At 52.8% G+C, this 70,651-nt stretch overlaps 1 protein-coding gene across 1 annotated transcript; it reads right to left on the minus strand.

The window, feature by feature from the left end:
- Positions 1-8,764: 8,764 nt before the first annotated feature.
- Positions 8,765-55,995, minus strand: PTP4A3 (protein tyrosine phosphatase 4A3). The gene is made up of 6 exons (XM_075024040.1): positions 55,856-55,995; positions 20,148-20,938; positions 18,376-18,468; positions 14,853-14,983; positions 14,121-14,195; positions 8,765-13,643 (listed from the first exon to the last, which is right to left on the minus strand). The coding sequence occupies exons 2-6, from the start codon at positions 20,250-20,252 to the stop codon at positions 13,526-13,528; spliced, it is 522 nt and encodes a 173-aa protein (XP_074880141.1). The 5' UTR covers positions 20,253-20,938; positions 55,856-55,995; the 3' UTR covers positions 8,765-13,525.
- Positions 55,996-70,651: the final 14,656 nt, after the last annotated feature.

Raw genomic sequence — 70,651 nt, forward strand, 5'->3', positions numbered from 1 at the left:
CTGAACCCCTCCATGGTCTAACAGGGGAGACTTCATGGTATCTCCATCCACCACCAGCAGGACAGGGAGGTCAGGACAACCTCTGCTTCCCAACAGGAGGGTACAAAGCAAATGCCCCATTTGGTGAGTCCATCAGATGGGGCTGCACACACAGCCATCGAGTTTATTCCCCACCTGGGGGGGGGATGGCTTATTGCCACAGGAGACGATAGGACTGGGCAAGCCTGGCCATGTGTGATAGGAGGAAGAGAACTGAAAGGGCAGGATGCTTGGATTCATCCCACCAGGTTGTCATCTCCCCCCTGGATTTATCACCAGCTGCTAATTAGAGGCAGCCGGTGCTGTCTAATGTGGACAAGCCCCAGCTGTGTGCTTGCAGGCAGGGAGGGTACAGCTTGCCACGTCCAGGCGAAGGGCTCTCAGATGCTCGAGCTCAGCTCATGTCCTCAGGAGTTCGCGAGCTGAGTGGGGGGGTAGCGGGGAAATGTGAAGGGCAGCAAAAGCGAGGCAGGCTCTGCCGGGGCAAGCACAGCCCAGAGCCAAGCTTTTCTTCTGGCAGTTGGCACCAGACATTCGCAGGGGGATAATTTTTTCTTTTTTTCTTTTTTTCTTTTTTTTTTTTCCTCCTGAAGTGGCCTGAATGGGCCCTGGAGGGGAGAACATGATTTAAACCTCATGTGTCCCCTCTGGTCCTTCCAACGTGGTCAACCCCGAAAGGCTGCAGATGCTCTTCCACCTTGGCTCACTGTCCCATCTGCCAGTAACTGCAGATCCCACCCTCCCCTGAGTCTTCCCCCGTAGGACCCCCTCCCCTGGATGGAGGCAGAGGAAGCCGCCCACACCGCACCGAATATCCCCCCATTGTCTTCCTCACTCCTGGGGACACCCGATGACACAGCCGGGGCTACGACCGCGTGAGCCGCGGCAGGGCGGGGAGGAATCTCGGACGAGATGCAAGGAGTGGGAAGGACCCGCGGCGCAGTTTGGTTTGGCAGCCCCTTACAGACAATAAAAGGTCAGGCTGCAGAGGAGCCTGGTTTTTTTTTTTATTTTTTTTATTTTTTTTATTTCCCTGGCTTTTGTTCAAGGCTGCGTCCTTAAGGACGGAGATTCTCAACCCCGGTGGCAGGCTGAGAGCATGGGTGGGCGGCCGGCTGTTTGTGCTGGTGGGTTTTTTAGTGCACAAGTGATTGTGCTCAGCACAGGCTGCGAGAGGAGAAGACCGGGGTGGGTGTGAGCTCGGGGTGAGAAGGTGGTGGAACTGGGCACCAGGATCTGGCTTGGTACCAGGTCCAAAACCTGAAGCATCTTCTCTTTCACACTGAAATTTTAGGGTTTTCCAGGGGACCCGGCGGATCAGGAATTCAAGCACGTATTGTGGAGGAAGATGCACACGTGGAATAAAATGTGGGCAAGACCCTTGCCAAACAGCCCCAAGCAGAGCCTGAGATGAGGCAACAGGAGGGTCCGTAGGGAAATGGTCAAGTAGGGCTTGACGGTGTGGTCCTGGCCGATCAGCTGCTTCACCCCTTGATTTTGGGTAGGGTTTGATGTTTTGGAAATTGTGCTCTTGCTTCCTAAACTTCCCAGGGCAGGGACAGCTTCCTGCTCCCTGCTGTCCCGCAGCCCGAGGGTCAAAGACCACAACACCCTGCTCTCACACAGATGGGGCTTGGCAGGGTCACCGTGGCTGTGCATCTCCAAAAGCTCAGAGAGGTGAGTTAAGCTCTCACCCGGGGTATCTTGCCAGGCTGCACGCAACCGCCTCCTCTCCTTGGCCGCTGTGCAAGGCCACAGGGAAATGCCATGAGGCCCCAGGAGTTGAGATGCTGCCATTATATCTATCTTCTACCCGAGCTTTCCTAAAACCTTCAGGATGCAGTAAGGAAACCGGTTCTTGGACATCGAGCAGCTGTTTCAGGCTCAACCCAAGCAAGACTGGAGCTCGATGCCTTGGAAGATGCAAAGGCTTTGTTGCACGGGCCAGTATCTTCTCCTGGTCTCCAGTACCCGTACTAACATGGTGCTAAGCCTCAGGAGCCTGCTGAGCAGCTCAACTGCCTTTGTGGGACAGACATGTCTAGGAGTGATGTCAGGCTAATAATAACAGACTGATTGTTAATAATAACAGTCTGATCTAGAATCTGATTCATGAAAGCATAAAGAACAGAAATATAGTAAATGCCAGTCAATGTGGTTTTATGGAAAAGGGGTCTTGTTGTACCAACTTGATTTTATTCTTTCAGATTGTAAGGTTGGTTCATAAACATAACTGCATATGCAACATGCTTGTAAAATATTAGATTTGTACAGTGTGGCATTCCAGTGGGGGGAAAAAAGCACCACACATCAGTAAAGCACGTGCTAAATGAGCTAAGTGTTGGCTAACTGACAGATCTCAAAAAGCGGTGATCGACGGGGAATCACTAGTGACTGGATCTGTTTCTTCAGTGGAAAATCCTAGGCCCAAAGCCATGCAGCCTTCTCTACCAGTGAGCTGGAAATAAAGGCAAAATCACTCCTGAAGAAGCTGGGACGGGAGAAAAATGAGGTGGATGAGGACAGATAGCCACAGGGACTGGTCAGTCCCTCTTGGTACGAAGCTGTTTCCATGCAGACTTTAGCCCGGCCAGCTGGAAAAGGACCCCAGTGGTGGGCTGAGGGATTGAAGCGCGATGGGCTACGGCTCAAGCTCTTCACGGCATGACGGATTGCGTGGTGACAGCTGATGGAGCCAGAGACATCTCTTTGAAAGGCTTTGCATTTGGTAAATCTGCAATCCATGATAGAAACACTCTCAATAGAAAACAGATGACAGGTTGAGTAAGGGGTGCCTGTAGGGAAGTGATTTAACTGCTTTAGATGGAGTTTGAAATTGCGTACAACATATAGTTCTGGTGTCCATACTTCAGAGAGGATACTGAATTGTTTATGTGGGGAGCATGCAGTCTGGACATAATTCCCTTTACAGCGATGGACACCTTAACGTTAGCAGAAGAAGCTGGAGGAGACAGTTGCAATGTCAGGAGAAGGTGCGTGCCCCAAGGGGAGTATCTCTCCGGAGTCTCTTTCAATGACCCAGTTTTGCATCCTATGAGCTATAAGATATTCTTTTCTTCTCTGGGATCATCACAGGACTACGGGATAATTCAGGCTGGAAGGGACCTCAGGAGGTCTCCTGCTCAAAGCGGGGTCAGCTATGGGGGTCAGCCCAGTCGCTTATGGCTTTATCCTGATACCCTCCCAGGATGGAGACTGCAGATATAACAAGTAGAGGAGCTGCAACCAGAAGGACTCAACGTCACTTCCCAGTCGTGCCACTTGGCTACGGCTGGGGTAGTTACAGACACGTGTCTCTCCACACTACTGAGCTGTGTTGTCTCCCTCAACCTAGGAGATTTGCAACCCAAAAAGAGCCCCAAGATGCTTGGCCCTGGTATTTGGCAGCAGCAGGTGAGTTTTCAGGACGGCCCTTTATCACAGCCCTTGTTTCGAGTGCTGAGCATCCATCCTCCGAAAACAAGTGCCTTGAACTTAGGCACCCCGAAACATCTGGCCATCCTTCTCCATCTGGCCATCCTTCTCCGTCACCCACAGCTGCCCGAGTGCTGCAAAAACAAGCCGGTGCCGTTTGCCTTAAAGATCAAAGCTCATTCGAATGCATGGCTTCTCCCTGTCTCCACCTGATATCCAGACGAGATGCCCTGGCTTAGGTGAGTCAGTCCCCGGCTGAAGTCAGCAGCGCTGCCAGCCTCACGGTTATCTCTGCGAGGCAGAGGCAGCTCTTGCGTCGTGCTTCTCCCAGCACCAAGCCATCAGGTCTCTAATCATCTCCCGCCCCCAGTCCTTGGATGGAGGCCCGGCTTGGCCGTGACACGTCCCTGGAGGCTGCCCGGTTGCTGTGGGAGAGCCGCGCAACCTCCTCTGCTCTGCGAGCCCCAAGGGAGATGTTGCAACAGAAACCAGCACCTGCAGCCAGGGATGGGCATTTTCCACAGCCATTGCTTTTGCAGGGAACTCCCTGGCTTCGTGCAGCACACGTACCTCTCCGGCAGGATGCGGGAGAGGCTGTCAGTTGAGGGTTTTTTTTCCTTTTTCCTTTTTTTTTTTTTTTTTTTTAAGGATGCGCTGACAAAGCTCCAGGTGGCTGTTTGGCAGCCGCGCTTTCTCCTTGGCTGCTGATGCCAACAGCGAGTGACTCAGTCCTTTCCAGGCTCTGTGCGAGCCTCTTCCCCTCCTGCCACTCAAATGTTTGCTCTCTCCGATGGTTAAAACAAATTCTGCCCCGAGGTCCTGCTCAGTGAGCGGCTCAGGCAGGGCAGCACAGCTCCTTGCTGTGGTCACGGCGTGGAGCGGCGAGTCGTAGAACCCCCTTTTCTGAACCGTGGGGGTGGTCGTGTAAGTCTGCGCAAAGAGTTTCTCCTTCCCCTCCTTGCTCTGTTTGCAGGGAAAGCTCCCAGGGCAAAACCCACCCCTGGCGCTCCGCGTTACTGTACCTTTGCCAAGCAGTGCCTAATTCCCCACTTGACTTTTCAGCTACATTTGTTGTGAACGTTTTAATTTTCTTCCCAACCCAAGCTCTGCCCTACATTTTCATACCTACGAGCATGGGAGTTTCCAGATACCGCAGTGCAAGCAGGGCAGCACCTCCCACCCTCCTGTGACTCGTGCCCAGACCCACAGGGTCCCCCAAATCCTGGGGGGAGGTGAGACCTTCGCCCCTGCAGCCTCCAGTCGCTGCACGGTCTCTCCCCGATGGCGCACGTCTCCCCGGGCACAGAGGGAACCTGGAAGACCCCTTTCAGACAGCACGATGTCCTCAGGTGGAGATGTTGCAAAAGGGCTGATCCCAAGCGGGTTGACGGGAGCAGGGATGAGAGCCACGCTGTGCCCCAGAAGAGCCAGTGTTGGCTGCGACAGCCAGCAGTGGTCCAAAACAAGCAAGGAAAAGTTTCATCATGGCTCAGCACGTAGCAAACAGGGAGCGAGGCGGCACGCACAAAGCATTTTTTATCCAGTCTTGTGAGCCTGGACCATGACTGGTCTAGAGTTTACTGAAGATCCCGCAACCTCTGTGGCTCTGCAGGGAGCTGACTTTCTGAGATGGGTTAGTAACATTGACAGGGTGAGCTCTGAGCCATGGGTCATCTCCCAAGGCTTTGGGTGTCTCCAGCATGCGGGTGTCTATGTGAGCCGAGCATCTGGGGTCCCTCTGTAGTGGTGGAGCTCTGAAAGAAGTGTCCATGCCAGGATGAGATTGGTCCCTCCTGAATCTCTAGTATTGACTCTTTGCTTGATCTCTGCTGTCTGAAAGGGAGCCAGGCATGAGACTACGCTGTGGACACCCACCTAGAGCTGGGTGGATCTCACGGCTTTTTGGTGTTGGCAGGACTGAAGGCACCGCAATACGTGGCTGTGATGGGGCTTGTAGGTACCCACCTCCTTGAGAGTGGGCTAAAGCACTGCAGACCATGGCACGAGTTGGGAAGAGATCCCACGACCTGTGAGTGACCAACTTAGACCTCTCCAGAAAAATCCCAATTTGATGGAGTTTCATCGTCCTCTTCTTAGGGAAGGCAGGAAGCCGTGCATGCAACAGCCTAGCACAGAGAGTCGGGGTCTGGCCTGCAAAGGGGTGCACATTTTTCGGTGACGGAGAGCCAGGAGGAATGCAGGCAGGTAGGAGACAGCGTGTACAGGCAGGAGCGCGGGCGGGTGTTGCTCCAGCACACGCGCCCATGTTCAGAAGTCCCCCTGGCCCTCCTGGTTGGGAGGCGAGGCAGCAATTAGGCTGATTGAAGGCCCAGTTGCTCATTGCACAACCGCGGAGGCAGTGCCCCTCGCAGCTGTGTGGTTCAAAGCCTGCGAGGAGATAAGGATCTGCCTTGCAGAGCACTTGCGGAGGGCTGGGGCAATCCAAGGATAGCTCTGGCCATGCCACCCTGCTGCAGACCTCCTCTCTTCCAAGCTGGAATCTCACTGAAAAGCCTTCCTGAGCCTACAGCAGCAAGAGGGGAGTTTCCACCCCCCTTCCCCACTTACCCCACCCAACCCCTTGTAATTACTCCGGAGCTCACACAATTAGCGTCAGCTTTCCTTGCTTACCAGCCTGTTCATGCAAGCTCCTGCTCCTCAGCCACCATGGAGACTCTGGTCTTTGCCTTCCTGCCTTGGTCATGGGGGCCAGAGTTAAAAACCCAACTGGTTTCGTGAGCAAAACCTGTTTTCTTGTCCGATGGGTGGTCTCTGCCAGTGGTGAAGCACTGAGCACATCTCCAGTGGGTGGGATGCGTGTAATGTCTCCTCTGGGTGGACTTTTGGGTATCTAACCAATGTTAGGCCATGTTCTACTGGACTTACCACTTATGTCTTTCCTTTATCTGCTATTTTCATTGGTGTTGTAGGAACATAGCGTTGTTGGGAGCTCTCATGCTCTGTGGGGTTAAACCAGTCATTGGGTTCAAATCCTTGGGGTAGAGATATGGACAAACAGGCCTTACAAGCCCCGTTGCAAATAGTTTAATCATCGAGACTAATACTGAACCATCAGTCTGGCAGTGGAAGTGTAAGGAAACCTGATCACACTCCTGAAGTTGAAGCAGTAATGTCAGTGCCCACCTTGCAGCAGCCTTGAAGCAGCTTCTCATGCAGCGACCCGCTGGCCCGTGCCCCCCTGCCCTAACCCAGGGCTGAGCTGGTTGAATGTTTTCCCCTGGAAGAGCTTTGCTATGGACAACACTCACTGGAGAGGGTCAAAAGCTCCCCAGGATCTGCTGGATTTGTTGAGCTGTGGTGATTCCCAAGAGCCCACCTCCTCAGCAGCCTGGCTGGTGCATTATAGTGCCTGGTTCCTCCAGGAGTCCCAGCTATGGGGCAGGACTGAGGGGTCTGGAGTTGGAACTGGATGGTGAGAGTGGGTGAGTAAAACCCATCTCACATCTTCCAAATCAGACCTCTTCTCCTAGCAGGCCCTTCCTGCAGAAAACATTGAGTCCGGGTCATTTCAGCCTTCCCCCTCTCCCAGGGAAGGGATGATATTTTCCCATAGATGACATGTGTCAGTTCCTGCAGAAATGCTGAGATACCTGCCACGTCTCTGAGTGTCCCATGTCCTGCCTAGGTCAGTTGCCTCTGCAGTTTTAACTTGCTCAGTTGGTTCTGAGCCTGAAGAAGAGCTAGGCTGGAGCACAGCTGACGATAAAACATTAGTGGGGTTAGGGATAAAAATTACAGAGGTCATTCTCCCATCCTGACCTTGGATGGAACAAAACGTGTGTCCTGTTCTTAGAAGTCCTCCAAGGGCTTGAACACCATGTCCTCCCTCCAAAAGCCCATTTCGCCAGCAAAAAGTCCACCCTAATATTCAACGCGGCTCCTCCTTGCCGGTATGCTGACCAGTCCACCCAGTCTACCTTCCTGGGTGGACTGAGGGCAACATGTCTTGTGTTGCTCAACTGGGAGATGCTGCCCCAAGACCTCAGTCACTGAGCAGCTACTCTCCACCCAGTAGATTTAGCTGTTAAACTGGTCTATAATAGGAGAAGCAGCAAGGGAGGAAGAAGCAGCCATCAGATCTCCAGCTACAAGATCTTCCTAACCCAGGTGACCTTGGCAGGTGTGTTTGTACTGGCAGACAATGCATATTTATGAGCTGGTTCCTCCCATTGCTGCTTCATGCCAGAGCCCAGAGAGGCTGGTCACAGTCGATCCGGGTATTTGGTGTGTTTCTGGTACAAGGGCAGCCCATTGCATAAGTAACCTCAAGTGGTCAGGCTCTTGCATGCTATGATTTATTAGCCACGGCCCCTTGGGGGCCCAACAGGGGCCCTCAGTTGGGTAGCTTGTCCAACAGCACCCTCCAACCTTGCTATGGGGTCAGCTCTTTCCATGCGGGATAAAAGGTGTCTCTGAGCCTTACAACATCTTTTCTCCAACTACAACAGTTGAGACATGCTAGACACAGGATCGGGGTGTGTGTGTGTGGGCTCTGCTTATGCCAATTATTTGATGATGAGGTGGCTACTTAAAAACCATGACACACTTGGTAAGTGAGCAACGCAATTAGCTCGCTCAGCCAAGTCCGCTGTTGCAGACCAGCTCCGGGGTCTCCCCACTGCCAGACCCTCCACTGGAGAAGACCTTGCTTGGACTGGAAGTCAATGCCGTGATGGCTGGTCTCTCTCCGGCAAGCTGCTGGCTCCTGATCCTGCTGTGATCATGGTGGCGATGTTGGGGTCCTGCTGGAAGTGGGGGCTGCCTGGCCTGGCAGTCGCTGCTGAAGACCTACGTGACGTTTTGCTAAGGAAGGGCTGGAGAATGACCGTGCAGTGACTCTGGTGGATGGGACAGAGAGCAGCCCATGAGGAAAAGGGCTTTACGTGAACACCTGGAGCCCTGGGTGCACCCCTAAGCACCTGCCTTGGCACTGGGCAAATCACTTCTCCGTCCTGGGCTCAACTTTATCTAATCTGGCTGAAGCCCATCATCTAATTGCAGTAGGTTCAATCCTTTCCCAGCCACTTCTGTTGCCTGTCCCAGGAGCTCCCAGGAGAGGGGAATGGGATGAGAGGAGGAAAATAACCCAGGGAACGTCTGGGACACATTTGGGATGGGACAGGAATGGGCTGAGGTCTCCAGCCAAGGACCCTGACACCCCCACCCCGCCATGCACCACTCCACCATCCCTTGGCCAGAGTTTGGCTCTGCCTTTGCCTCCCCCATGTTAATAACTCCCCCGTTAGCAGCACCGCAGCACACAGGGATGTACAAAACAGTGAACGCTTTTTATTTCGCTGCTGGAGTGTAACCACTGTAATTTCATAAAACTCAAAAAAAAAAAAAAAGAAAAAAGTGATTACTAAAAGCCATACATTTTTTTTCCTTTTTACACAGGACATAAGTAAACAGACAAGTTTCTTTTTAAAAAGGTTATAAAGTGTCAAGATCCTATACCTCATCTGCATATTCAAAGTGATGCCATCTGATACAAAAAGCATTGGGTATAATAATTTAGCTATGGCTCAGACCAAAAAAAAAAAAGTCATCTGGGCTTAATCTACATACTACTACGATTGCCCATGGAGTTAAAAAGGAAAATATGCAGTTCTTTGTTGCACAGAAAGAAACAGCAGGGAAGTCGAGAGTTCATTGGGAGATCATCGTCTAAAGGAAAGCCGAGCGTGGTGAAACACCCCCCCTCCCCGGGAATGTCTGCTAGAGCCTGCGAGCGGGACCACAGCTGGCCCGTGACCCCCCTGCTGCGTAAAGAAACCAGCCACATTTTTCTCCCACCAGACAGTATCCCATCCAAATCCACCCGCCAAACTGCACCTACCCAGCCCACTGGAAGCAAGTAAGATGTAAGACCCTGGAAACTGCATGGAAGTCATGAATCTCCCTGTGCGCTTTCCCACTGGGACTAATAAAAAGCAAACAAACCCAATGAAAAAAAACCCACAAACCCGACTCATTCTATTGTAGATAGAGCAAGACTCTGCTTCCTCGGGAAATCTGTTACTCATAAACCTGCTCATCCAAAGCTCTCAGCCCAAGCGCCACAGTGTCAGCCTTATTGCAAGACTCGTAATACACATTTACAAATGCAAAGTCTTTAAATAAGCATCCCCAGACCTTTCTTAAACAAAGAGCTGGCCATTTGCGGCAGCTGCATTGCCTTCCTTCCCACCGCTGCCCCCACCATGCGCTTCATCCAACTGGAAACCATGGAGAACAGAAGGGACACATGAGCCTCTTAACTGAAACGCAGGTAAGGGCACACGTGTGCCACCGGTGTGAGGACACAGCTATGGATTCCTGCTCAGATTTATTCCCCCATGTGAGGTTCAGCCATGACTGATTCCTGGGCAAAGCCTACAAGCTCTTGGTTTGATGGTTAGAGCATTTCTGCTTTGCCATCCCTTGGGTCTCCAAAGCTCTTGCTACCAGTTTGGAGCCCTGTCCCTGCAAACTATGGAAAGATGGAGGGTTTCCATGGAGGAGGTGAGAGTTGGATAGGGGTGAAGAGGTATAAAACGCAGTTTGTGCCTTTGCTTCTGCATAAAAGGGCAGGATAAGGTGGTTGGTTTGTAGTCAAAGCCATGGGGATGTCTGTTCCCTATAACATCTGCCAAGACTCAGTGGAGACAACTGGAGCAATAACAGAACTGGCAAATACATCAGAATTTTAAGGCTCTCCTTTCAACATCTTGGCATCTGAGGTGAAACAAGGATTAGCGTACAAGGAGAGACCTGAAAACCAGACCAAACTATGAGCCCTTGGCCGCTTACTCCTCACTCTGCTGCTACATGTCTATTGAGCTCCAACTTTCCCTCTTCCCCAACTATCCCAAGATTTTTGTAAGGGAACTGGGGTCTTTTGAGATTTCTAAGCCAAAACCCAGTTGGAAGATCCCTCAATTTCTCCAGCCTGTTATGTTTCTGTAACCCTCTCTAGGCTGAAACACTGAGGAGCTGGTACCTCAGAGGTAGGAGCCCAAGTCCATATCAAAAAAATTTCAAATATTTGGCAGTCCAACCCAGAGAAACCTTGGAGCAGGTTCAAGCTCTCCATGCAAGGACAGCAGCTCCTCGGCTGCTGTGATGTCCTGTGCATGGAGCAGCACATGGGAGGTGACAGCAAGTTCCAGGACAGGGGTGGAGATACCCACTGAAGCAAGAAAAAAGAAAAAAATTAGGACAATTAAACCAGCATGGTTCTGTTGGTTTTTTTTGTTTTTTGGTTTTTTTTCAGCAACTAATAAAACTGAAGAGTATCAAGATGCCGCACTGCCAGCCAGAGGTGCTCAAGATTTGGCCACATGGATTGTACCAGGTCAAGGACTGCTCTTACACTAGAAGCTCCCTATTTTTAAGGTGTTTGGGTTGATGCTACATAAAGCAAAGGAGCACTGCAAAGCTTGTCCCCCTCGTGTTCCCCCCGAAGAAGCCCACCAAGCCGAGATGTGAGTGCGCTCTCATCAGAGCTCAGCACCCAACACTTCCACCGTCAAACCCTGCATGGAGGAGGTGAAGAGTTCCCATGGCCAAAAGAGGCTGAATTCAAGCCCCTCCGTCCCCATCCTGACCCCAACTCAAGAGCATCATGGCTAAAGCCCTGCACTGCTTGCCCTGGCCAATCCACCATGTGATGCTCCCATGAGCATGGGTGAGGAAGACCCTCTTGCCAGGGCAGAAAACATCTCCAAGCCTGCAAAGCGATGGTTCCCACCGCTTTATCCTAAACTCTTCACAAGTCATGGCACAGCCTATGGTGACCAGAGAGCGCGCATGGGACCGCGAGGTCTCTTGGCTAAGAGGGATTGGGGCTGTTCCCATCGCAAAGCTGAGCAACCTCCTGCTGCCCCTGGGGATGAAGCAGCACCTAATTTTAGCAGCAGGAGGACACAGCCGGGGAGGAAGGGGACTGTGACCTACCCTGTGGGACTGCCGTAATACAGGATCTAGGCCTTCTTATCAGCCCAATTTCTCACCCTTCTCAACCAGCGCAGACCCTTCAACCATTGCCACCTTCCCCACAAGACGTAGGAATCAACAGCCCGGAATGGGGCAGGAACAACTCAAGGGACCAAGGGCTGTCCCACGATGTGGAGGCTTGGACAGGCCAGAGGCGTGCGGTATAACAACCCCGGGGCCACGCACGGAGGGTCCCCATCTCACTCAGGACCACAGCCTGTACCACGGGATGGCCATCCCTGCCGTGCAGTGAGGCTGGCTCCCATCGGGAGGAGTGGAACTGGAAACGGCTCCAAGCTCCTCCTCTGCCCACACGTGGTGGCATTAAGCCGTCCCCTACCTTTCTGCAGGTACCGAAGGCGTCTAACCAGCCTTCCTCACCGCTTATCCCAAGAGATGAACCCTCTGAAGCAAATGTCTCTGGATAGTCTACGTTTCGGAAGGCACATAAACCTTTGGAGATACCCAACGCAGGGCACTGAAGGCATCTCAAGTTGGGCAGCCTAAAACCACAAGACGCTGGATGACTAGCCCTCCTTGCCCCAACAACTGCGAACCTCTGCAGCTGAGCGGGTGAGCAGCTGCGAGCCCAAAGAATACCTGGAGCATCCCTTGGGCCACAGGTATGCCCTAGTGACAGTGGATGGCAGCCAGCTGTGACCTGGTGCTGGAGATCACCTGGGGGGGCCACGGGTCACCTTCTGGGCTCCACTGGGCAGCGATGGGAGAAAGAAAGGCCAGAGGACGTGCGGAAGACAAACAGGTTTGTTTTTTTTTTTTAAAGTTTTTTTTTTTTCCTTTAATTAGCAAATTTCTTCTTATCCTCATCAAAAGAAAAAACACCCCCATGCCCCCTACGTGCCCACCGCTCCAGCTGCTGCAAGCATTCAAAGGCAGAAAGTTGAGAGATGTTTAATGTCCCGGCTCAGGGGCGACTCTGAGTCCACCTCGCCAGGGCACGCGCCGGGGGGGGGTTTGTGGGTGCCAGGCGCCGTGTTACGGATGTGGGAAAGGCAGGTGCAAAATTTGGTGATGTGCTCTTGCCAGGAGCACCCAAAATCCCCCAGGAAAGCTGCAGCCCAGCCCCTCGGCCAGCAAACGCAGCGGTGGAGGACACGGACGTGCCCCGAGATGCACGTTGCATCCCCAGGGCGCTGCAGCCAGAATTGGGGTTTGCGCTACGGCTTAGCGATGGGGACACGACAGGAGAGAACCCACCACCCTGTGCATTGAGTTTGGAAGCTATAAATAAGAGCACCCCACGCTTTGGGGGACCCAGTGCTGACCCTGCACCCCAGCAAAGCTGGGTGCCTCAAAGCCCCGCCACGGTCCCCGAGGTTCCCAGCACCCCTGCCTTGGCTGCAGCGAGCCCCCAGCGAGCCCCAGCTGCAGCATCCCAGCTGGCATCAAGGCAACGGGGAGATGATGAAGTGGGAGAGGAAGCCATAAGAAAAGAAACGGTGCCGGGGAGAATTAGCTCAGCCCTTCCCGTGGCCACAGGCCCCTTCACCTCTCCCTGCTGTCACCGTCTTCCCCCCGTAGAGGCCGTCGCGCCGTTCCCACCTCCGTCCCCGCTGCTGCAGCCCTTATTTTATAGGGAAGAGGTGGGAAAGGGTTTTTCTGGGGGTGCTCCGGCCCTCCTGCTCCCCATCCCTTCTCAGCTGGCACAGCCCTGCCTGCGTTACTCCAAACCAAGCACCCTTCACCCCATCCCTCTCAGTGCAACGGGAGGGGAAAGGGAGGAGGAGGAGGAGGAAGGCGATGAAGAACCGTCACGTGAGCTCATTGCCGGCTAATGCCAAGAGTCAAAGGGCAGCGCTGCCTTCCCTCCTCGGGGCTGTGGCTGGAGAGAGCAACCTTTTTCGGGGGTTCGGCAAGACGACCGTGCTGTGGGTGCTGGAACACGGTGGTGGTGCTCCATGTCCCCCCAGCCCAGCCCTGGCAGTGGGGTGGCGCGTGGGGGGTGCGGGGCTGGGCAAGGAGGTGAGGGGGTGGGATGTGTGCGAGTGCCCGGGTGTCTGTGTGCACGGATTTTGGCAAGAGGTCATTGAGGTTACATGATGCAGCATTTGTTCTTGTGGTTATGAGGGTCCTTAAATCGGAGTCTCTGCTTTGGTCGGTATTTTTCCAAGTACGTCAGCTGCTTGCTGTTGATGGCTCCTCTGCGCTTCCTGCGGGGACAGAGAAGGGTCGGCACAGTCAGCGGTGTGGCAGGAGAAGACCCCCCCCCCTGCACCCCGAACCCAGCTCTGTCAGGGTGCTGAACCCCCCTGCCTGGAACAGAAAGGGATTTTGGCCATGTGCATCCTCCAGGGATGGAGATGAGCACCGACCCCAGCAGCTTTTCTCACTCATCTGCCCTGGGAGTCTCAGGACATGGAGAGCTGGGGAAGAAACACGTGGGTAGCTGGCAGAAGCAGGGTGCCTGCCAAAATCCCCCCAGGGATGCTCCCAGCTGCTGCCCCAGCCTCCTGCAGCCCTGATGGAAAGTCACAGGGTGCTCGATGCCAGCACCTCCCTTTTCCTTTCCCAAAGGCGAGAAAAAGCAACCCCGGCACCCTGAAAAAACTCTGGGGCAGCCCAGATCTCTCCGCTCCCTCGGAGAGGGTCTGCTTTCTCCCCCGACACCAAAACGCCGCTCGACTTACTGTCGGATGAACTGGATGGCGTCCTCGTACTTCATCCCGCTCTCGATCAAGGCCAGCGCGACGAGGACGGGAGCGCTGAAAGGGAACGGCAGTGGCGGTCACTCCCCAGTCGTGTGGCCCAGAGGCTGACGTCCCGTCCTGGGACGGAGGGGACACACCGCAGGGCTGTAATGCTGGCGTTATGGGCAATCGGCAGCACTGGCTTTTAGTTTGTAATTTCTTGCCATTTGGCTGCAAGTGCTGCCCGAAAGAATGGCTGATTTTAGGGGTAAAACCCTCAGGACAGGGCTGGCAGCTGTTTGCTGCTCTTCTAATGAGCACGAGGATTTTGGAGGCAAATCTATCGGAAAAGTGGATGTAAATACACATGCAAAACCTGACCTGCAGTGGGGAGGAGCAGCAAAACACAGCACCTCGTGAAACGCAATGGCTTCCAGTTGTAGTGGGAAGCATATTGCAATATTTCCAAGATGAGCTCTTAGCAAAAGCACTTGTGGGGCACTGGCAGGACAGCACCGAGAAACCTGGGTCCCCCCAAGGTGCCCAGGATTTGGCTGCGAGAAGTGCAAGGAGAAGCTCAGGCAGCAGCTCCCCTGTCAACATCTATTCCCGCTAAGGTCTCCACCGCACGCAAAAACCCTGCTGTAAGGTGGAAGGAGGAGAGCTGGCATGGTTTTCTCTCTTTCCCCTTCATGAGTGGGGTGGCAGCCGGGGTGCCAGGCTCTGACTTACCGCCCCAGGCCGGCCACGCAGTGCACGGCCACGCAGCAGCCGGGGTCTTCGCAGAACTTGGTCTTCAGCAAGTTGAGCCAATCTTCCACTATCTTGCTGGGAGGAGGCGCTCCATCATCGAACGGCCAATCCTGCAAGGTGGGGGCAAGAGAGAAATACTGTCAGACCCTGGGGAAAAAAACCTCAGGGGATTGCTTTTTACTCAGGGCGATGGCGTCTGGGATCTCGGCAGCGGGGAGGCGGATGCGTGTGCCAGGAACTGGGCTCAGAGCGCAGCTCCGCGGGGATGTAGCAGGTTTTGCGGCACCGTCTGGCACGCAGGAATCCCCTGGCTGCTTCAGCTCAGGGTTTGCAGTCATACGAGTCTAGGTCTGGGGTCCTCCCTTCTTCTATGGACAGGTTCAGCCTTCAGGAGCACCTACGGGACCTGCAACACGGTCCCCGTGTCCTGCCTCTGCAGAACCAGGGTGGCCATCGCCTGCCTCCTCCCCATTCGGATGACGGCACTGAGCTTCGGGGAGCTGCAAGTCCCATCCTTCCCTCTGCCAGCTCCTGTCTAAATCCAGCACTTGGAAGCGCAAAGCCACTTTGTTTGAGCCGAGGTTATCTTGGAGATGGCTGAAATCTCAGGGCCTGATGCGGTGCCGAAATTCAGCTTGCTGCAACACGTGGAGGGGAAGGTGAACGCACAAGCCCCAAAAGGATGCCCAAAAGGGCACCCCTTCCACAGCCCTAGGGAGAGCCGAAGGGCTCCATCCTTCCAGAAGGGACACCCCTCCAAATGGGGCCATTTAAATAGCATCCTTCAGGAAAGGATCTTCAGGGGGAAAAAAAAAGTGCCCATCTTCTTCTGAGCTTCATCCTTGAGCTGCACGGACTCAACATTGAGGCTCAGTGATGAAGTGGGTAAACCAGGTGCTGCATTAAGCATCCTCTGTCCCTGGGCTCTGCTATGGGGGAAAAGTGTCCCCCCACTTGCCTGTGACTGCTCCAGCATTTTGGGGAAGGGATGGTCTCTCCCCAGCCAGTTGAGGCTGCATGTCTTTACCCAAATGTGGAATTCTCTCTCAAAATGGATTTGGCAGGTGGAACGTGGCCAAACAGCAGTGGGAAGAAGGGGACAGGCAGGTGAGCAATGCTTGGAGGTGATGTGGCACATTGATCCCCGGTGAGTGGGAAGCATGGGGCTGTAATCCTCATGTTTGAGGAGTGAGTCACTAAGCTGCTGTGCTGGAGTCATCCTTGGCGTAAGACGGCAAAAGAAGCTGCTGAGCTGAGCTGAGCTTCAGTGCATGAACAGGTAACGTGATTTCAGTCGGGCTTTGCTAGGAAAGGAGCATGTTGGGCTTCGGGATATCCTAATGCTTGAGCCAGCCCATCCTGCACAGTCTATACCCACCCAGCAGGACCATCTCCTCCCTGCGGTGCCCAGAAAGCACCGCTTCAGCCATGAGTGCAGGTCACCAGGCTCACACCGGGGAAAACACACCATATCAAAAAAATCACCGAATCATAGAACGGTTTGGGGTGGAAGAGACCTTCAAATATCATCTAGTCCATCCCCGCTGCCACGGGCAGGGACATCTGTCACTAGATCCTATTGCTTAGAGCCCTGTCCAACCTGACTGGGAACACTTCCAATGCTGGGGCACCCACAACTTCTCTGGGCAACCTGTTCCGGTGTCTCACCACCTTCACCATAAAAAATTTCTTACTTACATCCAATTTAAACCTACCTTCTTCAGTTTAAAACCGTTGCCCCTTGTCCTATCGCAACAGGCCCTGGTAAAAAGTCTTTATCTTTCTTATAAGCCTCCTTTCTATACCGAAAGGCTGCAATAAGGTCTCCTTGGAACCTTCTCATCTCCAGGCTGAACAACCCCGACTCTCTCAGCCTTTCTCCACAGCAGACCTGTTCCAACCCTCTGACCGTTTCTGTGGCCCTCGTCTGGACCTGCTCCAACAGGTCCGTGGCTTTCTTATGCTGGGGTCCCCACAGCTGGCCACGGTACTCCAGGTGGGATGTCATGAGAGTGGAGTAGAGGGGGAGAATCACCTCCCTTGACCTGCTGGCCACGCTTCTTTTGGTGCAGCCCAAGAGATGATTGGCTTTCTGGGCTGCAAATGAACATTGCCAGCTCATGTCCAGTCTTTCATCCACCAGTGTCCCCCAGTCCTTCTCCACAGGGCTGCTCTCAATCCACTCACTGCCCAGCCTCTATCCACATTTGGAATTGCCCCGACCCAGGTGCAGGACCTTGCCCTTGGCCTTGTTGAACTTCATGAGGTTTGCAGGGGCCCACTCCTATTTGATATAGGTGTATTCAGAGATATCTCTGTACCTGCATAGATATATCTATCCATAGATACACAGGACACAGATATCTCTCCATATGATATACCTTACATAGTTTCTATATAGTTGTACAAACTTATATATAGAAGCTATACAGTTTCTATACAGTGTCACATAGTTTCTGTATCTAGCATATTGATATCTCCCTACGTAAAACAAATCCTAGATATAGATATCTCTCTATATAAGATAGGTAGAGAGGTATGTACATCCTAGATATATAAACTCAGACTGGAGGGCTCCAGTCAGAAACAGGGTAAAAGGCAGAATTTAGTGTGTAAGCGAGCAGATATGATATCCTAGATACAGATTCTATATGTAGCATACAGCTATCTTCCTCTATAGGATAAGATAAATCCTACAGAGACATAGCATCTCTATCTAGTGAGATCTGCATCTGGAGGATCTGTATCTAGAGACATAGGATCTATTATCTACCTATATCCCAGAGGATCTAGGATATAGCTACTCTCTCTATAGGGTATAGATTATACAGAGCGAGCTACACAGAGAGGACCTACACACAGAGGACCACCCCAGGAGGCACGAGGCACTTCCAAACCCTTTCCTAAATAACAAGCAGAGCTTCACTTTCCAGCTGGAGCTGAACTCCCTGGCAGGGCAATCACGCCTGACATCATCTCCAACTACTTATCAGCCAAGATGCAGTCCAGGCAGCTGCCTGCTCTGCCTCCTCGCCTTTTCCTTCTTGCTGCCTGCTCCCTTTCATCCCCCAGAGCTGCACCAGCCGCCTGCTGGAAGAGCAAAAAAACCCGCACCCCCAGTTTAAGATAACGCCGGGGGTAAAGGGAACCGTGCGCGTCTTCCACGTGGGATCAGGCGCTCCCATCCGCTGGATGCTTTAAAGCCTGAGCGACAGGCAGGGAAGGCAGCTGCCGACTCAACCGGATGAGTCACAGTTTCGGGTGCGTGGGCAGCACTTTCTTTTTTTAAAGCACCAGCCCCATCTCGGCTCGGGGAGCGGGGAGCTCGCCCGCCTCACCCGGAGGATGAAGTTGGGTTTCAAACCCCGCTCCCAGGCAAGTGTGATGTCGCTTTGGTCTATCTGAAACGCAGAGGTTTTAGCGGACCCGAGGGCTGGGGGTATTTAAGCATGGGGGGTGGAAGGGGGCAGCCCCTCTGGTGCCTATCCTGCTGCCCACCTACCATGACAGTGATGCCATCCTTCTCCAGGGGGGTCTTGTCATAGGTCACTTCGCACACTCGCACAACCGTGGTGGCACCGTATTTCTTCAGGTCCTGGGAAGGCAAGGAGAAGGAGGAGTCTGAAAAAGCCCTGCCAGTTGCAACCCAGTTAACCCCAACACATCTGAGCCCTGCTGTGACCACATGGACCACTACGGACCCTAAACCAGTGCCGTGCCCCATCTCTGGACCCTCGAGCAAACCTCCTGTGGTCCATCCAGCCTGGGAAGCACAAGGAAACAAGAAATCCCAGGGCACCAAGCCGTGTGGCCACGGTAGGATTTTTACCCAGCACGTTCATGACTCCTCGGAGTCACGAGCGACGACGGGGCTCTTTATTTTTAAGCCCTGACGGCCACACCAGCAGGGACTTTACACCCCAGGCAAAAAACCAACCCCAACATGGGCGCAAGTCCCCCAAAGGAGAAATTATTTGTGCCCAGCAAGGTCACAACTCCCGCTGCAGAAATGCATAGGCTGGGGGGGGGCAGTCGTAGCACACCCCGCCAACCGCGCTCGCATTTTGCGGATCGCTCAGGGGCTCCTTCTTGACCTCCTCGCCGTATCCCATCATCGTTCCAACGCGCTGCAGGCTTGGGCGTGGGACTTGGGCTGTTTCCAGCGCGGCTTATCACCCGCCGCAAGGATTGCTCCCGGATTACGTGCCAGCGTACCGGCCTCGCCGGGCACCGTGTGAGATCATCCCCTTCAATGATTTATCATCTCCTTCGTTCCCCACATGCGCTTGCCAGACCGCGGCAAACCCCCGCACACTCAGCAGCTTGGCCAAAAAACCTAAGAGGCTGGAGGAAAAGGGGAATTTTTCCCCGTTCCCACTGGTGCCATCCCCATCGCCTTGTGCACAGCGTGCACGGGGTGGCTGTCCCCCAAAATGTCCCCACCTTCCTGCGGCGTTCCGAGCCGGTAGCGCTCACGTGGTTTTTTTTCAGGTGTGCATTTGCGGGGGGATTTCCTCGAGCTTGGAGGATGCCTCTGGTGCCAGCACATCAGACCTCAACGCGGTTTAAGTCTAAGGCAAAAACTCTTCACCAGGCTCACGTGCAGCCCCAGGTTCCCCCCCCACGAATGCAGTCACATCCCCAAATGACTCCTCGTAAGCAGAAGCTGCTTGTGCCAGCTCGGCTGAACCTGCAGGACACGGTGTTTCCCCCAGGCATTGATAAAAGAGCAAGTCGAAGCCTTTCGTCCCGGACCGCAGACATGCATCCATTAATCCCCCCGCTAACTCCCAGCTGCTGCCAGTGCCGGAGGCAGCGCTCCCAGGCAGGGCACTGTCGCTGGCTCATGCAACACCGAACCCTCCAGCACCTTGGGCACTGCCCAAAACACTCTGGGCATTGGAAAGACGCTGGGATATTTGGGATGGAAAGTCCTTATTGAGGTGCTGGGAGATGCATCCATGTGCATCACTGCAAAGCCCCTTGACGTGACGTGCTGGTGGAGCTGGCAAGGGATGCAACAGGAACGGGGAAACTCTGCTCCACCTCCACCGCGCTCAAACATCACGCCTGGGGTCCTCCAAAACACCCAACCCCAAAAAGCCGGCGGTGATCGGACCCACCGCCCTGGGATGCCACCGGGGACTGTGGTACCAAAGGGGATGCTTTGCTGCCTCATCCTACACAGGATCCCTGTTGCATCCCAACATTGGCTTTCAGCCCCAAAACGTGCAGCTGGACCTTGGTCCCCAACTTCCAGCCTCCCCTCCTTACCTCCAAGAAGGTGCTGAGCGTGGCATTGGTAGGGTTGTGGGTGATCAGGAACCTCATGTTTTTGTAGCAGACCTCCACCGGCGCAGGGCGGTTCATCCGGGCCATGGTGGGATGGGAGGAGGGTGAGGCGGTGCTGACGGCAGTGGGGGAAAAACCCAAGAAAAGCGTGGCGTGGAGGGGAAAAAAAAAAAAAAAAAGAAAACAACCACCCCTCTGCGCTTAAAAAATAAAAATAAAACAGGATCGAGAACTCAATATACAGACTTTGTGCAAATAATCCCAGCTCCTGGGAGCGCGCCGGCTTCCTCGACACACTGCAAGCCCCCCGGGGTAAAAAGCCAGATGGGAAAAAATAATATTAATGATAATAATAATAATAATAATAATTAAAAAAAAAAAAAATCCCTTTGCTGTAGTGTCGGTGTCCTCGGCGTGTGCGCGACGGCGAGCCTCCGGTGCCGCGCGCTCCCCGGCGCTCTAGAAAGGCCTCTGCATATGGGGGGGGGTGGCGGGAGGGGGACCCCCGTCACGTTACCCCATCGGGGTATGTGGAGTACTTGGGGGGGGCACGGGGGGCCGGGAGCCTACGGGGCGGTGTCGGCGGCGTCCGGCAGCGGTCCCTCGCTGGGGCGATCCATGCACGGGAGCCTTGAATGGTTGAGTCGGAGGGTCGGGATGCCGGGCGAGATGTGGCGAGGCGGTCGGGCGCTGCTTTATGGGGTGGGTCGACGGGGTCTGCGGGGCTCAGAGCTGCTCCTCAGCACCTCCATAAATCCCAGCAGAGAGCGAGGCTGGAGGGGAAGGAAAGGGAAAGACGGGGGTGAGGGTCTTCCTCCCCAGGCTGGCTCCCGTAAGAGCATCCCTGACCACGCAGGGGACCGTAGGTGAGAAAGCCGGGTGGTATTTAAAGAAATAACTGAAATACCATCTGAAAAGCTGAAATGGCACCGGAAAGCCAGGGGGAAAACTCTCATTTCCCCGCAAAAGGGAAAACCCCACATGGCAGGGAAGGGGCTCGCTCTCACGCCACCCAACGTCAGCACCCGGCTGGTGTATTCGAGCACCCGCGCCATGCAAACTGACCCCCCCCGGCACCCATCCTGTCCCCCCAGGACCTCACCTTTGAGTCCCCGAAACGCCCAGCGAATATTTCTGCCCCAAATACGGCGCTCTGCCCGAAACCGGCCACCGCCGCCCCTAATCGGCCACATGCTCCTGGTGCTGCTCGAGCGGCTGATGTCCACCAAATGCACCTCTAATGCTCTTAGGCAAACTAAGCCGCCCGCAAATGAGCTTTCTTGGGGAGGGGAGGGGGGGGAGCAGAGGAGGGGGTCGCAGCTGCGCCGTTTCGTGACGGATGCGCCTCCCCGCTCGCACATCTGCATCCCCATCGCTGCCAGCACGTCGCTCCCTATAAAGTACGCCGGCCTCGCGACCTGCGGCACCTTTGCCTTCAAGGGTGGCGGCGGGAAAAAAAAAAATTAAAAAACCAGAAAATCAATTCCCGCCGTGGAAATGCCAAAACCCAAGGGAGGATCGGCCCAGCGGGGAAGCGAGGGTGCTGCCAGCCCTGCTGGGAGCAAAGGGAAACCTGGCGCTTCCCCGGGTTGTCACCCACCAGACTCTTGTTTTGAAGCTGGTCCCTTCCCTGGGTCAGCGGCTGCTTAGCGCCACGTGGCTGGAGCCTCAAAATAGACCATAAGCACATAAGTAACCCGAGCCAGGCCAGTATGCACCCACTCGCCTCTTCTCCTAATGCCCCAGCGCCAAGAAACTTTCCCCTCCGGGTTGTTTTATCCTGATGCGACAAGACGAAGTGGGAGCAGGGAGGCGCGCTGAGCACCGACCAGCTCATCACACCACCTGGGTGCTGTCGCCGGGATCCTCCGTGCCCCAGCATCATTTACAACCCACTCGCTGCCTCCTGCTTCACCGGTGGTCCCCAGGGCTGAAAAAAATCAAATCGCAAAAGGAAAAGGCGGCAAGGGGAAGCACGTTGCTCTCCTAAACGTGCCCAGCTTGGCTGCTAAAACAGTGGACTTTGCTGCTGGCAGGGCACCGATTTATTATTGGCAGCACGTGCGAGCCCTGGCACTGTCCCGGCGCACGGCGCATCTCCGTGCCCATGGGTTTGTAGCTGGGATTTTTGGAAAGGAGCTTAGAGGGGGCTAGTTGCTGGGAAAGGGCCAAAACTCAAAGGGATATCAGCACTGAGCCATCCCCAGCTCCCCTGCAGACCCTCGTATGTCCCCATCCTCCTTAATTGCCCCAAACCCCCTTGTCAATCATGTCCCATCACTCCTGACTCTTTTTTTTTGCCCATAAAAAGATGGGGGAAGACGGGACAAAACCAGCTGTGTGGTTTGCGACGGTGACTCATGGCTCAGCAGCGTCGAGCCGTGGGCTCCTTCAGTTGGGGTGTGTTATTTTGTTGTTTTTTTTTTTTAAGGATGCTGAAAAACAGTAACAATCCGCCCTCCAAGGATGCTCTGCGAAGTTCAAACCCTGCCTGGGCTGCAGGGGATGAGTGGGACATCCTGGGGGGGATTTTCCAGTCTCCATTGAGAAAAGCAGATTTTAGCAGCTGATGGAGGCTGGAAGCTCAGCTGAAGGATGGGAGCAAGGCGAGAGCTGCCTCCCAGGAGCATTTTGGGTCTGATTCAGAGCAGCTCAGGCCCCAGGTCATGTTGACCCCCCCAAGGGCAGCTCACCCTCCCCAGCTGAACCACAGCAGCCAGGATCTTTGCTCAAAGCTTGCAAAGCTCCTGCAAGATGAGATGGGAAACCTCCTCTCCCCCCTGGGCTCGATATGCTTTCCCCATCCATCTCTTTGCTTGCGGGGTCTCCTCCCCCCCCCCCCCCAAGATAAGCTTACCATGGTCAGGTAAGAAATGGTATTTCTGGAGGGTAATTTTGGGCTGGTTTTGGCTACGTGGCTCCTAGAGGTCCAGCTGCTGAGCTGCAGGCCAGCACGGCCACGAAAAGAGCCAGCAACCCAGCGAGTGAATGTTTTCCAAGAAAAACACGCTGGCAACCCCCTCAGCAAGCTTCTTCCTTCCTTTTCCATTTGCTTCAAGGAAAAAGAAGAGGTTAAAACCCTCCGAAGGGATGGGAGGCGGAAGGGATGGGTAGCCACAGATGCTTGCTCAAAGGGAAGAGCTGCTGGAACGCAGGTATTGCCCCAAATCATCCCCCTGCAAACCCGATTTCTCGGAAGCAAAGGACCCAGGGATCTTCTGCTTTTAACACCTTTGGCTCTTGGCTCTTTCAGCTTCCACCACATTTAATGACATCTTGCCTTCTGCCCCTTGGGGCTCGATGCACCAGCACGAGAGATGCTTGCAGTGCACAAGGAAAAGCAGCAAACCCCACCTTTTTCCCTACCCCAAACAACCTCATGTCCCGTTTTAACCGGCTGCAGGGTCATGTTGATACAAACCATGTCCCGGATTAAACCCACCCGCCGAGCAACGCTGCGGGACTGGGAGCTGCTGTGAGCCCCAACGCCAGCATCGCACGCCAGGAGCGGTAGCTTGTTCCCCATCGTCATCCAACACGCGGTTCGTGCTCCATCGGCACTCTGGATCCCATATAATTTTTTATTGGCTTGGGTGTGCTTGCTGCCAGTAACGGAGGTTCACTGGGAACCGCCTGCCTACGAGAACAGCGAGTGCTCCTTTCCCACAAGGTCTCCTCTCCAGTGGAAGCGTTTCAAGTATTTTGGCAATTGCATGTCCCGGCAATTCAGCCCCAAAGTCTCTAAATCCCTAATGGATATTCAGTTACAAATCATCCCCAGTGCTACAGGCTGCGATGCTGATCACCATATTAAGCGTGGCAGAATAATGTGGAAAAGGGTTTTTCAGCTAATATTAATAACCTGCCAAGTGAATAAATATCCTTCTGACTTGAGCACTACGGGGGATCTAGATGAAGCACATGAGGACACAGTAAGCAAGACCTGGGTGAGGATGGTCAGCAATGCAGCACTGGCCTTTCAGGCTCAAACCCATCAGGGTGAAGCTCAATGAAGGAAATCCAGCACGGATAATCGGAGGAGCCGGGTACCCAGCTGCCACCATCCCCCTGCTGTGCCCAAGGCCAGGGAGGGACGGGGACCACCTCCCCAAAATGTGCCCATCACTGCCACCCCAACATCTGCAAGCTCATCTCAAAGCTTCGCCGGCAACACTTGCCTTTGCATTTCCACAAGTATTAATGCGACATGGCGGGCTTCTTCCTTGCAAAGCCCCCAAAAGACACACGTGTGAGCTGCAACGACACGTTGTGCCATGATGGTGGAAGTTTCTGGTTCTTCCACACGAAGTTTTGCGAGGATCCAGGGCGAATGCACCCCACTGTGGCAAGTAGGAGCAATGGGGGATGCTGCTCTGGAGGATGGGGACCACCGAGCCATCACGTCCCTGCCTACACCCCAAAGCGGAGGGGATCACGGGGCTCCCCTAATTATTCTCTCCTAATTATTCCTTTGCAGCGTGGCAGCTCCATTCCGCCTATCTTGGCCTCGTCCCAGCCATCCAGGCACAGAGCCTGCAGCAGCAGGGATGAGGCTGCTCTTCCTCCTGGCACCTTGATGCAAACTAAAGTCCAGGTCTTCTTTGCTGCAGTTAATGAAAGGGCTTGGCTGGAGCCGTGACCCGACGGCGTCGCTGCTGGTGCTCGGGCTAACGGGATGCAGCTGGGGAAGTCAGGTTCTCCTGAACACAGCAACTCCCCGAGCAAAGGAAAAGGAAACTTTGCAGAGCCAAACAGTCGCTCCACGTGGGCTTTAGCAGCGGGACTTGGAACAAAGGCTCTTTCTCACCCAAACAATCTGTATCTTACCCGTGTATAAATATAGCTATCTCCCGAGTGAGCACATCTCACGTTCAAAGTTCACCTTCAGAAAAATCTAATGAAACACCCATCTGTGTTACATTCGCTTGACCTCTCTCCTGCTTTCAACCCACGTAGCAAGACACCGACCAGCCCTTTCCCCTTATGGCTGATCGATTCCTACTCTCCCCCGCTTCCAATCCCAGCTCCGCAACAAGCATTTCCATCCCCCTGAAAACTGAATGCAAGTTTCTGAGCAGTCCCAGTTATTACCACGTAGCGCACATCCACCGCTGCCACGAGTGACCACAGCAAGCAGGTCTACGAGGCTTGGCTGCACACGCGAGGAGACCCACCAGCACCACCACCACTGCCACCAGCACCAGCAGCTCCACCACTGCCACCACCACCAGTAGCAACCACCACTGTCACCACTACGACCAGCACCAGCAGCACCACCACTGTCGTCACCACCACCAGTAGCACCACTGCTGTCACCACTGCCACCAGCACCAGCAGCTCCACCACTGTCACCACCACCAGCAGCTCCACCACTGTCACCACCACCAGTAGCAAGCACCACTGTCACCACCGCCACCACTACAACCAGCACCAGCAGCACCACTACTGTCACCACCACCACCAGTAGCACCACTGCTGTCACCACTGCCACCACCACCAGCAGCACCTCCATCACCACCACCACCACCAGTAGCACCACCACTGCCACCACTGCCATCAGCACCAGCAGCTCCACCACTGTCACCACCACCACCACCAGTAGCAACCACCACTGTCACCTCTGCCACCACTGCCACCACTACGACCACCAGCAGCAGCACCACCACCACCAGTAGCAACCACCACTGTCACCTCTGCCACCACTGCCACCACTACGACCACCACCACCAGCAGCTCCACCACTGTCACCACCACCACCACCAGCAGCAACCACCACTGTCACCTCTGCCACCACTGCCACCACTACCACCACCACCAGCAGGTCCACCACTGTCACCACCAGTAGCAACCACCACTGTCACCTCTGCCACCACTGCCACCACTACCACCACCACCAGCAGGTCCACCACTGTCACCACCAGTAGCAACCACCACTGTCACCTCTGCCACCACTGCCACCACTACGACCACCACCACCAGCAGCTCCACCACTGTCACCACCACCACCACCAGTAGCACCACCGTCACCACTGCCACCACCACCACCACCACCAGTAGCACCACCACTGCCACCACTGCCACCAGCACCAGCAGCTCCACCACTGTCACCACCACCACCACCAGCAGCAACCACCACTGTCACCTCTGCCACCACTGCCACCACTACAACCACCACCAGCAGCTCCACCACTGTCACCACCACCACCACTAGTAGCACCACCGTCACCACTGCCACCACCACCAGCAACCACCACTGTCACCTCTGCCACCACTGCCACCACCACCACCGCCACCAGTAGCACCACCACTGTCACCACTGCCACCAGCACCACCGTGACCACCACCGCCACCAAGGTGAGCAGCACCACCACTGCCACCATTGCCACCAGCACCACCACCAGCACCACCGCCAGGAAGGATAGATCCCAGGACACAGAAAGCCACGGCGCTGTCCCCAGCCTACGACCGCAGCTGGGAGCCAGCCAGAAGAAAGCCAACGTGCTGAGGTTTCCTCTGGCCGCATCCGCGCGGAAGGAAACAGGGAAGATCCGGGAGGAGAGCAACGGAAACAAAACACCCCGCAGGAGCCGGCATCGGAGGGCAGAGGTGCAAGTGGCCGCTGGCACGTTCTGTTCCAGGTGCAGAACTGGAAGGAGCAGATGGGGATGTCCTGGAAAAGCCATGCCGGGCACCGTGGGGAGGCAGCGGCGGCTGCGGGGTATCTGCTGCTGGGAGCGGAGCAGCGCCTGGCACCATCTGCCCGGGAAGCGTCGTGGGTTTTTTCCTCCGAGGGGTTATTTTTTCGTTTGTTTCTTTCGCCACAGGGGATGTTTCCTCAGCAAAAACAGCAAGGAGGATTAAAATTGCACGGGTGCAGGGGGAGCGGGACGGGGAGCTCTCGGCAGCCCACCAAAACACACCTGCAAGATAAACTAGGTCATGCATCTTCCTCCACATCCTTTTTGGCATGCGGTAAACGCGGACTAACATGTAAATTTGCAGAAAAGAGCCGTATGGCCTCTGATTTTATAGCTCCTGTCAGATTTAAAGGAGTTTGGTGGTATTTAGGCAGCGGGGAAAAATGCCGGCATGATGTCGGTATGGAGGTTCACAAGCAGGAGGCACTTAGGAGACTGGGAAAGAGGGAGGAATGGGGAAGATGAGACAGTGAGCCAGCCAGACAGATAAAAAGAAGAGCAGAGTCTTCCCAGCACTCTGCAAGCTGGGAATGCACCGGAGGCCCTGGTAACATAATCGACCCCTTTTTATCTTTTATTTGCACCTTTTTTCTTTGAAGAGAGGCTGAGGCAGTGTGGAAAGTGCCTAAACCAGCCCTTTGGAAGTTGTTTTTCCCTCTCGCCTGCTTTGGTGCTGGTCCACAACCCTGATGGGACGTGGACCCCGTGCTGACGTAAGGATGCCTGTGATGGCCACTGGTGCTGGGGTCCCCTCTCCTGTCCAGTGCCCGTGGGGCAATGCCCCGGAGGAAACGCAAGACACTCCAGGCACCCCTTGAACAGCCCTTTAGCTGCAATTCCATGTTTTCTCCCCACACGCAACCCCCAAGCAGCTCGAATTTGAGGTGTATGAACGGATGGCATTTTTCAACCTCACTCCTTCTTGCACGGTAAGAGATTCAGCCACCAGAAGCAGCTCGGAAAAACCACAAAAAGGTACCAAATGTTCAGAACTGGGAGGGAAAAGGACCCTTCCCCAGCCAAAAGCAGTCCCCTGCCCATCCCTCCCATCCCGTCCCCTGTGGACGACTCACAGGCAGCCCGCGGCGGCCCTGCTCGCAGCAAAACCCTGGTTTTATGATCCGGGATATCCCCTCCGCCACCTTCCCCCAGCAGCCACGAGGAGCTCGCAGCCGCGGTGCCGACGTCAGAGGCTTTTCCTGGCTTGGATTTGAAGGGAAAGGAGGAAAAAAAAATAAAAAAAAGGGGGCGGAAGAGAGGCCAACTCCACGGGGAAAAGTAATAGCAGGCTTTGGGCTGGCTGCCTCCCAAATCTGTAGAGGGTGCGTCCCAGAGGGGCTTTTTGGGGGGGTGAAAGGCTTGGCTGGTCCCCACGCTCCAGTGCCCAATGCAGAGGGAAGTCAGGCACCCCAAATATTGGGGGACAGCCCCCCCCCCCATCCTTCAGGAATTTCTTTTGGCCAGAGGAGTCAGGAAAATAAAGCAATTCTGCATCTGATGGGGCATTTCCAGGCTTCCTGCCTTGCCCAAGAGCATCCTTGGAAACAAAAAAATCCCCAAGCAGCATCCTCGCCCCAAAACACAAGCAGGGGGGCAAGCCGACCCCAGTGGTCCCCCCCCGACAACCGCCACCGCCACGTGCCTCTCCCACCCCGAATCTCTGGCACGGCTGAACATCTGCTCATCTTTTCTTGTGGTTTCTCGCAGCATTTTGTGCAAGTTTAATACTCGCGGCAGGTGTCTGAACGGCAAAATGCGGGTGGGGAGCGATGCCTCTTACGGGGGAAGCACCAGGAGCCTGGGCAACGGCAGCTCCCTGGGAAGGGCACGGGGGGGGGGGGGTCTGTTGTGACGTCCCTTTCGAAGTACAGCTTAAGCCTGTGCCAGGGAGGCTATTTTTGGGAGAGGTGCAGCCTGCGTTTAGTTTTTCCACTGCCTTCCCCAGCGCTGATGTTTTGGCCTCTGTTCTTCAACTGCCTCGTTTTCCACCGGACCTGAACTTTGCTGTTTCGCACGTCCCCACTCAGTGGTGGCATCCCGATGTGAAGATGTCCCTATGCCGCCCAGTCCTACCTCCTCGTCAAAGCCAACAGCAGCCCTGACCAAAGGGCACCGCCAGCCTCCTCTGCGTCATCGGTGTGACTTGCACAACTCCCAACGCCAACCAGCCGCGGTGGCTTTGATGGACGTTTGTTGACGAAGAAGGGGGCTCCAGGGGACTCAGTCTACCCAACGGGTGGATTTTGACCTGCAGATAGTGTTGAAAGTGCACCCTGCTCCATGACATGCTGGGGATGGAAGCACAGCGAGAGAAGAAAACGTGCTCTGCCTGTGATGAGCTCCATGGAAAGGTCTTCTCTGGTGGCATCGAGCTATAGCCAGCATTGAGCAGAGAAGCCACGCTCTGGAGAAAGGCAGCTCTTCAACTCAATGGCACCAGGTTGAGATGGGGTTTGTGGGTCCTTGAGCTTCCTCCACCATCCGCACCCTGTGCTCTCAGGGGCTGTCCTCCCAAACCGTCTCACCCTTGCTCCCCAGTATTGGGTCTACACATTTCACCCCACGGGGACAGAGCCACACGTATCGTGACAGACTGCTGGCGGGCGGCAACACCACCAGCCCTCTCCCTTGTAGTGGGCACCGAAGCACTTCTGAAGGCAGCCACCAGCCCGTGAGGACAGTGCTGCATGGAAAACTCTGGGATGGTTCCTCCTTGTCCTCACCAGTGCTGACCACTGTCATCCCCCAGCAGAAACCACCCCTTCCAACAGCCCTTCCAGGGCTTCTCCTGGAAAAATCCCTTCCCCTTTCCAGCAGGATGGGACAGAGATACTGCATGCAGGTTATAAGTGCTCCCCCAGGGCTACTAATAGCATGGAGAGACACTGGGGGAAACCTGATGAGTGTCAGCCAGGATAATTAAAAGCCACGGAGCAAGCGAAGGGAGATGGGAAGATGCCCTGCTCCTGTGTGGGATGCTGCAAGGTATGACGGTGCCCAGGCATGCTGCAGACCCCCGGAATGCCAAGCTCCTGGCTCACCCCACCAAGCCCACATACCACAGAGAAGGTTTTCCCTGCAATCCCCTTCCAGAAACCTCCTTCGCTCCAGCAAAAAGTCATGGCAGAGCCCCCCGCTCACTGTGGGACCATTGGTCTCCAAAGGCAACACGTCGGCAAAGCTCTGGGGGTAAAAGCGGGTACCTCTGAGCTGCCAGTTTTGGATGCATGGCTATGGGCATGGCCTGATCCTGTACCCTCTCCTACCCCCTCCACCTGGCCACCAACAGGAACAGGGACAAAACCCTTTGGTCTGAGCCGCCGCCGCTCTTGCGCAAAAAAACCCAGCGTCAAGGGACACTGTGCCGGTAGGTGCCAAGAGGTGTCCCCTGCCTGCAAGAGCTTGCAGAGCAAATAAAGGTGGTTTTCTTTCAAAGAAATGATCAAAGGGGACAAAATGCCAAAAGTTGCAGCTGTTCTTGCTGGCGGGACATCGGTGTCTCTGCTTGCTGTGCAGAGCCTGCCCGTTACCGAGCCCAGGTGTGTAAAGTTTTGCCCCTCATCCTCAGCCCAATTTACACCCCGTCAACATGGGAGATGGGAGGAACAAACTGGAAGGAGGAGGAGAAGGGAGGACTGAGCATCACTTTGGAGGAAGAAGGTTGAGCCAGTGCAGAGACTTTTTACCATGGCCTGTAGTAACAGGACAAGGGGCAATGGTTTTAAACTAAGGAGGCAAATTTAGATTGGCCATAAGGAAGAAATTCTTTACGATGAAAGTGATGAAACACTGGAAGAGATTGCCCAAGGAAGTTGTGGATGCCCCATCCCTGGAAGTGTTCAAGGTCAGGTTGGACGGGGCTTTGGGCAAGCTGATCTAGTGGAAGGTGTCCCTGCCCATGGTCCCTTCCATCCTAAACCATTCCCTGATTCTATGACAGCCCGGTGGCCAGGTGACCTGAGGCTCTCCATACCAGCATCCTCCCAGCTCACCTCTTCAACAAGTGGGTCCCAAACTGGATTCAAGATTTTCCAAGGGATTAAAAATCCTTGCTGGAACAGGACTCCCTGAGCTTTAGGAAAATGTGCTGAAAACCCCTTCTGCGAGGGGACCAGAGTCCTACAACGCTGCAGCTCAGGACATGGTCTTGGGCTGTAAAAATGGGCTCCCTCATTATAATCAAGTTGGTCTCCCTCCAGGCTGGGAACCAGCAGTGGAGAGCAGGCTACCAGCACTCCAGACGAGCACGTTTTAAATCACATCCTCACTTGCAATGCAGTGGTGCTCTGGCATGCCAAGGCTGCTCCTGGCCGCTGTTTGAGGCAAAACAGGCTAAAAAAGGAATTGATGGCAAACTGTAGAGATCCTGGTGCTTCTTGTCACTTAAATAACTGTCCTTCAATACGTAAGATGAACAGAGTCATCTAATCATATTCCTGTCATTCACAGGAAGGATTGCCAGCAGTGGCTTTATAAAAGCCAGCAAACACCCTGGCATCTCAGAAAGAGAAATTGCAGTGATTTGCATGACCAAAAAGCTTGCTCCAAACAGATGTCAGAGCCACCACGGGATGCTGCTACTCACTCCTCTCCCCGTCTCAGCAGGGAAAGCAAGGAGAAGGTCGTGCAGCCCAGCCCAGCTGGCTGCGATGGAGCGTGCCCAGGTGATTTTGGAAAGCATTGAAGGAGAAGGACCACGTCCTCAGGGGAATGGCAGGAAGAGGAGGAAACCCATCCTGCCTACAGTGCTGCTGTGGAACATCACGTGAACACCGCAACAAGCGGGGATGCCACGTCCCATGGAACGGTGCTCCCAGGAAAAGCAAATCCAACCGTGGGACGCTGCAACCCCAAAGCACCTTTCCAGACTGTTACTGCTCTTGGGACAACACGGAGGTGAAGCCATCATCGCACAGCGCTTTTCAGGCTGGAGGAACCCGCAGACGGCAACGCCACACTGCTTCTCCCCGAAACAGCGAAAGGTTTGCAAGAGAGTGTTTGACTGCTGAAGAAATGCCCAGGAATGCTTACTCATGAGCACGCTTTGGCTTTGACTTTCTTTCATTGGGCTATTTGCATAAAACTGGTGCTGCCTTTAGGGAAATGCAAATTCCCTGCAGAAAGGGAAGCGTTTGAACGTGCTGGCTGCTCAGACGCGCCGGGCAGGGAAGCAACACTTTTATCACCTGAAAATTAAATAAAGGCTGAGATGTGAAGCCTCCCCACCCTGCTCAGCAGGAAAACTTCCTCAGCTCCTGTGGCCGGATCCAGCAGGGACAGGACAGGCAGGACGTGGTGTTTCATCTGTGTTCTGCACATCCTCCCTGGCCCCAGGGGTAAGCTTTAATAGCCTGGAGACACGCAAGCTGCTCTGGCTCTGCTAGGCTCCTGGATGGTTTCAGAGGCATTTTGACACCCCGGTGTGGGTGGCATTTCCCGGCCACCCTTGCTGCGCTGGAGCAGGCTCTAATCAAGCTGAAAGCAAACGAGCTTCCCTGGGTAAATTAAGCTGCAACCCCAAATCCATTATTATGATGAAGCCAGGGAGCCTCGTTCCAACCCAGCGATGCTCCAACCATCTCAACAGAGGCCAGTCTAACCCTAACCCTAACCCTAACCCTAACCCAACCCAGCGATGCTCCAACCATCTCAACAGAGGCCAGTCTAACCCTAACCCTAACCCTAACCCAACCCAGCGATGCTCCAACCATCTGAGGCCAGTCTAACCCTAACCCTAACCCTAACCCTAACCCTAACCCTAACCCTAACCCAACCCAGTGATGCTCCAACCATCTCTCTCTCTCTCCCAGAGACCGAGCTGCCGTGCTGGGCTCCGAAAAGCTTCACCACGGGGCATCGCAGACGCTGGCGAGAGTAGGGGGCAGCAAGCCTTCAACTTTGTCAGCTGAACGGGCCACGAGCAAAATAGGACGGCGCCTAAAACCCAGGCTGCCCCACCACCAGCCCTTCTCCCCTCTGTCCCCGCTGCGCTCACGGGGCATCGCCGATCCCTGCCCTGGGCTCCTCGCTCAGCAGCACCAGTATGGGCTCTGTCGGGGAGCCATGGGACCTACCCTGGGTGTTCCCGGTCTGCCAGAAACAGAAGTCATCAGGAGCAGCTCAGCCACCCAGGTTAAAGACTTACTTTGAGATCCGGCCACAGTGGTCCCTGCCCCTCTGCTCCCGGGGGCACACAAGATGGTTTCAGCCCGAGGAGGGAGGCAGACAGCCATACTGCCTGTCAACCGCTGCACCCCGGGAGGGTTTTTCTCCATCTCTTTTTCCTGCTGCTTCCTAAAGAGCCAGGCTGCAGCAAACAGAAAACGCCAACATTGAGGAAAATCTACGGAGACCTTGCAGAAGCGCAGAAACACCTAGCGCTGACTTAGGGATCGATCAATTCCCCCATTATAAGCTCCTGTGGTATGGAGAAGCAGCCAAATGAGGGCATTCCTATTAATATACCTGGCTCCATGCTGAAATCCATACTATTTTAATTATCTTAGCAGATAAACAATACTACAGTGCCCTATAGATGCTGTATATTTAGCATAGAGTACTCACAGCAGCCAGCACAAAGGATGCTTCGCTGTTTCACAAATCATTTCAATTTGGCATCGCGCGTGACAACCAACAGCAAAACCAACCCAGGGACAGGCTGTCCCACTGCGGTCCAGCCCATGGGAGCAGAGAGATGAGGGCCACCGAAGGTGTCCCCTCCAGCCACAGGGCATGGGGGACATCTGCTCCAGCCACCACCCAGCTTGGCTCAGCCCTGCTGGCACGAGGGCATCGAGACGTCGACAGCCACCTCGGTGACGGCACCCAGAGCTGATCTTGCCTTGGGAAAATTATATTAAAAAAAAAAGAAAAAAAAAAATTTATTTTCAGTTCGATCCCTTCCCAGCTCATCTCCCTGCAAAGAGGCAGCTGTACTGGCATGGCACTGGGGCCAGCACGGGGACTGGGACAGGTAGCCAAGGGCTGCTAAATGAGCCCTGTTATTAAACACCGAGGCACGGTGTAAAACTCTGCTGCACGTTCCCAGATGGGAATTTCCCTGGTATTTTCTTTTATCAGCTGGACAATAAAATACTCCCCACCCCGTTGCCAGATCTATACTGTAAGTGTCGTTCGTCAAACAGACGGAGCGCATCCCCTCCGCTGTCATTAGCACACCCTGGACAGGTATTTACTAGAGACACAGCAGAAGGACTTCCCTCGAGCGCTACTCCTGCTGCATTTGTTTCACCCGATGGTGGCACCTGAAGGACTTTGAGGACCTCGCCAAGAGGATTCCCTGTGGGGTCTGGAAAGACTGACCGACCTCTTCCATGAAGCTGGACCCACAGCCTCCCTGGCTGAGCCTCCACCACCCTGCAGGACCGCAGTGACCTGCATTTGGATGGATGCACCCACGAAGCCTTCACCTACCTCAACCGCAGAGGGGCACCTGCCCCAAATCTGCTCCCAGGGGACCGGCGCAGCGCACGAGTCTTGCACAGGGGTAGGAATAGGAGATTTTGGTTAATGCCAAGGATTAACTCTGAGCAAACCCACTTCGCTGACGCAACCGCAGGCAGGAGCTGGGCAGGAGCGTTGTCACGGGCACTGGTGCCTCCAAACCTGGTGACAGCATCACCAAACCCTCACCAGCAGCACGCCCCGGCCATCCTCCCCATTTGCAGCCACAGCCCCAAAGACGAAGACGATTCCCAGCAGCTGGGACCACGGGTGCATCCCTTTGATGCCAGGGCGCCGATAAAACCCCAGTCCTTGACCCGTCCACTTCAATAAAAAAAAAAAACAAGAGCTCAGTGAAATCTCTGCTAACTTTAGCAGATGCCAATTTTAGCAGCTCGCAGGAGGAACTGCTTCCCAGCTGCGTGCATGACGCCTCTTCTGCGTTTTTATCCCTAGCAGAGCTTCAGGCATGTATTCTGATTTTCTTAATGCCTGAAGATGGTTTTGGGGAATATACAGCCATTTTTGAAGTAACAGAGAAAAGAAATCAGTATTTTAAAGGGAAACAGAGGAAAAAAACCTTATGCTGGAACAGCATCTGCAAAAACCCCCGCAGTACTAAGATCTGCTGACAAAAACTGCACCCACATGTGGGACATCCTTATTGTAACCCCCACCCCAAAGTTGTGCCACGAAATAGCAAAGCCAGGCCATGGGCTACCCCATTGCCCTCACTTGTCCATAGTTCACTGCCAGCCTGGGCTTGTTATCTCAGGGGGAAAGGAGTAAGTTTACGTGGCTGTCCCGTGCAAAAGCTTTTTGCACATTTGCCATCATTCAGATGGGCTTAAAATGTGGTATTTTTTTCAACTTTTATTTTTGGAAGCGAGTTATCATGCCCCTACATCTTAGCAAAGAGTAGTAAAGGGATGGAGGATGCTCAAGAGCAGCTCTGGGACCCACAGCAAGATTATCTTCCTGCCAAATTAAACCACCTTTTTAAAATACAGGATTTTGAGTCAAACTTTTAGTTTCCAAATCACTCCTTTTTCAATGAGTTCATTTTCAGGAAGCTGTCCCATACACTCGCCTCGAATGATGTTTGTCTCTGGCTTGTGTCCATTAAACCAGATAATTGGGAGTTTATAAGTTCATAACTTGAACTGAAGTCAGAAAGTTTCGTCTTTCATTTTCCAGAGCTGATTCACAGCCAGCCTGGCCCAAAATGTGGGCTTGCTTCAAGTTCACTGTCATTTCAGAGTTCATTTGCAGTTTAAAGCGATGCTCTGCTCCTGCCTGACATCTCCTGCGCTCTCGTCCCAGCTCAGTGCTGGTGCGTACTGGCACGGCTTGTATCTGCACTCCCCAATGCCTGTGTGGACCCACCTTGTTGACCTTGATCAAGAGAAATGCCCCTGCATTTGCTTCTTCGCTAGAAATTCAGAGAGGTGTCAAGCAAAGATTTTGGTCCAGGGGCGAGATATCGTGGGCCGCCCCGTGCTTGAGCGATCATCCTTGATGCTGAGTTCAGGCAGAGAGGAGGCAGCAGAGCAGGAGCACACCACCTTGGACTTTCATTTTTATCTCTAAAGCAGACATTTGAGCTTTTCCAAATTGAGCTTATTCCTTCTATGCTACACCAATACAAGAATTCGAGCTTCCTTATTCCACTGAACCCGGCTGTATTTCTGGTCTGCAAAGTCAACAAGAAGAGCAGCCAGCTTTTTGGCTCCCTCGGAAACTTTGCAGTCCAAGAAAATCAGACGATACATTTGAATACGCTCAAGCTTGTTCGTCAACAGTCTGATTTCTTAGGGACCTGACCCCGCGTTCAGGCTGACCGATGCTGCACCGACAGCAATATTTTTGGGTCCTGTGTGAAATACTCCTGCAACGTCCCTGCTGCCAAGTCTTGCAAAAGTTCCCAGGCTGAGGGGCTGCCACTGGATGTAAGGAGCATCCGTCACAGGGTTCATGTGAGTTGCTGAAACATCTCAGGTCACCAGGGAAGGGTCAGAAGCGGGGAGAGACACGCACCACATTAAACACAACTCGATAAAAGCACCAAAATATGTACAGGCAAGCGCCTGACATTTCACACTGACTGTCACAGAAGGGCTGAGGATGGAAGGAACCACCTGTAACCTCCCCAACCAGTGAAGCATCTCCATGGGCATCTCACCACTGATGCCTTGGCACCTTCATGGACATCCTGCAGATGAGACGGTCACCGCACCCACCCGTCCCCAACATGCCTTAACGGACAGACAAGATTTCTGGTCCCGGCTACTTGGATTGTGCTCCTCTCAGGAAATTTAGCATCTAAAGTACATGTCTAGCATTAAAGGATATAATTTCCTCTCTCTTTGCCCTGTCTAAGGTCACTGAAGGACACGGAATCACACATTGGGCATCCCATCCCATTCTGGAGACACAGATCTCCCTTCCCAGATGCCCCCTCTCAGCTCCAAGCAGCACCCAACTCTTCCCTTGGGGTCTTTCATGCGACAGGAAAAGCACCCTTCAGCCCCAAACCACCATCATCACCCCAAATTCTCCAAGGAGGTTTGTCCGCAAAGCCTGTCTGAGGCACAGCACCCGGTCGTGGCCCGGGGACGAGGCATCTGACCGAGCCTACAAGGTGGAAAGTTCAAGTGGCCGCTGTTTATTTGGCTTTGCAGAGAGCAGTCGCCCAGCCTGAACGTAGGCCAACCACCTTCCCATCGCGGGAAGCGCCGCGGGAGTCTTTAAATAACCACCAGTGGTCAGGGCTTTGGTTTACAACTTTGCTGGATGGAAAACCATCCCTCACGCCCCGTCTGCTTCAGCTCTTTCCTGGGTATAAATGGCATCTGCCCACCCCCCTACCTCCTAGGTCTTCATGTTCGTAGCCACCAGGCCCACGTGCTTCATGGAAGCTTGTTAGAAGAAGAAAAACATCCCCGAGCATAGGCATGAAAACACATACGGCTTTTCGTCCCTTGTGCAAGATGAACTGTATGTCCTACAGTCAAAGCTTCACTTTGCTTTCGTGTAAATTAGCGGCTCCTTGGGGCTCTCCTCACGCTCCCCATCCTGCCGTTAAGGTCCATACGGAACATCTCACCATACTTCAACATCAACCCGCAGCCTTTCAGCACCACCATAAGGTGCTCCTCACCTTCCTGCCACTGGGCTGGTGCGTTGCCAGTTCGTATGGTTAAAACCAAGAATAAAGAATAAAATCCTTCCCCCAGGGGAAGCAGAAAATGCCAAGATCCCCCCCCTCAAAAGGCTTTCTCATGGATTTCCATCGGGGACTTGAAGCCAGAAACCTTGTCAAGAACCTGGACTGAATGGGTCACCCAGCAAATCCTGCTTTACCGATGGAAAGTTCCCAAACCCTGTTCGCTGGGAAGCCTGGCTAGTTTGGGATTTTGGCAATGCAGGCTTGCCAGGACTCTGGGGGATAGAAATGAGTTTTTTTTACCTATAGCTGTCATTAACAGATTAACCTAAAATGACGGCTGGCAAGAGGAAGCTCCATAAACAAGCAAAATAGCTTTTTACAGTTGGAAAACAAGACCTTGCCCTGACCTCCTCTCGGGCAGATTCACTGGCGCACAGCAAACCAGTATTTTATTTTAAACTGCACTTGTAAAAAGTAAAAAAAAAGCTGCTTCCTTGACACTTAAGTCAGGTAAGGACACAGCAGGCTATTCTGCCTTATAAATAAGCCTGCTCTTGTATACACATGTGTTTTAAAATAAGCTTATGAAATGTAAACACACAGGCTTTTACAAAAAATAATTCAGCCTTACTGAAACCATTTAATCAGGGCTGAGCCAGGTTTCCTTCGCTGCTTCAGAGATCTGCGCAGGGGATGCTAACTTAGACCCCAAAAATGCCTTAGAGGCAGATATAAGACCCTCACAAACAAGCAATTCCATTTTCAATTTTTGCAGCCCTCCTGCCCCTTGAAGGGGCATCTAAAGAAATGCAGAAAGGAGCAAAATCCACTATTTTTCCTAAGGACCATCCCTGGACCTGCATTTCTGCCTTGGTTTCAAAGCATGAGGTTATAGGAAGGAGAAGTTAGGGTGGGAAGGATTTCTTCCAACCCATGTGTAGTGTGAGCAATTTCCCTGCTGCCTACCTTCTTTGCAGTGTTGAGACGGATAATTTTTCTATTTGTCCCTGTCCTCTATGCTCCAGAGAGTAGACAACCACCAGGAAATCTGGGCTGTAAAAATAAAACATGGTCTTGGCTTCGGAGGAGCAGGTGCAAGGAGAGGAACTATTTTTAACCTTTATTCTGCAAGAGGGGAATGCCGGGACCCCTCTGAATGGGGCTTGCCTGAGTTTAGGAGATTTATCTGGAGGCGATGGAAGGGTCTGACTGGTGTTTAATCCTGGTGCTGGGCACTCGGGGCCAGGGGAACGGACATCAAAGCATTCCTGCATCTGCTGGGGAAATGGGAGAGGCGGCAGACAGCGGCTTTTCCTCCTCCCTGCGCGGCTGCTGGGGCGACAGGCGGCACGGACCTGATGCTTGTGGCTCTCCGTGACCCAAGAAAGCTGCTGAGATGTCTGAGCAAATTCCTGGGGCTGGATTTTCCTGCTTGATTTGTTGGGTTTCCATCCTGCTGCAAGCACAAGCCAGGTAAACCATGAGAGGAGCTGGGGATGCTTGATGGGAAATAATATGACCTCAACGGAGACCCAACGCTGCCACCAGCCAGAGAAGGTGTGGGTGACTTTCTTCCACGCCAGCTAGACCCAGACAAGCACCCTTCAGGCTTTGCACTTTGTTCCCTCTCTAATTAACGGAGAGAGAAAAGGCAGTTGCCATGTCTATGGAGCAAACCGACTTCTGGAGGTATCTCCCCATCCCTTACTCTAACTATGGTGGGAGCACCGGGCAGTCGCCTCCCTAATTTAAGAGGTATGGTAGGTTAACTCCCAGCCTTGGTGTGCATACGTTAATTGCACTGGAAATAGGTTATTGTAACCTGCTTCTGCTGAGGCTGTTCTTATGCCCTAGGACCTTTCCAATCACCCCTTGGCACCACGGTGTTAACCAAAGTCCTAGCCACGAGGACGGAGGACACCAACCTTGAAGAACCAGGGTTTGGTAGGATCTGACTGGCTGAAGGAGACAGGCACAAGGAGCACACCCCAATAAAGGAGATGGTGGAGCACTGCATGGGTAGTTTCCCTTCAAGTTTGACTGAACATTGGTTTGGGGGGATACTGCCAGGTGAATACTCTGATTTGAATAAAAGCTAGAAAATCAGTTTGCACTGAGGGCAGCTTAAAGTCTTCTGCCATTTGTTGGGGACTCTTTGCTCTCCTGTGGCAGGAACACACCGGTAAATGCAATGGTCTGGCCATCAGAGAACAACCACCCAGGAGTCAAACAGCGGCTCTGTCAGTCCCAGGGAAGATTCAGGAAGGACCAGCTTCCTTGACGGAGGAGGCAAAAAGCCAATTTTAAGCACTTACCCACCGTGAGCAGAATACCAAGTGCTGATGAGTCAGGGAAGCTGCAAGATGAGCTCCCAGCAAGCTCACAAGACCAGTGGCTGATGTCCCTGTGTCCATCCTGGGATCCACGGTAGAAGCTTTTCCTACTGCAGACAAAGGATGGTTCAAACCTCTCGTGAGTGGGTTCTGTAGCAATCCAAGAGTTAACATCTGGCCTCTGAGATGAAGAGCATGTGAAGGATTTAGCAGGACCTGACATCTGATAAAGGGTGGCTAAGGTAACTTTGTCAAAGGCTGGCATTCAAGACTTCCCCATCCAAGGAGCCAAATGGCCCCGGGCAGGCTGCCCCAGGGGACTTCTGGGTATAGCGCATAATCTCCAACCTCATTAAAGCACAGAAGACCACAGAATCCAGCTCCTGACCTTCTCTGGAGCAGAAAATGACAAAACGTTTCCTGTTATTTATAGCAGCTGGAGAGTCTGATGGGAAAACCCCACTTGTGAAACATGGGCCGCTTGCCACGGTTGCTCTGCAGAGAACGGTCAAGCCGCTCCGATCTCCTGCCCGACGGACTGCTCTACCCCTGCAGCCACATCACCCCGGGCAAGATTGTGCCGAAAGGCTGTGCAAGAGGAAGAGGCGTACGAATCCTGCTCCCGTTGGCTCTCCCAGGTCATGTTCGCAAGGCACAACTCGAATTGGGCAAGGCTGAGCATCCCAGGAGAGGGTGCTTCACCTGTGGAGCTACGGGGACCTGGCAGCCCTTGAGGAGCACCTTTCACCCGTACAAGGCTCCACCTAAATGTGGCTGACCTTACTTTTGGAGGTGATTGTCAGTTTTTTAGGGAAACTGAGGAGAGGGCATAGCCCTTTTGCCCGCCTCCACTAGATGCTACCCACCTCCTCAAAGCATGGCCGGACATGCACTGGCACGTTTCTTTGCTGGCAGCCAAATTTCCACCACCCTGGCACGCACCAAAGGTGCTTTCCAGCGCGCTTAGTCACGCAGGTGCAGGAAACCTCGCAGCCCAAGGCAAGCTCTTCCTGCCATGGGATGGGCTTTGCCGCAGGATCCTTGCGCGAGAGCCTCCCAGCACCGGCCCCGCTCGAGACGAACGTTCGCTGCCACGCTGTCAAGGATTCCTATAGCTTCTGGCTTGGGCCGGTGCCAGCGCGGGTTTTCTGCTCACTTCCAGGCCGAGGGAAGCAAGCTGTTCCTCACGTGCTGGCGTTGAGATGTTGTGAATGAACTTGCCAGTCGTGATAGCAGCAGCCGGCTCCGGAGCTTGCTGGGCTCGGCTGCCACGATGGTGGCTCTTCTCTGGTTGAAATGCCGTGATGGGACCCCGGGCCGTGTACCAACCACTGCCCTGCCACAGTCTAAAATAAGCTGCTGGGCTGGGGGAATGGCAGGGCGACGGTGAGCATCTCCCATGCCAACGCAGCGGTCAGCAGCTGCTGGGATTTAGGACCACGCTGGGAGCAGCACAGGTCACACTCCTGAACTTCACCTTCGCCATGAAGCTGTTGCTCCTGCCCAGGCAATGATATGGTAGGATTCAGCTTGAGAGCAGAAACCTGAATTTAGGGACCCAGGAGGCTCATTATAGTCATCAAAGGATCACAGAATGGTTTGGGTTGGAAGGGACCTTTAAAGGTCATCTAGTCCAACCCCCTGCAATGAGCATGGACATCTTCAACTAGGTCAACAGAGACCATTTCAGCTTGCTCTAAAGGAGTCACCTGGTGCCTGGCTTCTTGGTCGGCTCCTCCTGTCCTTCTCTGCTGCAGCTCCACTGTCGGTGAATCCCCACGCTCCCGTGGCCACTGAGGGAGACTGAGACCCCTACACACGTCAACCTCATCAGCAAAATCCCAAAACAGAGCCGTGGCCAAGACCCTAGGTGCATCTCTGAAGAGCCCAGCCAGATCTTCTCCCAGGGAGATCTCGGCCCTTGTGATGGACAAGCTCCTTCTAAATATCACCAGGAGGTTTGCCTGCAACTCCAATTAATAACACTGTATTTTGTCAACAAAGTCGGGTCAGCAGCAATTCATAGATTTCACGATGGTTAACCTTTTGCCACCAAACAAGCCCAGGGGTATTTTGACTCCCTGCCCTTGAGAAGTTTATTTGTGTAGGACCTGTCCACTTACCAAGCTTCTGGCAATGAAAAGACATGCAAGGAGCATAACCGCTTTCTAATAGGTGGGGAAAGACTTTATGGTTGTGGCTGGGGCTCCCCAGCACTGAGCTAGGAAAGCAGAGTACCTGCCAAAGCCACCTGAGAGAGTCCAAGAGGCTTGTAATTAGCCTGGGAGAGAAACGAGGGCGAGTGCAACAGCCCAGTCATCACCCCCAGAGGCAACGAGACCTTCTGCGGAGAACCTGTAGGTGTTCTTGCTGGAGGCAAAACGTGCGGACCGGGGTTGTGGAGCTCCGAAAGAAGACCCAACAGAGACAGCACATCAGAGAAAGCCATCCCCACTTTCAGACTTTTCCATGTCCCATCACCCAGGAGGAAATGACCCAATGCCAAACCGGTTCAAGCTTCCCCAGTGCCCTCCACTGCCCAGGACACATCTCACCATCTGATGCTCCCAGCATGTTGAAACAACAGCAGACGCAAAGAGTGGGATCAAGAAAACGGACTACCTTAGCCTTTGCCTGGCAAGGATTTCACACCTTTCAGAAGCAGAAGGACCAAGGAGAAAGATTTTCTCCACCTTCCTCCCGAGACGTGTGGGATGCATCCTTCACCCCAGGACCACGCGCTGCCGCAGAAACTCACAGATGTTTCCCCTCCGGGTGGCCCAGAAACCTTCACCGTGATTTGAAAGGGTTGGCCAAAAGCGATTCGACCAAGACTCCCGCGCTGCCTGGGCTCTCCTGGCGAATGATTTACAGATGCTGCAACTGGCTGGCGTGCTCTTCACCCAGACAGAACGAGCATCTGGCAGGCCCATTAATTAAGAGGCATGACTGCTTTTCGTGGAGGGTGTGTCCTGGAGAGCCTGGAGATTTATGGTCCAGATATAAAGTGACTGAGCTCTGTACCAGGAGTACCGCGAGGGAAAAGCAAAGAGTTTCTTCGTAAAAGAGCCTACTTATCACGATTGCAATTATTTGCACATGAACGGGAGGCCAGGAGGGCAAAGGCACCCCAGGGTGACACGGGGCTGGCTCCAGCGGGCGCTGCCAGCTAGAGGAGGGTGTCTGGTGCGGCGGAGGAATGGCTGTCCCGGTCAGGGACAGAGAAAGCTGTGCCTTTTAACAGCAGTTGGGATATTTTCTCCAGTACATTCCTCTCCCTCCAGTAATCTTGTGGGAGCCTGGAAAGATGGGTTGTGAAACCCAAGTCCTCCCTGCCGGCAGCTCTGTGGGGGTGCCAGCAGCCAGAGCAGCCTTGCACAGGGGCAGGACCAGCGTCCATCACATTGCAAACGCCACGACACCGATAATTAAACTGGGTGGCGAGGAGAAAGCCTTTCCCACCATACAACTCCTCCCTGGCCTGGCTTGTCCCTGCAGCAGGGTGGACTCAGGCAGAGCTTCTCAGACTGGGGCAAAGGATTCAGCACGCTCAGCATGATGCAATATTTACCCCTCCTTGAGATTTGGGTGAGGGCTTGCATTTGCATCACTTGGGGCTGTGTTTGCTCAGGGATAGAAAGTTAAATCCTCTGGGTTTCTGAGTAAATCCCAGTTCAGAGCAGTAGCTGGAAGAAAAGCCCGGTGGGATGCGCTGGCTCCCGGGTGGCTCCTCCAAGCCAAGCAGGACCTTGCGCGGTGCCTGACATCTCCATCCATCCCACCGATGGGCAGGACATCAGGTTGCATCTGGCAGCGGTTCGCGAGGACGCCGATCGCGGCCGCGCGCCGGGCTGAGCCGTGCACGCCTGCCGGCGGCGCGCGGCCGCGTGATGTGCCTTCGCCCGCTTCTGGTTTCAATTAAAGCTGCTGATAATTTTAGCAAGAAAACCCTGCACCAAGCGCATCCCACGGCAGGCTTGCTAACGCTGGCCAGATGTGCTGCTCCTGGCAGGTGCCATGGTGGCCACAAAGCAGGTGGCTTTGCAGGGGGAAACTAAGAAAAGAAAAAGTTATGGGTCATTGCCATCAAACCGAGTCTTCCAGGCTCAGGAAAACTGAACCGAACCGGTCCTGGATGCTTTGCGGACTGGGCTTGGGTGAGGCCCCGGGGCTGTAATGGTTTTATTTAGGGTGTGCAATAACCTTTGGCTCCTATTGTATTTGTGTTTGCCAGAAAGACAGTTGGTCTGGCTGGATTAAAGCCGGCGGTAATTACATGCCAATGCCTCCTCTGTAGCGAGGAGAGGCAAAACGGAAAAAGAAAACCGCATGCATGTCCCCCTGCTCGCCACTTCATTTGGAGATGGCCCCTTGCCCTCCTGCAAGCAAAAATCCGGCTCGTGCCCAGCATTAGCGCTTTGGAAAGTTATTGACAACGCAGTGTGAAAAGGAGAGATGTGGCAATCACTCCTGGTGTCAAAATGCGTTTCGTAAGCAACCAGCCATATCCTCCAAAGGACACCCTCCGCCTTGCCCGGCCATCAACCCGGTAAGCAGCCTTCTCCGCTTCCCCAAACGAACGCGCGAAATTCAAAACAGATGCTCCAAAACGCCTGGTCGAAGACGTTCCCTTTCATCTGGTAATTGCCGCTTCCGAGGAAGAAGATCCTAAGTGGTCCTCAAACCCTCTTGAATGATCCAGACACCTATTTTTGTCCTTTTTGGCCTTCAGAGCATCTTTGGCTTTGGGATCTGAGCCACCGTGCCGCTCCTCATCCCCTCTCCCCAGCAGTTAATGGTTGTCCTCAGTCTCCTTGCCAGCATTTGCACCCCTGGGGCTGGTTTACAGCCACCCACTTGCCACCAGCCGCGTGCAATCCCACTGCAAGGGGGCCACGACACCACTGAGATGGGCACCGCTGCTGCCCCAGCACTAGCCAGGCGTGGGGCAGGAAAGCCAGGCTGGGGGGTGCAAAAATGAGGTGCAAAAGGCAAAACTAAGATGTTATTTGCAGTAATGGCAGTGGTAACACCTCCATCTAAAACTGCAGGAGGAGGAAATCCCGCCCCCGCCAGCTGCTACGGCTATGGCCCCCCCTTTTGACTTACGCAAGCCTGAATTTAATTGAGGTACATTTGCACCGAGGATTTCCTCTTGTCCTCTTCAGTCACTGCCTTTCTAGCTTTGACAAATAAACAGCCAGTCCTCAAACCTCGGGCTCTTTATTGCTTGCGGTTCCTTCCCCCTCGTTTCTAAGAAATGAATAACAGGAGCAAAAAGGTTGCAAAACACACACTGACCACCCCTGGCTTTAAATACAGCAAGAAATCAAATAAACGGGGAGAGAGGAACAAGGGAGATCGTCTGCAGGGAGAAAATGCCCAGCTGCACCCACCATAAGTGCTGGTAGCCGTGGATGCTGATTTAGGTGGCGAGAAAACACCATGCAGAAAGCAAAACCAGCGATACCACCGATGAGCACAGGATGCAACGCACTCCCGCGCCGGAGCTGCGGCTGTGAAGGAGCCCACGGGCTGCTCAGAAAAGATTCAGGGTGGAAAGTTAATGCCCGACGTGATTTACTAAACGACCACGGCCTGGAGAACAGAAGCTCAGGGTCAAAAATCACTTAAAATGGAAAGATGCGATGGGATCTGCTGGTTTCCTCCCAGGAATCTGACGCCAATCCTCAGCGCTGGATTAGCATCGTTCTCCCTGACAGCAGAGACGAGCATTAGGGAGAATTGTGTTATACCAGCCGAGCAGCTTTGCTGGAAACTGTGGGAGATGAGAATAATCCTGCTAATAAACCGCAGAGCCCAGCTCCTCCTCAATGATGCCAATTTACACGTCGTTTAATGAGGGCGCGGCACGATGGAAGGACACTGCAGGGGAATATAAAATCCTGCCTCAAATGGACACACAGTGATGCAGTTTAGATTAGGCAGGATGAAAAAAAAACCCCAAAACCAGAAATAGATTCTTAACTAAAGGAAAACTTGGACAAAGTAAGGAGCTGGTGAATGATGGCACCTGGAGCATCTTTCTTTCCATCAAAGGTACCAGCTGAGCTCTGCCTGCCAAGGAGAAGGCAGGGGTCCAAATTGGGACGGGCAAACCAGCGTCTCAGCATCACCAGGAATAAGCACAGAGCTTCCAAAGAAAGCGCAAAAAGGCAACAACGTGCAAGGAAAACCCACGGCAAAGATGCGGCAGGGAAAAGTGCAGGTCGGGGAAACGAGATGCCAAGGTGAGAAGTTACCACCCCTGCGGGGAAAGCAAACACCTCGCAGCTCTTCCTAGATCTGAGCAGGCTCCCAGCCATCACCCCGAGCGCAGAGTTTTGCAAGGTCTCGTGCACAAAGCCTCAAGCCCCCTTGGTAGGGCTTTAATCCAAATTTATTGCATCCTGGATGGTCCAACACACCCAAAGGGGGGACCGGCGGTAAGGAGCCGCGTGCGTGTTTTGCTCTGATGAACTGAAGTGTTGTAAATCCACTTCAGCCTTTGAGCAAAGCGCCTGGCACAGCCGTGCACAGGAAACTTCTGCTTCAGAAGACCAGGGCTGAGATTAGCCCGAGATTAGCACGACCGGGAGCACGAGCGGTCGTGCCGCTACCTAAGGTTGCCAACTGAAAGGAGAGGGAAGGGTATGACTGAGGGCTGCATTAGGCAAAAAAAAATAAATCTCATCCTCCACCAAAATGGCTTTTGCATTGCAAAAGAGGAGCATGCTAATGATATCAGATGAGGGCTTTGAATCAGGGAGCCTTCGTCAGCAGGGAGGATGGTCGGGGTGTCCTTCTGCAGGTTGGGACCATCCGCGGTGAGGATGTCGAGAGGTATTTCGTACATCAGTGGGAGGACGAGCTGCACACGCGAGTCGCTGGGGCTGTCTCCACCGCAGAGATGGGGAAACCTCGCTGCCCTTATTCCTCCTCCATCCCTTCTCAACCAGGAGCACTGGACTTATTTAGGTTGGCAGACCCACGGCGCTTGGGACAGCTCACCAGAGGATAAATACCAGAGCATGGAAATGAGCCATTGGAGCTAAAAGCCAGTGTGGGTACAAGAACAAGGCCAAATGGGTACGAGTCATCCACAAATAAATTTAAGCTGGAAACGAGAGCGGTTTGTATCCGTGCGAGCAGCAAGGCTCCGGCAGCGGCTTTCCCGGAGGACTTGCCAGGGTCAAACGGCTCATTAGTTTTAAGAAGGAAGCCGGCAGGGGGTTTGCATCGCGGCCGCCTGTAACGGCGGGGGGGGGGACACCGGCCTCCAGACCAGCCAAAAATCAGTGGTGGCCCTGGGGCTGGCTTTGATGGGATGTGGGTCTTCCATCTCTGCCCGCATCCTGCCCGGCAGCTGTACCTGCGCTGGTAGGGTACGGAGGGATGCAAACCGCATCCATTTGCTCTTGGAGAGAGGGAAGCTGCACGGGGAGAAAAATAAAAAAGGCACGGCTCTGTTTTTCCAGCTGACAGGAGTTTAAATGCCGGCTGGGATTTGGGCTCAGGGCCCTCCGTGAAACTCGGCTTGGCTTAAGACAGTGGTTCTACTCCCTAAGCACCCTACGAGTATTTCAGTAATAGCAGGGGGAATCGGACCTACTTGTCAAGCATGTTGCTATTTGTGCAAATGCTGTGTACCGGAGGGAAGCTTGAAGAACAAGTCCCCTTTTTATAGCGCGTTGTATGCTGGCAGCGAGCCTGCAAATTAGAAGGAATTCAGAGAAGAGCAACAACAACAACAAAAAAGCCTAAGGGGCTGGAGGGATTAGTTTTGGAGGAAAAAAAAAAAAAAAGGAGAGAACTAAGTGTGTGGTCCAGTGGATGCGACTTTGGGCTGAGACTGCACCCACTGCTGTCCCATCCACGGCAAACCTCCCTGTGCAATTTGCACGTTTCCCTACCTGTCCTTAAGAAGCCGGATGGGTTTCCTCCCACCTCAGGAGACGGCTCCGCCATGTGCACGCAGGAAAAAAAAAAATTATAAAAAATCACATACGTGATAGAAAGTTCATTAAGAAGCTGCCAGAGCAAACGACAGCCCGCAAACAAAATCGCTTTGAGCAGGGAGCGGCTGAGCCACGGCAATGAAGGGTGCATGGGGAGGAAATCCCCGCTGCAACGGGGTTTTTAGGGTGGTTTTACCCCCAAACCGGCTCAGTTCATCCCCAACCCCTTCGAACGTGGACGCGGAAGCGCAAGATCCCTGCCTGGATGCGGCCCTGCTATCGGCATCCCTGTTGTTCAGGATACGGAGAGGGGCAGGAGGTGACCTGGATCATCGGTTTAATGGCCAGCCTTCAGCCCGGCTGGGCTCGCACCGGTCGCAGGGCCCCAGAGAGGGGACTTTGGCAGGAGCCCAGCGCTGTCCCTGCAGGGAAAAGCTTGGCTGTCCCCACCTTGGGGTACCCAGCCTCGTGGGGACATCCCCGTGACCGGCAGGTTGGACCCCCGGGGATGCATCACCCCGGGGAGCACCAGGACAGGGACACCCAGAGTGTGGAAGTAGGGATGAGATGAATTTTTCCTGTTTGTTGACCAAAAGCCCTGGTTTTCTGCCTGCTACACAAGCAAGCGCGGAGCTGTAATTTGCCACTGATGGGGCGAAGGAGAGGAGGGGACGCAGAAACTGGGACAAGCCTTCTCTTCAATGTCCCCTAATGCCACCTTAAAAAATAATGAACTGGGGGCAGCGGAGGTTACTGGTTTGGTATGAGAATTTTCATGAGCATGAGAAAAAAAAAAAAAAAAGAAGAAGAAAAAAAAAAAGACCACATTGCTCCAAAGTATTTTGTTGTTTTTTGTTTTTTTTTTTTTAAAAAAAAAAGCAAGCTTCAGGGGCTCTGGGAGAGCAAGGCTCGCTGCAAAGTTTGTTTTCTGTTGTGCCCACGTTACCAAGCAAAGCCGGCCGAGGAATGCGCGGCGAGGGGCACCCGGTCGGGCTGCACCCCTGGGTAAGCGCCGGCGGCCAGGTACGACGGGACGGGACGGTGACGGTTGCCAAGCCTGGGCATTGCCTACAGCCCAGGACCCCGCTCAGCAACCCGTCTTCCCAGTTTAACGCAAGCTTTGCTTTGAGCGGTGCTCCGCTTCTGACCATCGCGTTGCAAACGCAGCTAGTAAATAAGCATAGTATATACGTTAAAAAAGTGTTTTCTAGAAGTTGGGACAACCAAGGCAATTCCCCCAGCGTGCCAGGGTGCGGTGCGGTAGCCGGCAGCTCCCAAACCCTTCCCCGGAAAAGTTCAAACCCTCAAATACTTGGAATTGCTCTTTGAGGGAATTTATTTTAAAGCTGCTTTAACGGCAGCTGGGAATTACCAGGGAGGCCCTTTGCTCTGCAATTTCCCAGCTGCTGACCCCGTTCGCATGAAGGGGGCCCCGGGCGGTCGCCCAACTCGGGAACATGTGCCGAGCCGCCACCACCCAGGGTTGCACCCGAATTTCCCCTCACCCCGGGGTTGCAGGAGCAGCACGGAGAGGGTTGTTGTGTTGGGCAGAAGCAAGAAAAATTAACTCCCACACCCAGCACCGAGGGCGTGAGCTCGGATGCGGTGGGGTTATTTAAGACCCTGTTCCCATGAGGGCTGAAAATTGCACCCAACCGCATCGCTTCTGTCCTGGTGCAAGAGCAGAGCAGAGAAGCTGCGATCCTCCCCAAAAAACCGAGCCAACGTCCCAACGTGCTGGTGGCACGTTTCGCTCTTAAGAAGAAAAAGAAAAAAGGGGGGGGGTTATTGAGCAAAATCACTGATGGAAGACTGCAGCTGAGCGCCGGCAGGACTGCGAGCAACAGGTCCTGCTTGAAGACTGGAAGATGCCACCACTGGAGCTGCGGTTGTTCCTCTGGCAAAACCTCCGTGCCCCCCCTGCCCACCCTGTTGCCCTGAGAAAGTTATGGAGCCCTTCTCCACCCCACACCCACATGGGGACACCTTGGTCACCCTGGCTGGGATTTCTGACCGAGATGAGGTGGGAGCCCTGGAAGATGCGGGCAGGTGGGATGGATCCGGTGGCAGGTCGAGGCAGCCCCGTGCCCGACTGCTGCTGGATGCGAACCCACCCGTGCCCACGCGGCAGCCACCGAGTCACCCGGGGAGCAAAGGAGGCCCCCCAAAACCACAGGCAGGGGTTGGGTTGATAGGCATCAGCCCCCCGCGTTGCCCGTGGCCCCACGCCAGCTTTCTCCTCCCTGCTGTCATGCTCGACAGACACTTGTGGAAAAACACAGCAAGAAAGGAGAGGGTTTGAGTGGCAGGTTGGAGAAGGAGGCGGGGAAGAAAACAACTTGGCAAGGAGGGAAGGGCTGAAGGACACAGGCATTTCCATTTCGGTGCAAAACTCCCAAGGGTGCCGCTCGGAGCGTTTATTGACCAACTCGCCCGCTCTTGACAAGCTGGCCTTGCAAACCGTGGCAGGGAGGGACGCTATTTCTGGTCAAGGCGCGTACGACGGCAATGCTTTATTAACTCTATAATCAACCGGTGACATGCACGGGACTCAAAACACACAGTCAACAACCTTCCTGGAGAGGGGTCTGCAGGCACCGCACCTGCGTTGTCACCCCAACCTTACCACAAAAAAGCCATCAAGTGGTCTTGCGCAATGCTTCAGGGGATGAAAAAAAAAAAGGGGGGAAAAAACCGGGGGAAAAATAAACGGGGGGAAAAAAAGGGGGGGGGGGAAAAGGGGGGGGAAAAGGGGGGGGAAAAGGGGGGGGAAAAGGGGGGGGAAAAGGGGGGGGAAAAGGGGGGGGAAAGGGGGGGAAAAGGGAGGGGAAAAAAGGGGGGGAAAAAGGGGGGGAAAAAGGGGGGGAAAAAGGGGGGGAAAAGGGGGGGAAAAGGGGGGGAAAAAGGGGGGGAAAAAGGGGGGGAAAAAGGGGGGGGAAAAAGGGGGGGGAAAAAAGGGGGGGAAAAAAGGGGGGGAAAAAAGGGGGGGGAAAAAGGGGGGGGAAAAAGGGGGGGGAAAAAGGGGGGGGAAAAAGGGGGGGAAAAAAGGGGGGGAAAAAAGGGGGGGAAAAAAGGGGGGGAAAAAAGGGGGAAAAAAAGGGGGAAAAAAAGGGGGGGAAAAAAAGGAGGGGAAAAAAAGGAGGGGAAAAAAAGGAGGGGAAAAAAAGGAGGGGAAAAAAAGGGGGGGAAAAAAAGGGGGGGGGAAAAAAGTCAAAGTCCAGCCAGGCAGGTACAATCTGCTTAAAAAAAAATCAAGGGGTGCGCCCTTGACTCCGGCAATGCAGCAGATATAGAGGATTGAGTTGCTTCTCTCAGTATCAGAAGGGAAAATAACCATTGTCATAATAAAATTAAAAAATTAGATGCAGCCAGGCCAGGTTCATTAAGGGTGAAAGGCAACGGTTTGACTCCAAACCCAGCTGTTCTCCCCAGCCTGAAATCTTGCATCGATACGATCTTCCCCAGCACAAGTCTATGCGGGAACTTGTCATCCCCCCCCCCCCTTCCTTGCAACACGATAACACGCCACATCGCCCCCAGGTCTCAAGTTAAACATCTTATTAACTGCAGTGACGTAAAAGAGGAAATCTCCGAGAACTATCGCAGAGATGAGAGGGAACACATTTACCATCGATCAGCTACGATAGCGCTGCAGAGATCTGCACGTAAAAAAAGCATTCGGCCCCTCCTTTCCCCCTCTCCTCTAATCGCTCATTGTCATGGGAAACTAAACCTGACATCCAAACAGCCCAGATACGAGAGACTCGCCGTAAAAATATTAAGATTAAAAAAAAAAAAAACCAACCAAAAAAACTTGCCTTCCAGGAAACCATTTGGATACAGACCCTGCGCAGCTGCAGCCACCCTCCGTGTCGTATTCATCCCTCCTGCTTTGGCTTGGAAATCAGGCAGGGTGGGGAAGAAAAAAGGGAAAGGGGAGGGAAAAAAAAAAAAAAAAAGGGGGGGGGGAAAAAGAAGCGATATTGCAGCTGATGAGCTGCGAGAGGCTGTTGGCAAAGTGGTCCAGCAATCATCTGAAATTCAGACGGTCACGTGAGGAGCCTGTCTGCAGCTCCCGCGCAGCCCAGGCTCAGCACTTCGCCGAATTGCACACGCAGCAATTCGCCGCCTCGACATCTCCCAACCCGCTTCTCGCCCGTTTTCCAGCCGAAACCCCCCAGCCGAAACCCCCCCAGCAGTTTTGGGGTTTTTTTTTTGCGCTGCGAGGTGACCCAGGGCTTCGCGCCCAAGCCGCTCCGGCCGCAAAAGCGGATTTCTGCCGTGCACGAGCGCGCTGAAAAGCATCGCTGAGCTGCAAACCCACCCTCCTTTTTTAGGTTTTTCCACCTAAATCCCAGCCCTGCAGGCAGCGGGGTCTTCTCCCCCTGGGATGCGCGCAGCGGCCGGTACCCCACTGCCTCGCGTGGGGCTGATGGGGGGGTCCCATCAGCGTGGAGGAGCGCCCAGAAGAACATTCCGTACCTGCTCCCGGGGCCAGCCTGTCCCTGGGCAACCCTGGGCATGCCCAAAACCCAAAACCAGCCCCCAAACTCCCCGGGCAGTCGAGGTTGCATCAGAGAGCAGCCGGGTAAGCCCAGACACCTCCGGGGCGAGGTGGCAGCTGGCTTTTTCCTTTATTTATTTGATTTTTTTTTTTTTTTTTTGCTTTAATTTCCACCCGGGACGTTGCTTCGCACCCAAGGGATGCTTCAGGTTCCTTTTTCTCCCGTCCTGCATCGCCACGTGGTGCAGCAGCTCCCGGGGACCCGTCGGGACCAAGCGATCCACGAAGGTCCCTCTGCGAAAGCCGCGTGGCTGCGCAGAGCCAGCCTCACCGTCCCAACCCCCCTAAAAATCTTCAGGACAACGAAAATGAATTTTTTTTCTTTTTTTTTTTTTTCCCCTGCTCGCGTCCATTCTTCCCATAAATTAGCAAGAGGAATTAAGAGACTTAACGCTCTACGCTGCCTCGCCTTCACCGCCCGGACGGAGATGCGCCGCGTTGCACTGAAGTCAGGCAGATACAGTGGGACTAAAAAAAGAGCGTGTGTTGGGTTTGTTTTTTTTTTTTAAAGCCGGATTGCCTTTCACGGCGACTATATTTATAGGTAGAGCTGTTGAAATTTTAAGGGCTCCTTGCCACAGGAATCTGGTGGCGTCTCGTGTTCACGAAGTGGCGTAACATGGCAAAAATGAACATTTAACGGACTGATGGGTGCTGCTTCCCTCCCTTAATTTGGGATAAAATCAGAGGGGAAAAAGAAAAGATGTGAAATATGCGGGCGAGCTGTGTACACCCCTGCCACGTGCCGCAATCCATATTTTCCAGGTTCAGAGCGCAGCAAACACGGGACCGGCACTTTCCTTTTCTGTCAACGACCAAAAAAAAAAAAAACAACTTTCGTGGGTGTTTATTTTTGCTTTCAGTTTGGTTATCAGTGGCACACACAAAGCCTCCTCTGCACTTTGTTTTATGGTTGAAAAACCCCAGCGGGGTTCAGCTCCGGAGTGGTAAAACTCGCTCTCCCCGTCCGAAGCCGCCCGGGAACGCCATCCGCCAACACGCCGCGGCACACGATGCCCAGAAACCATGCAGTCTCAGCCCAAAAGTTTGCAATTTTCTTACACAACAGCACGCTATGCTGCTAAAACCCTATTTTATTTTAATTTATGCTATAAAAGCACGTTACGTCACGTCCAAAGACGCTACCACCCCGCTGAGCACGTCTGGATGCTAAACTTTTATTTCCCTATGGCAACGTGCGCTTATTTAAGACAAAACCCAAACCATAATTAAAGTTATTGATAGGAGCCAATGTTTACTGTTTGCTATTTTAATATCAAGTGCTGTTGGCTTTCAAGCCACTGATTTCCATCGCTTGCAGGGGATGATTAAGCTGGAAACATGCCTAAATGCCGGGGTTTTTTTTGACGTTTCTACAGGCACTTCTGCTGTCAAATCAAAGAAATGCACTTAAGAGGCCGATCCCAGCGGCTGCTTCTCATCGGGGACTGCCTTGACTGGAAGCCGGCGAGTGATTTTTGAGCTACCAAGACACACATAAAAATAAAACTAAAATAGCTGTAATGAAAGCTTTTTGCTTCTGCAAGCAGCCCTCCCGTAAGCAGAGCCAACGGGGTGAAGGCTCATGGGGCTCCGGTAACGCGACTATTTTCAGCCTCGTGAAAGTTATCAGAAGTATCGCTTTCCCAAAGGAATGAATTTCAGGTTGGAGTACTTACCAAAGGTTAAAAGTCTCTTCATTCACTTTGCCCACTTGTCAAATTTGGCGGCCGCTACTAGCGTCCGACATCCCTAAAAGGTGGCTGTGTTGGGGACTGTGCTGCAACAGTCCCTGCTAGCCAGCACCTGGATGGTTAACTCTGAAGCCTAGTGACGACACACTACTAAGTTCCTGGATGTATACAAATACTGGTGCAGAATATTGGTGGGTGTACAAAGCCCCCAGCTTTAAATCCACCTGCAGCATTTTCAACATATGCTATTAGCATCGATATGACCAAAAAATTAGCAATCACTGTAACAGCGGCATTTAAATCCAGCTCACAACAGGGGAGGGAAGTTCAGGATATTTGGTATACAAACAAGTCACCAGCTCCACTTATCCACACTACTCTCTTGCCGCTGCCATCAATAAATACACGACTTCACTAAGGCTCTGTTTTCTTGCCGATTCTCCTTTAGCGAGAAGGATCCATGCAAAACCAACCCAGCGGTTCCAGACGCTCAGTCACCCCATTTACGTTTCAACTCCTTCGAGCAGAAAGACGAAGCCGTAACCGAATTAACTGCAAATTGGCAGCAGTGCAAACTTGCCAGATTCCAGCTAATTGCTTGGATTAGTAACTCCGGTCGCCCGCAAAATCCACCTTACCTACGGCAGAGAAAGGCGTCGCGTGGGGTATTCCTCCTGCTACCCGACCCACCTGCTTGTGCGACGGGGCCCACCAGCCTCCCAAATCCCCCCCCAAGCCACGGCCAGGCCAGCGAAAGGCTCGAAAGGCTCGTTAGCTCGTTAGCCTAATGGAAACACGCTCGAATACGGCCCGGGAGAGGCCGTGGCTGCCGCAACCGCCGCGGCAGCGCGTATTCGACACCCGTTTCCTTGCTGAGAGGTGGGAAACGTCCACTGGGATGGCGAGACCGGACAGCACGGAGGATCCACTTCCCCCCGTGGGCCCCTCGGAATACCGAACCCTCGCCTCTCGGCCTCCGGAGGGTGGCTGAGGCCCCCTCGGGAAGCCCTGAAAACCTTCGTGACCATCAATTCGCGCCCCGCATCCCACCCAGGGCGAGGCGTGCGCCCCGGCGGGTCACCGGTGGGAGCTGCCCCCCGGTCACGGTGTGCAGCTCCGTGCACGATCCCCCCACCCGATGTGTATGTGCGTGGGTGTGGGGGGGTGTGTGCGTGGGCTGACCGCAGCGTGCGACGCCGCACACGGCCTCCCCACGGGGGTTACTGCATGCTGCAACATCCTGCGTGACCCCCCCCACGCTGCTACCAGGGTGGCTGGGGGGGGGGGCAATGCCGTTACCGGTATTACAGCACCCTGCGAGGCTCTGCGTGGATATACCCCCCCACACACACCTTACTGCTACCGGCATTATTGCACCACGCTCACGGGTGGTGTGTGTTTCCCCCCACGCGTGTCCCCCCCCTCCTCGCAGCTCATCGCACCGTGTACCCCCACGCACGGACCCCTCCCCCCCCACCCCCCCACGCTCTTCCGGGAACGTCGCACCGCGCGGCGCCCACCCCCGCCGCGATCGCGATTCTTCCCCCCCCCCCACCCACCGCGATCGCCCCGCGTGTGGCCTCCCCCCGCACGCCGCCATCGCCCTCCCCCTCACCGGGGGCTGTCGGGGATCGGCGGGGTGTGTGTGTGTGTGGATCGCGATCGCCTCACGCCCGCCTTCCCCCACGCGAGACGGCAGCACACGCTCGGTTCCCCCCCCCCCCCCGGCCGCATTGTTACGCGGGCAGCCACACGTGCCGCCGCCTCCCTGCCCCCCCCCCCCCCGCCGTCCCCGTCCCACGCAACCGACCTGCTCGCCGGCTCCGGCCGTGCCGCCCCGCTCCGTCCCGCTGCCGCTCGGCTCCGCTCCACGCCGCCCGCCCGGCCCCGTTGGCCGCCCCGCGTCCGCACATGCAGCCGCCGCCGCCGGCCCCGCGTTCCCCCCCCCCGCCCGCCCCGGTCCACGGCCCCGCCCCCGCCAGGCCCCGCCCCCGCGCTCCGGCGACGTCACGTGGCGCCCCGAGGGGAAGCCAATGGGGAGGAAGCTGCCCAGCGGGGAAGGGAGGGGAGGGAGGGGAAGGGATGGCGAAAGGGGGCGGGGGCTAGGGGAAGGGGCGTGGTTAAAGGGGGGAGAGGGGAGGGGTTTGTGGGGAGGGGTGGGCGGGGCCAGGTGAGAGGGGTGGGGCGCGGGGCGTGAGGTGAGCGCGCAGGGGATGGGGAGAGGGTGACAGGAGGAGGAGGAGGCGGGAAAAAAAAGAAGAAGAGGAGGAAAAAGATGAAGAAGACAAGGAGGAGGAAGATGAGGAAGACAAAGAGGAACGCCGGGAGGCAGGGGCAGGCAGCACAGCAGTGTCCCCCCGTCCTCGCAGGCCGCACAGGCCAGGTGGAGGCCCCCATCAGGGCCAGACTGGGCGCGGGGAGGAGGCCGCCGGTTCCTGAGGCGCCTCAAAGATTGTATTTAACATCTCGCCGTTCGTGGCGGCGGGCACGTGTGAGGCACGGCGGTGTCGTCGTCCCCGGGACTGGTGCGATTCAAGGAGCTGCCGTCGCTCGGGCTTTGCGGCCAAGGGCCTCGCCTGAGGTTGTCGACCTTCCCGGCTATAAATCCCTGCCTAGATCTGTGGTGTAAAGAACAGCCATCAATTCAAAGGAATAGGAAGAGGGCACCTGACGTCAGCGCGCGTTGTCTTGTTTCATTTATTTCTGATTTATTGAGGGCTCTAAGCGGAAGTCACCGCAGAGTCGGTCAGGGGCTTTTGCAGACGTTAAAGGAGTAGTAGGATAGGGCTTGTTGTGGTGACAAACAGGCATGGAGGGATGAGGTGATTCCTCGGGAGTCATACACAAATACGTGGAGATGAAGGGACAGCAGCTGAATATCGGGAGATCCTCAGATGTGTTTTCATTTCAGGGATGTTTTTTCCTCTTCCCAGAAAGGCACTAAGCCGGTACCCTCTAAACCAGAACTGCCTGACAGTGCTTTATGTTTCTGAGAACATGCTTTGTTAAAAGGACCAGGAGGCCTCCTCTTGGTTAAGGGCAGACCTGTCAAGATCTGCAAGAAGTCCTCCAGCAGAACTTGAGAAAGGCTGGTTTGGCATACTGAGTGTTTCCAACAGAAAAAAGAATAAAGAAAGAGGAAAGAAAAGATGCAGGTTTTCTTAATGCATCACACAAAGAGAATCAGTAAAGGAAATAAGTCAGTTACTGAGGTTTCTTGATGCAGTGAATCTTATGCAACTGCAGTGTATCTCTTTAAATATATAAAATGGATCCTTTGCTAAAACTTTTGCATCAGTTGATCAATTTCAAAGGATATTAGAGACATTCAATTTCTGCAAGTTTGGAAACAGGCAGCTGGATAAAAGAGAGATCCATTTGCAGGCCTAGCTCTCCCCTTCCCCTCCCCCCTCTTGAGGGAGAGGCATAGCATAAACTTAACCTTGGTTAGACATCAGCAAATTCACACCTTGCAATAGACGTCTGCTGAAAACAGAAAGAAAACTGTTACTTCCCTTGCTATTGACATTTAGATCTTGCTGTTTGACTCCCTGCTACTTTTTCTAAGTGAGAAAATTATCTGTTATTCACATCAACATTTTTAATGAAATACTCAGACCGTGACTTTCGGTGGTGCTAGAATCAGTCTGGCAAAGCTTAGCAAAAGCTCTGGAGGGCAGAAGTCCTCCTGCTATTGCTGGTGATGGTAGGACCGACTGAGAAACCCGCCCGCGAATGCTTTCTTTAAAAGCAAAAAATTGAAAACTGAAACAAACAAAAAATCCAGCACAAAGAAAAACAACTTTGCAGCTGCTCTAGTTCGTTGGGTATTTTTGGTCAAATCCTTTCTTGTTAAAACAGCATGACCCCTTTTCCTTCCATGGGGATTCCCAGGCATGATGGGGAGCTGCATTTGGCTCTGAGGGAATACGTTTGTTTTTCTGTTTCCTTTACTGTTTGTGAATATGATAGACCCGCCTTTCTTTCAGATGCAGTGAATGCCAGTAATCTGTTTTTATTTAGTTGAGAACCTGAGAGTGGTGGTTGGCAAGCTGTTCTTTGCTTACCATTTGAAATGTCACATGGCAAATTCTAGCGCTCAAGCACAATCTCAGCTTGACAGCTCTGGCAAAAGAAAAAGGGGCAACAGCATGAGCCTCCACCACATGGCCTCAGCAGTGCCGTCAAACCCAGCTTGATCCCTCTTGCATGGGTGAGGCTGAAGGCTTGCTGCGCCTGAGAGCGTAGCTTCTCGGCTGAGGGTGTAAATTTATACCAGTTTTGCTGCTGCTCTTTGGTAGGGGAGCTTTTGTCCATTGTAAGCTGGAGGGAGAATGGAGGCATTAAAAATTGATATGCAATGCAACTGAGGAACACCTTCAGGTCTCCTGGCAAGTCTGAATCCATCTTCAGTCAAGCGCTGCCTCACTTCTCTGTATTTTAGATAAACAGGCAGAGAGAAATGTTTCCACAATCGGGTCACTGCCTTAAGAGGATCAAATAAGCTTCATGTTAGCTGTAATTTCCTGAATTTGAATGGATTTTCGGCACAAATATCAACACTCTCCTGTGCATGTTAGCGTCCTTGAGCGTGTTTTTCAGCGTAATGCAGTGAAAAGCAATGTGGAAGGATTGTAACCCCTGTGCAGATATTAATCCCAGAGGGCTGTATTTGCCTTAGTGTTAGTGGAAAGCCTGGCCATATTTTAATGTGTGCTTGTCAAAGTGCTTGTATTACAGCTAGGACGCTTTCCTGGATCAAGCCCACGCAGCCTCCATGTTTGCAGAAAAGGATGGAAATGCAATCCATACACCTGCTTTGTCTGAGTTTCTGTAATCTTTTTTTCCATGGTCCTTCCCTACCCCTTCTGTCATTTCCATTTCAGCCGAATGCAGCTTTCTTCAAGCCAGGACACCATTAACACTGAACTGATGGAAAAAATTACTCTCCTTTTCGCCACCTGCAGACAACACTTCTCACAGCTGCTGTGTTAGAGAGGGAAGCAGCAGAAAAGTGATAATTCTGGGCTGGAAAGGTTGCAGGAGGAACTACTCCTCCTCCAGGGTAGGAAGTGAAACATGGATTCTTGATATGTCAATGTTAATGTTTCAGCACTGATGCCTCCTTCACATACACTGTTTAAACTCAACAAGCCCTCCACTGAGTTTCTCAGCCACTGGACCTTGTGTTTTGACTCCCTACACCTCTTCTTTTGGTGAAGCAGTTATCACATCATGTTCCTCTGGAACTTCAACATCTGGATGAGGTTTCCAGACACAAGTCCTGACACAGACATCATGTTCACCTGCACTACAAGCAACCTGGGTTTCTCCAGCTTGCAGAGGTCCCAGAAGGTGCTGTGCATTGGCTAGTGAATACTTTTTCTTTCTGGGAGAGATAAGGAAGTAAAAATAAAAAAAAAAAGAGAGAGAAAACCTATGCAATAATTCTGGTTCAGATTTTATTTTATTTTATTTCTTAAGTTAGATTTTCCTCCAGGAGAGGCTCAAAATGGAGCACTTACCTCTTCAAGAAGAGTCATTTAGTAGCTGGACCAGCACTTGGAATTCACTTGAAGGCACTGACTAATTCAGCACATGAGCGAAACTGAAATTCACTCATACGTGGTAACGCCTTTCTTTTTCCCACACTCATCAAAACCTTGTTTGCCTGCTTCACAGATTCCCCAGGTATTAATAGCCAGCAAAGACTTCAGAACAGAAGGAGCTGGGCCCAGAGACTAAGAGGTTGCATTTACATGTAAGAGAGTTGGGGGAGGCTATAAAGGGATCACTACCAGGCTGCAGATAGCCTGGCTTCTTGCAGCTGCCCTCCTACACAGCTGAAGCTCAGTCCTGCTTTCTCAGGCACATGGCATGGTCCAGGGCTTTCGTCTGGGCTGAGAACGTGGTTAAATCCTTGCAGGCACCACAACATGGAATGGCATTTTAACCACATCAGGGAAGGCAGGATGGGTCTCCTAGGGCAGGGCTTCTTCACATGCGGTCCCTGCACTACTGGTGGTCCCTAGCATGCCTGAAGGTGGTCTGCAAAATGATTGCAATTAAAAAAACAAAACCATACACATTGCATTCCCACGCCTGCAAGCCAGCAATCAGAAAGGAGTTGAAGTAACAGTAGCAGATAAACATTTGGAGTTTTAGGTCCCAGTGATGGTTCTTTCAGTGATGCTATGGTCCTCAAGTTTTGTCCTTTTTTTATGAAAGACGGTGAGTTGTTCATTGGGTTTAAGGAAGTTGGTGAGGGGCGGCTGGTTGCCCCACTTCATCTGGCACTGGAAATGTGGGCTGGCACATGCTGCAAGAACCTTGCTCTCTGCCAGAAGTTACCTGCAGCCAACCCCACATACCTATTCAAAGAGCCTTCGTTTTCCTCATTAAAGGACATACTTGCATAATCTTACTTGTATGATGAGGAGCAGTGCCTACTTTCTATCTCACACCCAGGCCTCCAGACTTAGCCAGGCCTAAGGAAAGGATTATTCCGTGTAACCAGCTCTACCTGGGAGTGTAGACACATCCTAAGGACATGATACTATCAGTGGTGGGGGGGACAGGGTGTGCCCCAGGCGTGCAGCAAAGACAAGCACTGCGTCTGACAGGCCGGCGATTGGAAAAGGGTGAGAAACACGGAACTCGGAAATGTCTCTGTGCCTCAGAGGAGTTTCCTCCTTGGTCCCATGAGAAAAAAAACAAACCAGTACTTCATTCCTTTTGGTTGGGGTGACTTTGCTGTTTACTCCGGGAAGGATTTTCAAAAGGTGCTGCTGAAAACCAACAGAAAGAAGGGAGCTTGCCCACCTTCATCTTAACCTTGATAATGAAGTGTCTGGATTACCAGCTGAACCTCAAATAACTTGACCCGGCACCATTCAAAGCTAGCAGAGTCCTGAAGCTGTACATGGGGTAGATCTCTAGCCCCAGCCCTGATTTGTTCTCCAAGATCCATAGGATCTCACTTGGCTAGGCATGCATTCATCCCTGTGTGGATGCTCTTAGTATAGACGAAATCATCTTGCTGGGGTTTAGCTTAGACCACTTTGGTGGAACCTAGAACTTTGGTAAAAAACCAAGCACCCGGAGCAGGATCTGGCCTTTCCAAGGAGGTTTGATTGCGTTCAGTGATGGATGTGAAGGAAACTCGTGTTTCCTGGGATGGCGGAGGGAGGGGGTGAATGAATCAGTTTGCCATTTGGAGTGTGGGAGGTAACAGGGCTGTTCTTCCCTTGCAGAAGTGCTTCTGGCGATCCACCACAGGTCTGCACTGTTCCAGGAGACAATAGCAACTGGTCTTTAAGCTTAAACTGGAGAGGTTCCTACTTTCAGTCCTCATGGGCCCTGGTTTAATACTGGTGGTGGCAGCAAGGTGAGCAAGCCTTCTGCTAGTTTCCTTTTCATTTCGCAGAAAATGGAGGCAGGCAAAAGTTAAGTGGCTTTCCCAAGGTCATGTAGGAAATTGGTAGGGCAGGAGGTTGGTCATTAGGACATCCTTTCTCCAGAATATAACAAGAGATGGACCAGAGGTGCAGAGAAAGTACGGGACTTGCCCAAGGTTGCGGGATCTTCCCACCTCCTGAGGCACTTGCCCTGGCAGCAAGATTGTCACATATTTCCTGTGTCTCCATTGCGAGAGATGAATGGGAAGGGGTGTGTGTGGGGGGAAACAAGCCGGTTGCTATTAATTCAGTTGAGCTTGACTGGACATGCACAAGCAATCTGGAGAAGGAAATAGTTCTAGTTCTGTCTGGTTCAGCAGAAACTCCACCCACTGAAGCTTTCCGGCAGGAAATCAAGTTACAAACATTACATGATCTGAGCAAATTCTCATACACTGATCCCACCCTGGGGACCAGACACTTTTGCGAGCTGCTTATTGAGACTGTAGTTTTAGATACCTTAACCCTTTCTGGAGTGTCACTCTGAGGGCATCACAGCTGCTTGTGCTGGTCAGGCTGCAGAGATCACAAGTGAGAAGAAAATGGTTTTACAACTGTTGGGGTCATTCTTCATCAATAAAGAAGTCCTGAAAGCTGTCTTTATGTGGAGGAGAGAAGGGGAGGGCTGGGGAGTTTTACTTCTACTGGCTTTTCCTACTGAAAAATTGAGATCTGTCGACAATATGTTTCCTGGAACACCCTAAAGATGACCAAAAAACGTGTGGTTTCTGGCACCAGCCTGACTGTGCAAGTGAAACCTCTCAATGGAGAAAGGAACCAAATTATACTTGGACTGTTTCAGACCCATTGTTTTTTATTAGCAGAAATGCCTGACAAACAATAGGAGAAAAGCTGCCATCATAAAAATTCAGACACATACTGCTTCAGCTAAGGGTTAAGATAAATTGTAATCTGTATAAGTGTTTAAATGGTATAATGAAACTTAAGGAAATAAACCTTGATGCTTGCTAATAGCCCCGAGATTTAAAATGAAAAATCATAGGGAGGAAGGGAGCTTTTCTTTTCACAGAATAGGAAGCAAAAAGGACCACAGCTCCTATTTTTCTCTTTATCCAATTACCAGTAATGTAGACAAATGTCTGACACTGAGAAAAAAGGAAAGGTGGAAGCTGCCTGCAGTGACAGCAAGGCTGTTTTTCACATGACAGCTGTTTCTGGGGACTTGCAGCCCCTCAGCCCACTGCTCGAGAGTGGGAAGGTGGGGATGGCCCCTGCTAGCAGCGCTTCCCGCCAGAGCATGCGGTGTGCCATGTCTCAAGTTTCCTTTTTGTTCATCTAAGAAGCAGAGCATCTCCTGATGAAGGTCACAGCTTTGATCCCCACAGCTTGCTCTTGTGTTTGTGGATGGCCATTATTAGTAACAGGCTAGTGCATGCACTACTCCGTGCCTGCCCTTGTCTGACTGCAAGGGACCAGGGGCAGGATAACAAAAGAAAGTATAAATAGAGTCTTTTTAAAAGCCTGTTAAATAGAAATAGACTTCTAGGGAGGAGAGAGAAAAAATGAGGCGTGTTACCATAGTAACTGCCAATGGTTTATTTAAGAAGGGCAAAGAAACAAACACCACAAAAAGGCGAAGTCAAGAGGAGTTGAAGATTGCTGAAGGAATCTGTCAGGATACAGACACAGAAGGGCCAGGTAAGAGCAGTAAGCTTCTACTAAAGCTGTGCTGAAACAATTCATCCCACTTTACCTCTTGCAAAGTGGTCTGGAAAATGTTACTATGAAATTTGCATTTCCAGTTAGGGAAACTGTGTTTCCAGCTTTTTAGGGGGTGGAGGGTGGGGAAATGCATGGGAACAAATGTCAGATTGGTGAAATCATCAGGAGCAAAGGGCCATGTTACCTCTGCCCGGCCTGAACCCACTTAGTGCAAAGCCCAACTCATGCTTTTGGTCATCTTGATGTTAGAGGAATAGTGGAGGACATTCCCTTGTGTTGACATTGGAGGAATATTTTTTTACTATTATTATTTCTGTAGGTCCAGAACCAAATTCAGCCTTCACATAGGTACATCTGAGAAGTAGGCACTACTGTGATTTTGATCCTGCTCCTCCAACTGGACCAAATATTTTGAAGACTTTGCTTCTCTAAGTAGCTCTTGCATTTCTGTCTTCAAAGTCAGGTCGTTGCAGCAGGCAGAAGCATTCAGGCTTCCTTACTTCTTCCTCCAAGCTCCCACTCCTTAAAGGAAGATCAAAGTAAGCTCTAATTGTAGGATCAGGGACATTTTGGGCTGAAAGACATCATCTGCAGCAGAAATAAGTGGCAAAGCCATGCGGTTTGCAGGGCAATTTTGCAGAGTTCCTGGAAATGACTGAGATCAATTGGTCAAACAGATCAGGGCTCGTGTCCTCTTTGTGTGTGTTGTAAGCGCAGGGCGAGGAGCAGGGCTGCAAACTCCAGCTCAGAGCAACCTGACCTTGCAGAGGGCCAAGAGCGGAGACGTCTGAGGGCTGGCTGGAGTGGGTCTGACTGGCTTTAATGGTCGGATGCGGTGCTGCGCACGAATGGCTGCACTGCTCTGGCCCCTGGGAGTATGAGCTGCTCCCAGTCTGGGCAGAGCTCGCCCGTGTCTGAGTCAGCCACGCAGCTGGGAAGCTCTGGCTCCGTTTCTGACCTTTCTATAACATAGTGCTGTGGAACCTCGGGTCACTTCACTCCACTGGATCTGCTTTTCCCACCTGTAGAGGCAAGGACCATGTTTCTGGTTTTGTGCCCTGCCTCAGAGGCGTGTAACCTGTAAACTGTCCAGGAGTGGGAATATCTTCCTGTTTGCTGGTAGAGTGCTAATCAAAGCGGGAACCTGATCAAGAGGGGGCTTTCAGGGGCTCCCACAATGTCAGCTATTAAAAACGGGACCCAAATGTCCTTTTCTGTGTGCATCAGCAACGTGGGAATCATATTTATTGTTCCCTTTCTCCCTACATGAAAGCTCTCACGGGGTCAGGAGCAAATACCAAAGACTGAAAATGCTGGCAGCTGTGGTGGACAACCGTGCTGTCTGCCTTCCTTTACCCCATCTGCTATCTTGCTTTCTCCTCAAATGTTTTTTTCTCAGGTTATGTATTTCGTAGGCAAAATGGCTGATCGTAAAGATTCGCATTCATTCTCCCTGTGCCCAGGAGGCTGCATTCTGCCTGAAGACTGCCTTGCGCTAAATGCTACACATTCACAGGACAGAAGGATGCTTTTTGCCCCAAAGAGCTCTTAACACAAGAAAAGAAACAGCAGATAGAAAAGCAGGTGTGATGGTACCCGGAAACAGTGCAATGGGACTGTTCCACTCTCGACCTTAAAAGCTCAAAGACCAGAAGCAACTCGAAAGTCCCTGCGGTTGGGGTGTCTTTTTCTGTTTTGCTTTTAATCTTTAGTTTCTAAATCAGTGTAAGGATTTCCCAGTTCCTGACTCATAATTTTGAAAACCTCAGGGCTGGTGCTACTGGAAGAGTTCAAACGGCAGAGAAGCCACAAAGAGAGCACAAGCTTCCCTGTGAGGAAAGCTAAGAATTGCAAAAAATGTTAGTTTCTTCTAAAAACTGTACCTGTAACTTTATCAGGGAAAGGGAAACATTTGCAAAAGTCTCCTGCCTCTCAGCAGTGGAGGGCAGACACAGTGGCCTTTCCCATCCTATTTGGCTTCGTGATACAATGTAAAGCAATACTGTGTATTCACACAACAGAGCAGGAGAATTTCTATTGGGTTTCTATTAAGAGGCTCCTTCCTCTCACTGAGAGGGAGGCAGATCTTTGTAAAACTCTGGAGTATGAGCTGAAAGCCCTGTATCTCCTTAGAGTAATCCAAAAGATTGTCCTCGATTTCCTTTTCCAATACTTCTTTGATCAATGGCTGCATTGCAGGGGCAGTACCACAGCTCCTCCACATTACTGATCCCACCCTGGATGAAATTTGATGCACAGCTTGGAAGGCTAATGCCTCTGTGAGCCCATTAACACAGACATGTTTGCCGGGGATGGAAATGATTTCTTCCAAAAAGGGCCCTAGGTTACCTAACTCAGGCCAATTTTTGTGCAAAACCAAACCTATGGGTGGCATATTTATTTTTAGGTTTTGAGCTAAATTCTGTTCATTTTCTCCCCCAGAGCAAAAGACGAATCAGAACCCGACTGCTCCGCTTTCTACGTTTCCCTGACCCTATGGAGAGTTATCCCATATGCCCACCCATGCATGAGAAATTCAGGGTGAGCATTTTCGGAAGGTTTCACACAGCCTTTGATGTCTCCTAGCCTGGGAAATTGGTCCTCCTCCTGCTTCCCAGCTTGGAAGGTCTCACTGTGGTATCTGCAAGAGATAACGCTCCCTTTTGCTGTCTGCACTCTGGGCCAGTCTGACTGTTTGCCTCTCTGCTGCTGGACTGCAGAACGGATATTTCCCTCCAGATATTGCAGAAGGGCCCTTTTGGAGAGGCTGGCCCGCCTGCAGAGCTGGGCAGTCCGTGCAGCTCCTCTCCTCTCTTCTCACAGAGATTGAGTTATGCCAGGCTTTGACCTAAGTGAAACTGCTGACGGTCACAGGGATTTGACTAATCTCCTTAGGTCGCTGTGAAATTTGTGATTCCTTTTAGGGGATAGAATTTTTTTATGATTTTTTTTTTTCCCTTCAGGCTAACTTGCAATGTAAAAATAAACTGAAGCCCACGGTGGGAGATTAATTTCCTCCCAAACTCAGGAAGGGCAGTCAGTCAACACAAGAGCCTCCTGGCCCATCCCAGGAGGATGCTGCTCCTGGATTCATTCCTGGAGACAGCTGCTGTCCGACCTTGCCATAAGACTTCCTTCCCCAGTGCTCTCCTCCTGGCCCTGCCGCAGCCCCATGGGGTCTGAGTGCAGCCCATGGGCACAGTCCAAGACATTTCCTTCCCTCCTGGCTCTGCTCTGCCTCAGAGCCCTTTGCTAGCAATACTTCTGAAATGATAAAGTGCTAATTTCTAGTCATATTTGACCAGTCCCCTATTGAAGGGGGAAACCCCATCTCCCCAGGTATCCAACCTCCAGAGTAATTTTGCCTCCGTTCTCAAGGCTCAGAGAGCCCCTTTGCAGCCTGGCCCTGTAGCCTCCTCCCAGGGTAATTGTGTCCTTTCTGTGCAGAAAACCCCACTCCTGTGGTTCTCCCCATCGCTCCTGCTGCCAGCATGCTCCTGCCCTTTCCAGAACACGGGAGGGTTTGCACCATGCCCGTGATACATCTCCTAGCTGACAAGCATTATCCCACCTTTCCTGGCTCTCTGATCCTTCCTGACCCAAATGATGTTTAAGGGCAGATTCATTATACCTTATAAATGCCTCAAACAGCCTGAAAAGAATTGCAGTTTGGCATTGTGCTCTCACACCTGAAACACTGCAGAAGCGCTAGACCCACCTTCTATGTGGAGGTTTGTACGTGGGTCTTTGTGGCAAAGAAACCTCTGCAGACCTCTTGGTGCATATGGTTGCTGCACAATGCTAGTATTAGTCAAATAATTAAGAACTGGTTACTTGCAGAAATGCCAGAGCCTGGCTCATTTTTGCTGTGCTCCAGGGGTTCCTGTTTCTAGACATTCCCATGAATTAAGCTGAGCAAGCTGGCAGCGGAGAAACGGTCTCTGAATGTTGGCATGAAAAACCCCACCACAAATTCAGCTGTCATTGTCCTTCTGCTTTGAAAGTTTTAAGCCCTTCAATTAGGGAGAAATGACAATACCCAGAGTGGGATTCCTTTACTCTTATTTTGGCATGTAAAATTGAGATGTCTGACTTCAGATGAACTAGTCACTGTCGGCTCCCTTTATTGCCGATGCAGAGAAATAGGAAGAACCAGAGTGTGATTCAATCCACAATAGTATCCGAGAGAGGTCAGATGAATCATAGACTGTAAAAGAGGCTGAAGCTGTACGGCCAGACATCAGATTCTACATTTTAGATATCTAAATTTAAGTGAGATTAATTCCACTCCTGTGACTCAGGTGGTCAATCGCTCAATGCAATGACAAGCTGACCATGCTGAGTAAGGTGGCTCTGATTTCATGACTTACATTCGCCACTGCCTCTTTTTCCTGCTTGTGTAAAGGTGCAGAACTGCCCTGTTGTTTCATTTCTTAGCCCTCAGTGGCAGGACTAGCCACTGGTAGCATCTAGCTGGCCACTGAGCACGTGCTTGTCTTCTGGAGGAGCAATCATGTGGCCTTACCTTGTGATTCCAGGTTGCTGTATTTTCTCTCCTCCAAGACAAGAGATCTTTGAATTAATAAAAGTGCTAATGGGTAAAGTTGCAGGTGAAGTCTAAAGAGCTCAAGACTGCAATGCTGAGAGGTCAAGAACAGGCTGAGGGCTCTTGCTGGCTGGGGAAGCTGGGAAGAGAGCCTGGGATAAAGGCAAGGAGAGGAATGCAGTGGAGATGAACATGTGAACATGAGTCATTTCAAAGATGAAAAGCACCTAACACAAGATAACATGAGAAAACCCTGGAGTCATGGAAAATGGGGCTGAAAGGTGGACTTGGAGGCACCATTCAATCTACCCCAACACAGGAGGTCATATCTAAGTTTCTAATGCCAATCAATGAAAGAGAGAAGTGGTTTTGCTAGAAGGGCGTAGAGACTCTCCTGCTTGTTTCCTGATGCCTTGGATCTGTGTCCAGTGGTTCACATGGTTTATTGTGCAATGAGCAACGTTGCCTCCCTATGAGTTGCAATGCTGGGGATTTTATTCACACAGTGCATTACTAGAAGTTCTTTTAAAATTTTCCCTAGAATTCCCTGGCTAGATTATCCCTAGAAATCACCAGCTGGGAAGCAGGATTAACAAGCAGTCAGGTCCTCCTTCTCTGAACCTCAAGGGCATGTCATTGATGCCACGCTGCTCTAGAACCCTGCTTCCCCAGTGGGAATCTGTTTCTCATTCCCTGTGATATGTGGCAATCCTCTGCGTTTGAGATCTGAAATAGATGTGCCAGACTGTGACAGAGAAAAGTGCCTTGGGCAGGGCAGATTGGAGAGAGCTGGCAGGGACCACAGTCCCAGGATGGCTCTTGGGTGCGTCTCTACCTCTCTTGCTCCTTTTGACAGGGAGAGGAGGACACGGCTCAGGGCTGTGCTTCTCTCTCTGAGCTAAGGACATGGAGAAGCTGCGCACATGCCTCTTGGGATGCAGTTCCAGCTATACAGTTAAAATCAGTGTACAGAGCAGGCACACGATGGTGCTTGCTGTGGAGGAAAGGACAACAGAACCTGGCTAGATGATGGTAGTAGTAGGTAGCACTGTCCAGGAAGGGAAGATGGCTTTGCAACCAGTACTAACCCTGACTGACAGGCTCAAATTCAGATGTAACCTGCTCAGTGAGTAGCCTCTGGTGGGATGGAGATCCCTTGGTGCTAAGCAGTATGCAGATGCAGCCAGGTTTTCAGATGCAATTGGAAGTGGCCTCTCTAGTCACTGAGTCCTCTCCTGGCTAGTGCCAGCACTGTCTGCGGGTCTTTGCCCATGGTCTGGTCTTGCCTAGAAGTCATATAGCCAAGTAAGTGCAGTCATTTGCCTTAAGTCCTCAGTGCTGAGAGACACAGCCTGTTGGGCTAGGAGGCTGCTACACCCATCTGCTATTTTGAGGTCCTTAAAAAACACAAAAGGCTTGCTTCTTTCACAAAGCCTAAGAGACCTTGAATACTTTAAATCATACTAGCTATTAGTAGAGCAATAATTAAATAATGATGAATGCTCCAGAGGGATGCGCTCAGTAGCTCTGCAACCTTGCTGCCAGAAATTGTCCCCTCCTTTCTGCTCATAAGCCTGGTGTTGCTCCAATTAACCTTTGAACTACTGAATAGATACTCATAATCCCAAAGAGATTTCCATGCCAATGTGGTGGAGACTTATGGGAAAGAGCATTGCCTTAAACTGCAAGCTGGTTGGGATGGGAAAAACTCCTTTCCATTTCCGCATTCTTTGTAGCTTTGAGATGCTGAATGTTTCATCTAAACATACGTTAGGTGGTGCCTGTGGTGATGCCTGAACTTTATCCTGAAATACTGTGATATGTGGCAATCACAGAGAGGAGGGGTGAGAGGAGCATTATTCATCCCTACGTGCCATACCTACTCATGTGGGCACACCTTGTTTTGTCAGTAGGTGCTGAAGGCACGTAGCAGTGAAGAAATTTGGATCCTGGAGGAATGGGTCAACCTTGCCTGAAGTGCTGATGGTTTGTTGTACTCCACACTATCAGTTTAACTTCACCTGACATGCCCTCTGTTCTCAGGGTGCTGAGATGCTAAGTGCATGGAGAAGTCAAGCCCTTTTACCACATCTCGTGGTTGCCAGCAAAAGGACCAAGGCTCTCTGGAGGTTTGGGCTCTGCGTCCAAGTGCTCTACTGTGGGCAAGGTGATGTGTCTTTAAAAGGCATGGAGATCCTGGTCCAAATGTTCTTGTCTCACACCAGTAAAATTTGAGTGGCTATTGCTGGGATTGCTTTGCTGTCTAAAGGAAAGCAGGATCTGGCCCACAGGGAAGGCTGAGATAACCATCTCCACCTGAAAGTGTCAGCCCAGGCAGAGGAGTTAAGCTGGCAGGAGAATTGCCTTGAATGGAGGCAGTGAGTCGCACGTAGAGATTTGGAGCAGTTCAGACCATACTCTTGTGTGTTTGTGTCTCCCCTCAGTTCCCACGCCTCTGCACTTCCTTGTTTAGCCCAGGCCCGGAAGCAAAACTGCTGAAATGCAAGGAGGAAAGTTATTCTCATGGTGTTTCCAGCCCAAACAGAACCAGGAGGGAGAAAGGAAATCTCACGAGAAAGCTTGACAGATTTCCAGCCCGGCCCCACTCAGGGCCATGGAGCTTCTGGTGTTTCATCTGAGCCTCTGGGTCCGGGGCTCTCACCACATTTCCATGCGTCTGGAAGTCCTGCAGCACCAGAGCAACAGCAATACCGGTGTTCAGGACCTTTCTGCAGTCCCATGGATCTTGGCTTTACGCTGCTCCAGCCCAGATTCAGTGAGGAGCAATGTATTTGCTGCTTGTTCCCACCATGGACGAGGATGGTGAGGCTGTGGGTGACTTCTGCAAGCCAGAGATGTTTCAGGTGAAGATGAAGCTCCTCCTTTCATTGCAGTCAGGCAGGGTATTCAGGAGATAACC

The sequence above is a fragment of the Buteo buteo genome, chromosome 3 (assembly GCF_964188355.1).
Source record: "Buteo buteo chromosome 3, bButBut1.hap1.1, whole genome shotgun sequence".
NCBI classification, from domain to species: domain Eukaryota; kingdom Metazoa; phylum Chordata; class Aves; order Accipitriformes; family Accipitridae; genus Buteo; species Buteo buteo.

Coding starts and splice junctions, on each gene's coding strand:
- PTP4A3 (XM_075024040.1), bottom strand. CDS start 20,252: ATGGCCCGGATGAACCGCCCTGCGCCGGTGGAGGTCTGCTACAAAAAC. Junction 14,984..18,375: donor AGGATGGCATCACTGTCATG/GTAGGTGGGCAG, acceptor CCCACCTTGCAG/GATTGGCCGTTCGATGATGG. Junction 13,644..14,120: donor GCCATCCAGTTCATCCGACA/GTAAGTCGAGCG, acceptor CTGTCCCCGCAG/GAAGCGCAGAGGAGCCATCA.